The sequence below is a fragment of the Brienomyrus brachyistius genome, chromosome 2 (genome assembly GCF_023856365.1).
Source record: "Brienomyrus brachyistius isolate T26 chromosome 2, BBRACH_0.4, whole genome shotgun sequence".
NCBI lineage: Eukaryota > Metazoa > Chordata > Actinopteri > Osteoglossiformes > Mormyridae > Brienomyrus > Brienomyrus brachyistius.
Window position 1 is genome coordinate 44,827,214 of NC_064534.1, and position 72,089 is coordinate 44,899,302.

Below are 72,089 nucleotides of genomic sequence, written 5' to 3' on the forward strand. Positions count from 1 at the left end.
CAAGTAGTGAGTCAAGGTAACAGCTAAACACTGAAACCCAACAGAAGTACACCGCAGATGGCGGAGATGCCATGACATTGTCTACAAAATCAGTGCTTCATATGGCGTGCCAATAGACACACAGACGCCACAGTAAAATATTAATATGGAAATTCTGAAACAGAGTAAAAGACTTATATCTGTTTATCAAGGAAATCCAGGCATTTGCTGTGACACTCAACAAAAAAGAGCAAAGACTATTCATGAAATATAAAATAAATAAAATGAAATAATCTGGTGAAGAGAGGGGCGGAGCTGTCAACCGATCACTACCTGGTGGTGGGTTGGCTCCGCTGGTGGGGGAGGAAGCCGGCCAGGCCTGGCAGGCCCAAGTGTATAGTGAGGGTCTGCTGGGAACGTCTGGCGGAATCCCCTGTCAGGGAGAGTTTCAACTCCTACCTCCAGCAGAACTTCTCCCATATCCTGGGGGAGGCGGGGGACATTGAGTCCGAATGGGCCATGTTCTGTGCCTCCATTGTGGAGGCAGCTGAACGGAGCTGCGGCCGTAAGGTGGTCGGTGCCTGTCGCGGCGGCAATCCCTGAATCTGCTGGTAAGGGATGCCGTCAAGCTGAAGAAGGAGTCTTATCGGGCCTTTTTGGCCTGTGGGACTCCAGAAGCAGCTGACAGCTACCGGCAGGCTAAGCGGAATGCGGCTTTGGCGGTTGCTGAGGCAAAAACTCAGGAGTGGGAGGAGTTTGGCGAGGCCATGGAGAACGACTTCCGGATGGCTTCGAGGAGATTCTGGTCCACCATCCGGCGGCTCCGGGCGGGAAAGCGGTGCAGCATCAACACAATTTATGGTGGGGATGGTGCGCTGCTGACCTCAACTCGGGACGTTTTGGGTCGGTGGAAGGAATACTTCGAAGACCTCCTCAATCCCACCACCATGCCTTCCGATATGGAAGCAGAGTGTGGGGACCTGGGGGTGGACTCGCCTATTTCTGGGACAGAGGTCGCTGAGGTGGTTACAAAGGTCCTCGGTGGCCGGGCCCCGGGGGTGGATGAGATCCTGAGTTCCTCAGTTCCTGGATCTTGCAGGGCTGTCTTGTTTGACACGTATCTGCAGCATTGTGTGGACATCGGGGGCAGTGCCTCTGGTTTGGCAGACCGGGGTGGTGATCCCCCTCTTCAAGAACTATATGGGGATCACAGCTAAAGGGGCGATCAACTATAGGGGGATCAAACTCTTCAGCCTCCCTGGTAAGGTCTATTATGTGGTTCTGGAGAGGAGGGTCCATCAGATTGTTGAACCTCGGATTCAGGAGGAGCAGTGTGGTTTCCACCCTGGCCGTGAAACAGTGGACCAGCTCTATACTCTCAGCAGGGTCCTGGAGGGTGCATGGGAGTTTGCCCAACCAATCTACATGTTCTTTGTGGACTTGGAGAAGGCATTCGACCATGTCCCTTGGGGAGTCCTGTGGGGAGTGCTCCGGGAGTATGGGGTGCCAGGCTTCCTTATGAGGGCTGTTCGGTCCCTGTCTCGAGTTCTTGTCCATGAGTGAGGGAAGGATGGAGCGTGCAGATCGGTGCGGTGTCAGCAGTGATGCAGGTGCTGCATCGATCTGTCATGATGAAGAAGGAGTTGAGCCAAAAGGCAAAGTTCTCGATTTACCAGTCGATCTACGTTCCTACCCTCGCCTATGGTCATGAGCTGTGGGTAGTGACCGAAAGAACGAGGTCACGAGTACAAGTGGCCGAAATGGGTTTCCTCCACAGGGTGGCTGGTCTCTCCCTAAGAGATAGGATGAGGAGCTCAGTCATTCGGGAGAGACTCAGAGTAGAGCCGCTGCTCCTCCGCATTGAGAGGAGCCAGATGAGATGATCTGGTCAGGATGCCTCCTGGACGTCTCTCTGGTGAGGTGCTCCAGGCATGTCCCACTGAGTGGAGGCCCCAGGGAAGACCCAGGACACGCTGGAGAAACTATGTCTCTCGGTGACCTGGGAACACCTCGGGATTCCCCCAGAGGAGCTGGATGATGTGGTTGGGGAGAGGGAAGTCTCGGTTTCCCTGCTTAGACTGTTGCCCCCACGACCCGACCCAGGAAAGCGGTAGAGGATGGATGGATGGATAGATAGATAAAACATTAGGGACAGAGCACAAGGATAATTAAACTGAAATGGAAAGGAACAAAACAGAACACAAGCAGGGAAAAACCTAGGACAAGAAATCTCATCAATACAAGATCAGATGTGGTTGGATTTGAACTCACAACTCTAGAGTTTATAGGCATACAAGGGCGGTTCGGTCCCTGTATGACTGGTGCCAGAGCCTGGTCCGCATGGGCGGCAATAAGTCGGACTTGTTTCCGGTGAGGGTTGGACTCCGTCAGGGCTGCCCTTTGTCACCGATTCTGTTCATAGCTTTAATGGACAGAATTTCTAGGCGCAGCCAGGGCGTTGAGGGTGTCCGGTTCGGTGACCTCAGGATTAGGTCTCTGCTTTTTGCAGATGATGTGGTTCTGTTGGCCTCACCGGACCGTGACCTTCAGCTCTCACTGGATAAGTTTGCAGCCGAGTGTGAAGCGGCTGGGATGAGAATCAGCACCTCCAAATCCGAGACCATGGTTCTCAGCCGGAAAAGGGTAGAATGCTCTCTCTGGGTTGGGGATATGGTCCTCCCCCAAGTGGAGGAGTTTAAGTATCTCGGGATCTTGTTCACGAGTGGGGGAACGATGGAACGGGAGGTCGACAGGCGGATCGGTGCGGCGTCAGCAGTCATGCGGGCGCTGCATCGGTCTGTCATGGTGAAGAGGGAGCTGAGCCAAAAGGCAAAGCTCTCAATTTACCAGTCGATCTATGTTCCTACCCTCACCTATGGTCATGAGCTATGGGTAGTGACCGAAAGAACAAGATCGTGGGTGCAAGCGGCCGAAATGAGTTTCTTCCACAGGGTGGCTGGGCTCTCCCTTAGAGATAGGGTGAGGAGTTCAGTCATTCGGGAGGGACTCAGAGTAGAGCCGCTGCTCCTCCGCATCGATAGGAGCCAGATGAGGTGGCTCGGGCATCTGATTAGGATGCCTCCGGGACGCCTCCCTGGGGAGGTGTTCCGGGCATGTCCCACTGGGAGGAGACCCCGGGGAAGACCCAGGACACGCTGGAGAGACTATGTCTCCTCCTGTGGCCTGGGAACACTGAAATAAATCATAAATTAAAATTAAACATCACCCATATACACCGATGAGCTAAAATATCATCCTCATGCCTATGTGTATAATTTGACTATCTAGTAAAAATAGTGCATGTCAAGTTCCGGAATATATTGGATGGTAAACTTGAACTTTTTTTTTAGAATTTGTAGTTTACATACTGAATGCAAAAGGAATGGGCAGAGATTAAGATCTGAGTGACACTTTGATAAGGGCTAAATGATTGTGGTCAGATTGGGTCAGGACGTTTCCAAAATGGCTAGACTTGTGAGATGCTTATGGTTAGCCGTGCTGAATAGCTGCTGAGAGAGGGCTGAGGAGGGAAAAACCATGAACTGCAAATAGGGGATTCTATGCGGGATGTGTATGAAGGCTGTCCCCTGTGGTACCAACCAATGGAATGGCTGGTGTGATGATGGCTGTGGGGGAAATGTGTCACGACACAATTGTTTGAGTCCTGTTGGATATGGAGCTACATAGGTGTGGTTCAGATTTGTCAGCCCAGCACATGCTTAACATGAACCCAGCCGTCCCCATGATGTAACAGAACATGGGATTCATCACACCAGGAAACCTTCTTCTATTTCGCCAAGGTCCACTTCCAGTGCTATTTGTGTATTTTCTTAGTTCATACCACACAGAATAGCCTTCATACACATTCCACATTAACGCGTCTTGGCCGCCCAGTACCCTGTTGGAAGTTCAACGTCTTTCCTTTCTCAGACTTCTCTCAGCTGGAACTCACCACGGTTGTCCATGAGCACCACAGACCTCACCACACCTCATGTTCCCACACAGACATACAGTGCCCTCTGCCACACCACCTTCAGCTCTGCCCATTCCTCCCGCTAAATTTTCTCCCAGGTGTATACACTCACATTCCCACACAGACATACAGCGCCCTCTGCCACACCACCTTCAGCTCTGCCCTATTGTCCAGAGAACTGAGAATGCCCTGCATCAGCTTGGACATGAAGTCTTGCAAAGGTGAAATTGTCTTGCCTTTGACAAAGTGTACAATAAACCAAGAAAAAAAATTACCTGAATACACCTGCAAGTATAAAATCCTTCATATGGGAGAGATGTGTAACAGTACTGCAGCACCTGTGTGACCTGAAGCTGTGCTCAGTGTGAGGCTGCTACACGCAGATGCTGTACTGGGGTGGGACTGGGGGCCTGACTAGAGCCGGCAGGGACACCGTGTGAAATCACACTAACAAATTCCTGGCAGAGGCTCCAGCTTTTAATTTCCCTGGGCAAGAACGGCCATGTTTTCCTGCTGTCCTCCTTTTCAGACCGACAAAAACAGCATGGCAGTGTGTGTTATGGGTGGGAAGGGGGGAGATGGGGTGTATGTGTACACAGTTCTATTTTGGGAGGACCATTGTCTCCAGGCTTCAGTAAACAGACGTGTCTCCAGGTACCACAAGATGATATGCCACAACACCAGAAAGCAACCTCGGCAGTGCCAGGAGCAGAGGGGTCTGCCTGGCCCCCAAACAAAACGCTTCCTGAATGTTGAATGTTTACACCTCAACATCTGGGCAAAGCTGAGAGGCCATCACAAACACTTAAAGGGTGCGGCAGTTAGCATAGTCTAATCTGAAGGTTTTAGGTTCAAGCCCCAGGAGGATGCTGTATGCTTAAGCTAGAAGCATAACCTGAATCTACCCAGTAAAATATCTTAATTAATGGGTCTAATTACACACTATTCATCATTCTGGTTAAAAATTCCATGCTTAACTAAAATAACCACATAATAATGATTTGACAGGTCTATGATGGAAAAGGTGAAACTTCAGAGAAGTGAACAGTACAGAGGAAACAAGAAAGGTGAATGACACTTTGAAAAGGATACTTGTGAAAACAGGTTTGCCTTGCATAACTCAGCATGTCTTTCAAAATCCACAAATACACCATATGTATATTTTTAGATTGATACATTAAAGCAATCAAAAAATCCCACGCAATTCCTGTAAATTTAATAGAGAAAAAAAACAATAAAAACTAACTGATTTTTATTGCTACCTGAATAATACATACCTACAGAACGTTTTATTTATGAAGTATTACACTGAACAATGTTCAAAATGTCTTTTAATTGGCAGACAATTAAACCCCCAGTGCTCTGCTTTGTTTATCAACTAAACCTAATTAGAAGCTCATTGAATGAAGTGCTTCTCGTTAAACATGTTTTTCAGTTTACATTTTAGCGCCTTGGTTCCACAGTGGACAGGCAGGTGATGGCATTCAACTGAAACTTTGAATGCAAACTCTCTTAACTTGTGTTCAACAACTATCTAATGCCTTAACTTTGCAGTAATTACTCATCTAGGGAGTGTGCACACAACAATTTGCGTGGTAATTATGTCCTCCAATCTATTATATTAGACAAGCTACAAAGCTCAATCAACTCTTAGTGAAATTAATCAATCGACGATTTAAAGTGCAATTGACAAGCCCCCCGATCCTTACTGCGGCAACCAGATGCTGAGAGGTAGATTATCTTCTCCTGCACAGCCCAGAGGGTTAATACAGCTTTACCAGCATCTGTCATCTTGGTCATCATTATTCAGGTTTCAGAAATCAGTACAGGCACAGCTATGATTACACCCAAACAGAAAATTGCATTAAATTTTATTACTACACCTGTTTACTCATTTGCATTTCTTCCATGGAGGCACCAGGCTACTGGATTCTGTAGTATATATAAAAACCATGAAACTTATATGACCAATGTACTACACAAAGAATGTAAGGCCTATAATAAAAATCACAGTAAAATATTTTATAATGCATTCAATAGTCATTCAGATGTAATGCCATAGTTTAATTGGCCAGGTAACCAAGTGACATGTCATTATATGGAATGTGTGAGGAATCAGCCTCATCACTCTGCATCACTACATCCATGTACACATGAACAAACACAGAATTAAATGTAGAGGTACATGAAGTTAACTGTGGGTTTAACAACTTAAATGTATTTAAATTTATTCCTAAAAAGTACATCTAGTTTGTCAGCTAGATAAGAAGCAGAATGGCAAGTAGCATAGATATTTGTAACATACTGTATAGTTGAACATATTTAAGGTGACAGATTTTTTTCATTTTTGTCTGTCTTATTAGGACAAAACACACATTTCATGACAAAAACTAACTGGAATACTGGAATCTCTGGATATTCAGGAAGCCTGGGACTTAAACTACACTACTGGCCAAAATTGTGAAAACACTTCCAATTTTTACATATTTAATTATACAATGTATGATATTTGTAAACATTCTTTGATTGGTTATGTATACATTACCACCAATATTGATGTAGTGATTTTTAACCAAGAAAAAACCGTCTGTCCCAGCCTTTGGTGAATTTCCCCCAGGTATTGCTGGTCATCCCATTGTCCCTGTTGTCCAAGTGCTTAGTGTGTTTCCCTAAGTCCCCAGACTGCTGCATGGCTGTATGGGTTGAGTGTATGCCTATAAACTCTAGAGTTGTGAGTTCAAATCCAACCACATCTGATCTTGTATTGATGAGATTTCTTGTCCTAGGTTTTTCCCTGCTTGTGTTCTGTTTTATTCCTTTCCATTTCAGTTTAATTATCCTTGTGCTGAGTCCCTAATGTTTTATCTATCTATCCATCCATCCATCCTCTACCGCTTTCCTGGGTCGGGTCGTGGGGGCAACAGTCTAAGCAGGGAAACCGAGACTACCCTCTCCACAACCACATCGTCCAGCTCCTCTGGGGGAATCCCGAGGCGTTCCCAGGTCACCGAGAGACATAGTTTCTCCAGCGTGTCCTGGGTCTTCCCTGGGGCCTCCACTCAGTGGGACATGCCTGGAGCACCTCACCAGAGAGACGTCCAGGAGGCATCCTGACCAGATCATCTCATCTGGCTCCTCTCAATGCGGAGGAGCAGCGGCTCTACTCTGAGTCTCTCCCGAATGACTGAGCTCCTCATCATATCTCTTAGGGAGAGACCAGCCACCCTGTGGAGGAAACCCATTTCGGCCGCTTGTACTCGTGACCTCGTTCTTTCGGTCACTACCCACAGCTCATGACCATAGGCGAGAATAGGAACGTAGATCGACTGGTAAATCGAGAACTTTGCCTTTTGGCTCAACTCCTTCTTCATCATGACAGATCGATGCAACGCCTGCATCACTGCTGACACCGCACCGATCTGCACGCTCCATCCTTCCCTCACTCATGAACAATAACTCGAGACAGGGACCGAACAGCCCTCATAAGGAAGCCTGGCACCCCATACTCCCGGAGCACTCCCCACAGGACTCCCCAAGGGACATGGTCGAATGCCTTCTCCAAGTCCACAAAGAACATGTAGATTGGTTGGGCAAACTCCCACGCACCCTTCAGGACCCTGCTGAGAGTATAGAGCTGGTCCACTGTTTCACGGCCAGGGTGGAAACCACATTGCTCCTCCTGAATCCGAGGTTCAACAATCTGATGGACCCTCCTCTCCAGAACCACATAATAGACCTTACCAGGGAGGCTGAAGAGTTTGATCCCCCTATAGTTGATCGCCCCTTTAGCTGTGATCCCCATATAGTTCTTGAAGAGGGGGACCACCACCCCGGTCTGCCAAACCAGAGGCACTGCCCCCGATGTCCACACAATGCTGCAGATACGTGTCAAACAAGACAGCCCTGCAAGATCCAGAGCCTTGAGGAACTCAGGATATCATCCACCCCCGGGGCCCGGCCACCGAGGAGCTTTGTAACCACCTCAGCGACCTCTGTCCCAGAAATAGGCGAGTCCACCCCCAGGTCCCCACACTCTGCTTCCATATCGGAAGGCGTGGTGGTGGGATTGAGGAGGTCTTCGAAGTATTCCTCCCACTGACCCACAACGTCCCGAGCTGAGGTCAGCAGTGCACTATCCCCACCATTAACAGTGTTGATGCTGCACAGCTTTCCCGCCCTGAGCCTCCCGATGGTGGACCAGAATCTATTTGAAGCCGTCCGGAAGTCATTCTCCATGGCCTCACCAAACTCCCACACCCGAGTTGTTGCCTAAGTGACTGCCAGACCTAGCTCCAGGTGGGGGGGGGGGGGAGGGTCTAATGAGTCGCACTTTGTCTGGTTCCTCACCCAGGACCTGTTTACCTTGGGTGCCCCTACCAGAGGCATGAAGCCCCAGGCAACTTAGCTCCTAGGATCATTGGAACAAGCAGTGCCTTGTGGTGCCTCTGCTTGGTTTCCCTATTCCTGCTCCCAAGTTGTGTTTAATTATGGTTTCTTTAGTTAGTTAATCTGTGATTTTTTCTGAATTTTGTTTTGACTCTTTGTGGTCCTGTTTTTTGAGTTTTTCAACAACAACAACAACAAATTTATTTTTATATAGCGCATTATCACAACATTACATTGTCTCAAAGCGCTTTACAGCATCCTCACCCAAAGCCCCCAGTGAGTAAGCCATAGGCGACAGTGGCAAGGAAAAACTCCCTAGAAGGAAGAAACCTTGGGAGGGACCAGACTCAAAGGGGGAGCCCATCCTCCAGGGGCCGGCAGGGATAGTCAATAGAGAGATGGTTAAGTGCCAGAGATGGGGAAGCGCCAAGTCACATTGTCCCAATCATAAGATTTGGGAAATAACTGGAGAGCAAGGAAGATGACAACCCATGTTCTTTGCTAAATATAATAAACCCTTGTTTGTCTCTGAGTTGCTAGAGGATCGCCACCTTTTTCCCCGCCCGCACCATGTCTCGCTTCCGTGACAGAAACCCACAAGTTCCTGAAAACTAGTGTACTGTCCTGCGCTGGGTCGGGCATGGCGCGGGGAAGGAGCACAGGAATCAGGAAATTGGGCGAAAGAAGGATTTTATTATAAAACAAGGAACACGACACACCATGAAAATGACGGCCCATAATGACCAGACTGGGCAAAACATACCTAACACAGATTTAAATACATAGAACTAATGACAGCAACAAGAAACAGCTGCTAACAAAGACACATTTCTCCAAATGGTTGCAGATTTGTTGCACCATTTGAAGAAAAATCCTCTTCCTTAAGCATAGGTTGCACCATCTGCTCGTTTACAAAGCACGACCGCACAATATAGTTATGTCGACAGAACTTCAACTCAATCCATACACAAGTCTCCAGGTACAGACACTAAGAGAACATACAGTGCCGTGACCAAACCTGCACACAATATTCTAGGTGGTCTCTTACCAAGGAATTATATAATCGCAGCATCACTTACCTTGATTTAAACTCCATACACTTAGATATGTAACCCAACATCCTATTGACCTTTTTATTGCTTCCCGACACTGACGAGAGTGGGACATGGAAGCATCAACATACACACCGAGATCTTTCTCGTAATCAGCTACCTTTATTTTAGTGGAAACCATAAAATATCTGTATTTTATATTTCTGCTCCCTGCATGGATTACCTTACATTTATCTATGTTAAATTTCATCTGCCAGATATCAGCCCAGTCGCTAATTAAATCCAGATCCCATTAATAGCCTCTCTGTTGCTAGATCAGTATCTACTATACCACCCACCTTGGTGTTCTCTGCAAATTTAACCAGTTTACTGTACGTATCATTAATCTATATTAATATATTGTTTAGGAACAATAGTGGTCCTAAAATTGAACCCTGTGGTACCCCACTATGAATGCAGGCCCACTGTGACATTGTGCCTCTAATAACTACTCGCTGCTTCCTGTCAGTTAACTAGTTTTCAGTCCAAGCTGCTACAGTTCCTAAAATCCCTGCAGCCTTGAGCTTAAGCAAGAGCCGTTTGTGGGGGACAACATCAAAGGCCTTCTGGAAATCTAAGTAGATCACATCGTAGGCCTTTTTATGATCAATTTCTCTTATAGATTACTCAAAGAACTCAAGCAGATTAGTTAAACAGAACCTACCTCTCTTACATCCATGTTGGCTATCCCTCAGAATGTTATTTGAATCCAGGTAATCTACCATTTTCACTGGGATTATAGCTTCCATTATTTTTTCATTAATGTTAGTTAAACTGATTGGCCTATAGTTTGCTGGATTAATTCTATCCCTTTTTTTGAATATGGGTGTTATATTAGCATGCTTCCAATCAGAAGGTACCACACGAGCAGATATTGATTTCTGGAATAGTAAAGTTAAAGGTTGCTAATAATTTCCCTCATCTCTTTTAAAGCTATACATAAGATGCCGTTAGGCCCCTGTGATTTATTTATTTTGAGTTTAGCTAGGCTTAGTACCACATCAGGCTCAGTTATACATATATTGGTCATAGACGACTAAATGCTGGTAAATTACTTGTGTTCTCTACTGTGAACACCTGTGTAAAATAATCATTAAACTCATTTACTATATCAATTTCATTTTCAATTATAATTCTGCAAATTAGTGATTTCAGCTTTTAGAGCTTTTTTGGAGTTAAAACACTGGAGGAAAGTTTTATTGTCATCCTTAGCCTCCAATGCAATGTTTCTTTCTATATTCCTCTTGGATTATCTAATGTTATTTTTTAACGCAACCTGTAGATTTAGATACTCCTGCTTTATTCTGAAATCATTAGTTATTGTCATGACCTGCTCGTCTGATCCTCGTGTGTGCCACGCCCCCTCATTTACTGCGTGTGCTGCCCTGATTGTGATCACTTGTTTCCTGTTATTTTCAGCTTGTCTTGTGTATTTCAGTCCGCGTTCAAGTCAGTTTCCCCAGGTCTGTCATTAATGTTTGGTTGTCGCTGCCCTGTGCTTCCCTGTCTGCCCGGATTAAACCCTGTTTCATCTAACTCCACGGCTTCATTGCCTTCCTGCCCGCCGAGCGATCACTTCAAAATGACAGACTTACACGAAGACTCACCTCCGCAGGCTGAGAGACAACGCCTCAGTCTGCCCCAGGAGGTGGTATTCTGGCTAAACCAGCCCGAGGTCCGTGAGGACCCTGTGGCACTGGATTTAGCCCTCCTCAGCGAGATGCCTCCCACCGGGAATGCGCACCTCATGAAAGAAGTACACGAAAACTTCCGGCAGCTGGTGGAATGTGTGGCTAAAGTAAGGATCCAGCCAAAAAAAAGCACAACTGTAAACCTACCAAGACATGGCCGTCCGCCTAAACTGACAGGCCAGGCAAGGAGAGCACTAATCAGAAAATCAGATGGGTCAATCCCTTAACAATTCACTTGGCCACAAAATGACACTACACACTCAACTACATATTTTATCAGCTTTTAAAAGACTTCTGGCATTACTAAGACCAAATGAACAATGGGAAAGAAAAATCTATTTGCCTCAGCAGCACTTTTTCTAGATTGATCAAACTATGCACATACACACACACACACACACACACACCTGTCAGGCAGAATTGTTTCATACTGTATCACTTGCTGTTAACAGTGAATAGGTCTGCTCAGGGCCATGGTAGATTTGAGTAGCATCTGTAAACAGGATCTACAGCATGTGAAATAACTTTTTTGTACCTGAATAGTGTGGAGCTCAGAAAACGTTACTGAATACTGTATCACATTCCATTGGGACTTGTAGTCCTAGTTTGTAAAATGGGTGACTGTAACTACTTTGTTCTATTTCTACTGTTTTAGACCTGAGAGATAATACAACACAGGTAGACCATGGAAGAAGAGCAGGAATCTGCAATTTTGAATATGCCATTCAACTGAGTGAATTCCAAATTAGAATAATTGGAGATCATGGATGGATTTTTCCAAGGACTGACCAAATCACCATCACAACCATGGACTGCACCCTTTAACACAACAGGATGTGAATGAAACCAATCTATCATGTAACTTATGAAAGAAATGCTTAAAGAATAAAAGATCACTGCATGCACAATGCAATTTCAGTACTCATCCATGAATTGCTACCATACCCTGGTGGAGGGGTTTGTGTGTCCCAGTGATCATACTGTAGTAGATGCTTCCCCAGAACAGGGAAGTCAAGGCCCCGTCCTAGAGGTGGAGTTCATTGCAGGCTCAGCCTGAATGAACCCTGTGCGACCCAGAGGTGTTTATTTTATTGATTTTGTTCATAATATTTATGGACAGAAGTTTTAGGAGTCCAGGGGGATGTTCTACAAAGCAGGATTTCTTGCTTAGCCGGTTAACTTGCCAAATTTAAGGTAGTTTAGACTAAATTAACCTTATCTTTGTTCACTTATGTTTATCTCAGACTACCTTAAATTTGACAAGTTATCCAGCTAAGCAAGAAATCCTGCTTTATCGAAAAACCCCCCAGCTTGGTGACGTCAGGATGTGCTTTCTGCAGATGTGGTCGTTAGCTTCGTCAAGCAGTGACCTCCAGTAGTTGAATGTGAAGAGGCCAGTATGACGATCAGCATTTCCAAGTCTGAGGCCATGACTCACAACCAGAAAATGGTGGATTGCCCCTCCAGAATGGGGGTGAGTTGCCACCAAAAGAGGAGGGGTTAATCTATTTTGGGGTCTTGTTAATAAGTGAGGGGAAAATGGAGACAGGCTGATCAGTGCTGTATCAGCAGTTATATGAATACGGTATTGTTGTGTTGTGGTGAAGAGAGAGTTGAGGTGAAGCTATTCATTTACTGGTTGATCTAAGCTCTAATTCTCACCTATGGTCATGAACTTTGGCTACTAACCAAAGGAATAAGATCACAGATGTAGGCGAATTCACTCAGTTGAATGGCATGTTCAAAAGTGAATTTCCTTTGCAGAGAATCTGGGCTCAGTCTTAGAGATAAGGTGAGGAGTTCATTCAGGAAAGGCTCAAAGTAGAGCTACTGCTCTTCCACATCGAAAGGAACCAGCTGAGTTGGTTCAGGTGACTGTCAAGGATGCCTTCAGGATGCCTCCCTGGGGAGATGCTTCCTACATGTCCAACTGGGGGGAGATTCTGGGGCAGGACATGTTGGAGAGATAATATCTCTTTCAGCTGGACTTGGAATGCTTAGGTATACACCTTATACAAAAGAAATGAAGGAGGTGGCTGGGGAGACTGCTGCCCCTGCAATCCGGATGAATGGTAGAGAATGTATGGTTGGATAAGTAATTTTAGCAGTATATATATCATTATGTATGATACTACAGTTTCACAATACTGTATATTGTAGCCATCAGTATATGCAATATGTGTTTAGTATACATAGTAATGTATAATATGTAATTGCATGTTTTTTGTGGTTTATTCTTGAACTTGATGTCATAGACACTCTGCATGAATTTGTGTTTGTTGACCTGGCAGGATTCAGCCTCACTAAGAGAAGATGAGGGCAGACAATCATTGGCCGCCAGGCCATTGTGGAAAGAATATCACTTCCTGCTGCCAACTCTGGGCTCACTCAACACTACCCAACTACAGGATTTCCCCAATCACTTTTGGGCAGAAAGAGCATTCACACCTCACTGTCATATACATCAGTTCCCACTGTGTTGTCTTGTGTGTATGACTGGTTCACCAACCTCTATCGCTCTAGACCTCATTTTCTGTATTAGAGTGGAAGGTCTTTCACCCATGAGTGAAAGAGCCAAGTAATGGAGGGAGCTTGTGGAAACATCTGACTGGGGAATCATAGTGAAGTCCATCCAACAGTGGATTAAGTATTCCAGGGGGGACTCCCCCACTGCTTGGCCAGGGCTAACATAGCAGGTGACGTGGATGAAGTTTTATGGCTTGACCCAGCCCAGAGATACAGCAATGGAGACTAATGAGCTTATGTTTATTGCAATTATGTACCAACATTCATTGTGTAATGACTACTGAGTGGGGGAGATTATTGTACATATGCCTTGTTTCCTCATTTCACAGTGCTTTCATGCCTAACATTGCTTTTTTTCTGCTGTATGGAGTTGGGAAATAAGACGGTCCAAATGAGTTTTACTGTACTTGCACCGTTGTGAACTGCATGGTTTCACAATGCTCCAAGTACAGTAAACCCTGCAAAATAGAAACTTTGCACAAAGCAGAAGTTCTGATATATTCCAATAAGAACTTTTTATTGTGGTGTTCTCAACCAATCTTATCATTGTGCAAGAGGTACTATGTGATGCCCATAGATTCGTTGGATGGTATGTGCCATCTGAAGGCACACTGTGATATAGATGGAAGTTTGTAAGAAGTGTGTAAGGTATCTCATTTTGTTCTGAAGTATGGGGTTTGTGTGAACCATTATGTCATTTTGGGTTTGTGGGTTTGTGCGTAACATTGAGAAAATGTTTTAAGTGTTTGGGAAAAACAAACTTTTATTAAAATTGAAAAAGTTAAATCCTGCCAAACTTATTTGTAGAAATAGAACATTTTGACAATACATAATGGCCGTATCGTGTTGTTCTGTTGTTGAAGTACAGAGTTCCCATGCTATAGCATAAAAACAATGATGAACTAGTCTGTAGAGTATGAACAAGGGACTACAGAAATTTCCATTTGAATCTAGAGCACAATCTTACAGCGGACTTGTCACACTTTATTAATGTACACATGGAATAAGCAACTACTTATTCCAACACTTAATCATCTTAAATAAGATTAAATTTCCAAAACACATTTTTGTTTTGTTTGACCAAGCCTACTGCAACAGTGATTGATGACTGAGGCTTCATAGTTTTATGGTGCATGTTATATTGCAAAAAAGTTAAACAGTAAAGCAACAAAAAGTATCATGAGTGGAGGACAATTGTTACCCCAATGCCCTTTTAATTAGAGGACCATCTGTTTTCCTGAATACAGAGCATCACTCCAAAAATTAGGGAAAATATACTGAGAAACCGTTAAATTAAAAAAAAAAACTCTGAAGAAACAAATTCCTAGATGAGAAAGTGTGTGTGCATCTTCATCCCAATTGCATCAGATTTGTTTTTTAAATCAGGTTCAGATATAATAGTTTCAATGACAAACCACTTTGTCACTTAGCGGAGACCCTCCCCCCTCCATGCAGGCTCTCTGTAGACAAACATATACCAATCTGTGATCTTCAGTCACCAATCAGGGTGCAGAGTACCAGCCTTGCGTTGCTCGCAGAGTAGTCCGAGCCCCCAGCCACCCAGAGGTGTCAAATCTCCAGGACCCTCATTCACTGGCCTCCTCCTCTCCCTCTAAGCTTTCCAGCACCCCAGTCATCACCATAGACTTCTTCATCTTCTTTGGCACATCTAGAGAAAGCAGTGATGCAGGCAGAATTAAAATAATATAAATGAATAATTCATACAAATTTAAATTTAAAAGTACTTTATAGATGCTTTTCTCCAAAGAGACATACAAGTGAGGCAAATAGGACATCACAAACATATAGCTGTCAAGGAGTCACTAGGCAAGGCTGAGCTTCCAGTGAATGTCCAGGTAAAGTATAAGTGGTATTAGAGCGAGAGCTACACTACATTTTCCAAAAAAAGCAGGAACCTAAGAAGATAAATAAAAAGGGGGACTCTCTCGACAGCAATCTTGGGACAGCCCTGTCACTTTCTCCGTCCGTCTTATTACTCCTCCCACATTCACCAACCTGTACAAGTTCCATATGTACTGGATTGATCAACTGGAGATATGAAAAGCAATAAATGTGTTTACCTGAATGTTCTGAGTCTTGGTTGAGGAATGCAATTTTGAAACTACACCTATTTATTAATTGCACATTCCACTTACAAGCCAATGTGCAAAATATTTCCACACCAATTAGATGGTTACCTATATTTCTTTATTTTAAAATGCCATTTATTTTATTAATATGTGCCTATTTATATTTATTCCTCATTTGCACTATGACCAACATATTCCATGACATGACAGTAAGAACTATAGATAACATACTAATGGCATAGGTGGAGCCCTCACAGGCTCGATGTGCACAATTTAGGTTAATATTCACAAGGAAATACTAAAGTGAGCTCATGAAATTCCTGTTTGCTATTTCGAGCTCTCAAATGAATTTTAAATTGTTCTTGCATAAAGAAAACATGACAGCAAAGACAAAAGACTGGAGTGAAGTGAAGGAATACTATGAGTTTTACGGTAGTAAATTTATTTCCTGAAATGTTTGTAATTATGTTCCATCCACTTTCCAAACCGCTTATCCTTTTTGGTAGCGGGGAGTCCGGAGCAATGGGCACGAGGCAGGGAACAACCCAGGATGGGAGGCCAGCCCATCGCAAGGCACACTGACACACCAGTCACTCACATGCACTCCTACGGGCACTCCACCAGTTAGCCTCAGCATGTCTTTGGACTGTGGGGAACATGCAAACTCCACAAACATGTAACCCAGGCGGAGACTCGAATCCAGGTTCCAGAGGTGTGAGGCAACAGTGCTAACCACTGCACCACCATACCAGGCATTATGGCATCTAACTCAATAGCGTGCATGGTAAAAAGCAATATATCCGTACATCTCTGAGCCATACATCTTAATAATAATCCATAATATGCCTCTCATTGCAAATTTCTCCTAAACATTTTTAATGGGCAAAACCTACACTTTGTGGTCATTTAGTTACCATTACATATTTACATATAATGCAAAAGTGTCATACAATAGTTTTTTCTTTAATTAACTGGCTTTTCCTTTTAATAACACAACAAAAACATCATTGGAGTGCAAAAACATAGCTATAGTTTCCCCAAGAATTAAATCGCATTAAATCAGCCTTTTCAAAATCTCACCCTCAGTATGTCATTGTGTCTGGCTAACTGGAGACACACGCCTTTGTCTATCAAACTACTAATCCTCAGTATAGTTGCCACTTTTATTTTAAGGAACAAGTGAGGCTACCCGTCACCTCTCTGCGGGTCCATGAGAATAGCATTTGCTGCCCACAAATCAACAAGGAACACTGGTGAACAAGTAAGTGCATCTTGCCCGATGGCTGAACTCACGTTTCAAATGGTTAATCACTCTCATTTTCACACACACACACACACACACACCAATAAATACATATACACAAAGTACTGGAACACCTGGCCATTATACCTACAGGAACTTTTATTACATCCCATTCTAAATCCATAGGCATCAAAACAGAGTTGGCCTCCCCCTTTGTAGCTGTAATAACTGGCACTCTTCTAAGAAGGCTTTCCATAATATTTTGGAGTGTATCTCTGGGAATTTTTGCCTATTCATCCAGAAGAACATTTATGAGGTCAAGCACTGATGTTGGACATGAAGGCCTGGCTCAATCGCCGTTCTAGTTCATCGCAATGGTGTTTGATGGGGTTGAGGTCAGGGCTCTCTGTGGGCCAGACAAGTTCTTCCACACCAAACTCACACAATCATGTTTTTATGGACCTTGCATTGGGGTATAATCATGCTGAAACAGAAAAGGGCCTTCCCCAAACTATTCCCACAAAGTTGGAAGCATAGAATTGTCCAAAATGAGTTTCATTCACTGGAACTAAGGGGCCTAGCCCAACCCCTGATAAACAAGCCATACCATTACCCCTCCACTACCAAACTTTATAGTTGGCACAAAGCAGTCAGACAGGTAATGTTCTCCTGACATCTGTCAAACCCAGACTTACAAATCAAACTGCCAGACAGAAACGCATGATTCATCACTCCACAGAACACGTTTTCGCTGCTCCAGAGTCCAGTGCTGGAGTGCTTTACATTACTTCATTCAACACTTGGCATTATGCTTGGTGATGTGAGGACTGCATGCAGTTGTTTGGCTATGAAAACCCCGAAGCTCCCGGCACACAGTTTTTGTGCTGGGGTTTATGCCAGAGTTAAAAGTTTGGAATTCTACAGTTACTGAGTCAACTGAGCATTAGTGACTTTTATGTACCATGCGCCTCAGCACTCAGCGACCCCTCTCTGTTACTTTACGTAGACTTCATGGCCGAGTTTCTGTAGTTCGTAAATGCTTGCACTTTGCAAAAATACCACTTACAGTTGACCATGGAATGTATAGCAGGGAATACATTTCACAAACTGACTTTTTGCAAAGGTGGCATCCTATGATAGCACCACACTTGAATTCACCGAGCTCTTCAGAACGACCCATTCTTTCACAAAATTTGTAAACTTGACTAGGTGCTTGATTTTCCATACCTGTGGCAATGGGTCTGAAGAAAACACCAAAATTCAATGATGAAGATGTTTGTGTTAATACCTTTGTCTATATAATGTGTATATATACACACACACACACACACACACACACACACACACACACACACACACACACACACCTGCCATACCATATCATACCATACCATACCAACTTTATTTATAAAGCACTTTAAAACAACCACACAGGACCAAAATGCTGTACAGAGAATTTAAAATGGAACAGTTAAAATTATGTAAATAACAGTTCATAAAATAGGCACATACAAAATAAGATGATATATCATCAAATAAAATAAACTAAAATCAACATCTCACAAGGGGTCGAAAGCCAACAAAGAGATGGGTTTTCAGGCGGGATTTAAAGACAGACAGAGAAGGGGCCTGTCTAACATGCAAGGGCAGATCATTCCGCATTCTGGGAGCTACAGCAGTGAAAGTGCGATCTCCTCTATGCTTACACTTAGTTATAGGCACAATCAGGAGTAGCTGGCCAGTTAACCTGAGAGACCGGGAGAGTATGTAAGGGTGTAACAGCTCAAAGAGGTAGGAAGGGGCAAGACCATTAACAGCCTTAAAAGCAAATAAAAGAATTTTAAAATGAATTCTAAAATGTACAGGCAACCAGTGGAGCATGGATAAAACAGGCAAAATGTGCTCTTATTTCCATGTGCCAGTTAGAACAGCATTTTGCACCCTTTGAAGCGGAGTAATATAGGAGGCACCTCCTCCTACATAAAGCGCATTGCAGTAATTGAACCAAGTGGTAATAAAGGCACTCAAAATGCTGCTTAGAAAGAATTGGCCTAATTTTAGCCAACTTCATCAACTCTAAAAAGCTAGATTTGACCACAGCCCTGATTTGGCAATCAAACCTAAGGTCAACATCTGCCTTGACCTCCAGATTACTGACAATTGGCTTAATATATTGTGCCAAAGAGTCCAAGTCTTGGTTGGGGGTCTCAATGGAGCTACTAAAAACCATCACCTCTGTCTTATCATCATTACATTTTAAGAAATTATGAGACAGCCAGGACTTAATGTCTTCAAGATACTTTAGTAATGGCAATATAGAATGACAGTCTTTTTTATTTAAAGGGACATAGATCTGGCAGTCGTCTGCGTAGCAATGAAAAGCTATGTCATGCTTACTAAGTATGGATCCAAATGGGAGATGATATAAAAGAAAAAGCAAGGGACCTAAAACTGAGCCCTGTGGGACCCCAAAGAGGAGGGAAGCAGAGGAGGACACATGGTCACCCAAGCTGACACAGAAAGTTCGATCCACCAAATATGACTTGAACCACTCCAGACCTAAACTCCTGATGCCCACCCACTGCTCCAAACGGGAGAGTAAAATAGCATGATCCACTGTATCGAAAGTCACAGTCAAGTATAAAAGTATAAGAATAACACAGTCTGCGGAGTCTGTGGCTAAAAATATGTCATTAAAATCTTTTAGAAGGGCTGATTCGGTTTAAAACCAGACTGAAGAACATGTAAAATATTTAGCTCTTCCAGAAAGGCCATTAGTTGACTGTAAACTATCTTTTCAAGACTTTTTGCAAGAAAAGGCAGTTTAGAGATAGACCAGTAATGATTAAGAACTGCAGGGCCAAGAACGGGTTTGTTAATAAGAGCCTGGACAACTGTATGTTTAAAATCTTTAGGGACTACACCCAAAGATTGACTACTATTTACTAGTTTAAGAACCCAAGGCCCCACAGTGGGGAAAATCTCCTGATCTTTGTGGGGACCGTCCATTCATTTCTATGGGCAAAACCCTAATCCCAACAACAATGACAACAATTAATCCCTACCCAGCCCTAACGTTAACCTTAAGTAACCAAACAAAACACAAGACTTTTGGCATGTCTTAGTTTTTTGACTGTAGTCACAGATTGTTATTAAACTGAGCTTCCTTTATGTGGACCAAAAATGGTCTCCACAACATCAACACACACACACACATATACAAAGCTTGGGTTCACACTATTTATCTGGCACCCCTGGAGCAGATAGTGTGACTAGTCTTAATGTAATCAGATTCACCTGCTCTCTGCCTTCTTTTATGTGCCACCACTGACTTGAACTAGGCTTAAGTGATGTGATTAAATTTCACCACAATACATTTAGCTGGGGGGAGGAGGGCTCACCTGCAAATTTTGCATAAAATACTGAAAATACTATTATTAAAATCTTAGCTTACACACTCTCCACCTCTCTAAAAATGACCAAATGAAATTCCTCCATGACAAGCTTTGCTGAGTTCCATACAATGAATTTTGCTGACCAGCTGCCAGAGTGCTAAGGATAAAATTTGTCAAGTAGGGAGACTGGCAATGAAAAAAAATAATATAGACATTATTATATATTTTATATAACGTTCAGAAAACTCTGTGCCCCAGAGTTTGAAAATTTCTGTTCTGTACAATGCTTCTGGGAAGTTTGCACAAAGGTTCACAGAACACATTTAGATGGCAGTTATGTTCACCAGAATTCAGCGGCAGCCTTCGTTTTCACCCTCTGCTGCCCTCGCTTGTGTAGTTCCAGATTTGGGTTGGTTGAGGGTCCATCACAGGGAAGATTTTAAGGTGCAAATTTTTATTCACATAATGTTTTTGAGAAGTGCCAATAAGATCTAAGATCCAAAAGAGTAATAACAAAAGACAGAGTGATCCTCATGCTCTTGGCTGTCACTAAGCAATGTTTCAATGTCATTTGTCTCATAATTTGATCACTTACAGTTCATCACCCGATAATGTGACAAACAATTTGGTCTCCAGGGCCGCTTTTAGCTGTAGTTTTGTTCGGCTATAACGGACATGCAGGCTCCGCCTACAGGGCGTGTGATATCGTGTGCAGATGCGTGTGATATCGTGTGCAGATATGTGGTCGGGATTATTAATAGTCACGTTTTATAAATAGGCATTGCGTAACAGCAGGCAACACTGATTGGTCTGTGTGGCTGTCCATCATCAGGCACGCTGTGAGTCGGCAGACGACACTCACAGCTGGAGGGATGCAGTAAGCAATGAAGTCAAGGTTACTACTGTACCGTACATGTATAACCACATATATACTTCCAACAGTCAGGTAAAGTTGGATTACTACATATTCAATATAATAATCTTTACCTCAAGTGTGTCTGCTGGGGCGTGGCATGAGTAAATGGTGTCCTACATACAGCAACTCCGGATATAATGGACTTTGGATATAACGGACTGTTGTGCCAGAAAACTTAAAGTCCGTTATAACAGGATTGTACTGTACTGTGTTTACAAGACTTAGTGTCTTCTATAGCTGTTGTTACCTTCCTTTGTTACCACAAAGTGCTACTGCTTCATTTCTAGGGCAATTTGCTTGAAAATGAAACCAGGAGTAAATCATCATCCTTATATTTTTTATGCAAAACAGTAATATGATCAATCAAATACTTTTCGACTTATCACATTCACAAGGTCAAATGTCTGCTTTCATTCTTCCTTGTACAGCCACTTAGCAGTGTTGCTTCAATTTTGGTGAGAAAGATTAGTCCATACCTCTGAATGCCTCTGAAAAGTTAGAAAACGACCCAGAAAATAATTCATGAGTTATCATCTTAACAAGCAAAGCATCTGTGGTGGTGGCAGACTGGGTCCCAAAAACACATGTATTCCCCATCTAGGGAATATAATTTTTCAAATCAGCAGGAAGGGAAACGAAATATATAGCGTATATAAAAAGTATACACACTTCTGTTAAAATGCCAGTGATGCAAAATAATGAGACCACAATAAAACTTTTAAAAACCTCTACCAACATTAATGTATCAGGGTGGGGGCCATTCTGGAATGCAATTATCAGTTCCAATCCAAATTAAGAAATGGAATTGGGGCTGGAATTTAAATCTCCTCAAAAACATTTGATTGGGGAAAAAACTATGGGGAACAGAAGTGGAATTGAGTTTTAGGAAGATTTAAATTCCAACTCTAGTTCCATTTCCTGATTTGGACTGGAATTGATTAATGCATTCCAGAAAGGCCGCAACCCTCTCCTGTAAAATTCAAACGCAAAACAAACAAAACAGTTGGGGGGAAAATATAAAAAATTAATGTTACAATAAGCTGGTTGCATAAGTGTGCACACCCGTAAGCTAATACTTTGTTGACGCTCCTTTTGATTTAATTACAGCCTTCAATCTCTTTGGGTAGGAGTCCATCATAATGCCACATCTTAACGTGGAAATATTTGCCCACTCTTCTTTGGAAAAGTGCTCCAAATCTGACAGATTGTGAGGGCATCTCTTGTGCACAGCCCTCTTCAGGTCCCCCCACATATTTTCATTTGAATTTAGGTCTGGACTCTGCCTGGGCCATTACAAAACTTTAATTTTGTTCTGGGGAAGCCATTCTTCTGTTGATTTGGATGCATGATTGGGGACATTGTCATGGTCTTATCACAAAAAAACTGGCATTTTAATAGGGATGTGTACACTTTTTATATCCACTGTGTGTATGTGTATAAATATTGTATATATATATGTATGTATATATGTATATCTAAGCCCCTTTGTATATATTGCTAGGCAGGGGTGCCCAATACATTGATCACAATCTACTGGTCGATCGCAAAAGGTATAGTGGCTAGATCGCATGGCATAGAAAACAGAGGATGGATGAAGTGTTCAACCGCTCCTGCTGCCACAAAACTCCAGCAAGCGATCGAGTCGCTTTTCGGACTGTTCATAAAAAGTACGACATTAACTTCCCTCCGAAAAGCGAGCTAAGAAAGAGAAAGGTGAAGGAACTAAAATACCAGTTCAATTAAAAAATGCTTTATTTTAAAGGGAAAATAAATAATAATAATAACAATAATAATAACAATAATAATAATAATAATAATAATAAATAATAATTCTAGTTATATCTATAAATAAATATATGTTTTGCATTTCTATAGTAGGTAGATCATTCTGGTTTGGTCATTTATAAGTAGCTCGCAAACTGAAAAAGTGTGGGACCCCTGTTGTACGGTATATAAATGTGCTTACTCTTGAGTCTGATAAAACAGACTGCAGTCCTTCTAAAAACAGATTATGCAATTACTTGACAAAATGTAAAAAAACTTTGTAGCGCTAAGTAGTTTGTTACCTCATACTTAAGATCATTGATTGATGAGTGTTTCTCAAAACTAAAGTATCTTGTAACCTCATTCATGAATTAATTAGTGATCCACCCCACTTCTTTCTTTATTTGAACTTTTGCCTACTATTCTCTCACAGACACACAGATGTCACCCAAAAGGAATCATAAAAACAAACTGAAAAAAAGATGTGGCAATGATGATTATTACAATAAATTAAGTAGTACTAACCCTTTCAGGTAATGATGATTTATCATGTCTCTATTTTCTTAGCCTTACAAACTTCTTACCCTCAAAAATGAACAAGCCCTGAGCTGGAACCACTGATCAGAACATACTCATCAGTATACAAAAGCCTGAATAGGAAACTGGGTTGCAGCAGCAGTTAAAGTAAGATCTGGGGAAGCAAAATACTCACGTTCATCATTGGAGGTAAAGCGTCACTAAGTTAAACCATTTACTGTACATTTACTGATCAAGTAGTTAAAAATTCTGTACATGCAAACCCATCCTCTCATTAAATACAAATTTAAAGGGTTACTCAGGGATACTAAAGTCAAAGCCTGAACAAGTATTACCACGCATTTTTAAACCACAAGTTACAGCAATATTATACACTTATCTAGGGCATCTCAAACTACAAAAAGTGGCAGGCATGTTAAGGCCCATGAATGGATGCAAAACTGCATGGTTCTGGTAACAAAACTCCATGACAACCTCTCTCCCCCCTGACAATCTCCCTTTCCGAAAACGATGATCTCACCACCACAATCATGGTGAATTTAAGTAGTAAGACAAGCATGGCTCCACAAGCACAAAGAACCTGGCATACCTCATATACACAATGAATAAGAATTCCTCCAAAATTGAGTAAATACATACACAAAGCAGTCAAACAAAAATAAAGGGCTTTGCTGGAGGAGCAGACATATAGGAAGCGTTTTCCTCATTGCACTCCTGCTTGAGTTATACAGACTAGACCTACAGTACTGGGTCAGCAGGACAAACTGATGCCTTTTTTGTCTGTGAAATCAATAAGCAATAATTAGGTTTGATTTTCCCTTTCAGTGTTCGACCAGCTCCTCTGTGGCCTCATCCCATTCGTCAGCAGTAATGAGTAGTAGCACAATGACCACAATAGAGATGGGAAATTGAATTTGAAAAACAGTAATAGGCAGCGTCTTGAACCAGAGTGACAGGCAGAAGCGCGCAGCCAGTGAATCCCAGCCATCATTAACACCAACAATGGAGTTTGGAGGGGGTGGGGCTGATGTGCAGGGTGCCAATTTATCTTCAATCATTTATCCTTCCACATTGGCTCACATAGAACCACCAACGAAGAGCTGCAGTGATTTTGAGGCCAGGAATCATAACCAGTAAATGTCAGTCAGGACGAGTGTAACCAGAACTGGACAAGTGATATAAAGCAGATGAATCACAAATATACAGGTGATGTGGACAGTCTGTCACTACATACAGGACACCAAACTAATGGGTAAGACTGCAGGGGGGAATCTGGAAATACAAGATGAACGCATCATATCACACAACATAACTGGCTTTAGTGGAAATGGGACTCAGCCCGACCCGTCAAAACCCAGCCCCGCACGGAATGGCTGTCCCAGGCAGCCTTTTTGAGTCTTTCATCTTTCCATCACTCCCTCAGTTCATCCCTCTCAGTGACAAGTAGGGCCAGCTGTATCAGAGTGTGGAGATGGACTCAGAGGGCATCGATCGCCCAGCAGGAAACGCTGAAGAGGGAAAGCACAGCACCGGCAGATTGATTGAGGAGGGAGCCTCCGGACAGCTAAAGATCTCTCTAAACAAACATGTAGAGAGGCGATCAATTGGCAGTGCAAACCCGCACGTTCATGCAGCTCTGGAAGTGCCATTATGATGACAGAGCTCTACATACTCACTGTCACCAAAAAACGCACAGTACACAGCCAATAAGTGAGCACGTGTTATCACGCACAGAATGTCCAAGAGGGTACAGCTAATGCATGGGGATGGCATGGGTGACAACAGTGTATGACGTAACAATAGGGCTACATGATCAGGAAATAATCTCGTGCAGCATTGATATTGGTACACACTGCAGATGGAGTCAGTACTCACTAAAGATGGAGTCAGTACTCAAACTCCATATGCATGCAGAGCTGGAGGTGGGACCCAGGCTGACACCCCTGGAGGCTCCGTGAGCCACCATGCAAATTAATATTAGTCTGCATCACTTCCACCATTATTGTGTTGAACTATTTAACTGAATTGTTTATTCATTTTATTAAACAACTGGGGGGCGGCATGCTGGTGCAGTGGTTATCACTGTTGCCTCACCTCCTTCGAGTCTCCGCCTGGGTTACATGTGTGTGTGGAGTTTGCATGTTCTCCTCTTGTCGTCGTGGGGTTTCCTCCGGGTACTCCGGTTTCCCCCCACAGTCCAAAAACATGCTGAGGCTAATTGGAGTTGCTAAATTGCCCATAGGTGTGCATGTGTGAGTGACTGGTGTGTGAGTGTGCCCTGCGATGGGCTGGCCCCCCATCCTGGGTTGTTCCCTACCTCGTGCCCATTGTTTCCGGGATAGGCTCCAGACCCCCCGCGACCCAGTAGGATAAGCAGTTTGGAAAATGGATGGATGGATTAAACAACTGAATCACTCATTTTAATACAGGCATCATAGGAGTTCTCTCTACCACTGCAGATTAAATAAATTGGGGAAAAAGCAGTTTCTTTAAATCAAAGCATTAACAGCAAAAAAACAGCATACTGTATAGAGCAGGTACCAAGGAACATCTTTCACCATCTTCACTTTGGCTACGCGACTCTCAGACCCTGAGCAGTGTTATCTCCAGAAAAAACACAACATTCACAAGTACTGGATTTTAAGCTCAAAATCGCTACCAATTAAGTTGACAGCCTTATATAAAGGGCTGATACCCCGCCTGACCACGTCTGCAGTAACTGTGTAATTAATAATGGTCTGGGATCACATGTTTGGTAATGAAGGAAAAATATTCAGCGTTGAGTGCTGTGCCTCTCAAATGGCCTGTAGGTTGTGTTGTGCAGATGTTGACACCTTCTTCTGCAGTAAGGAAGGTGCTACATTCATAGCCATGCACTGGGAAATGTACCCAAACCTGACGAACATTTGGGATGGGAGTGGAATGTGTTTTTTAAAACCATGTACACGTTTTGTGGTGCTGTTTGAAATATGGGTTCAGAAGTGTGAAGCTGTACCCTACAACAGGCACAATGGCAGAGCACGTATCACAAAAGACATGCACCACCAACACGCCGCCCTTAAGATAGACCTACCAAAGAAAGTTCCCTTTCAAAACTTCCCTACTTTTCCTTACCTGTTCTTAGAGGAAACCCTTTGTTTATCAACAATGTAGTTCCTTCCTAAGCCAAAGCTGCCACCTTTGGTAAATACTGAGGAGTGGTTGGCATTTAAGCATTTGTGTAAGCGTGTGTGATCTAATGCTTGTAAGCGTGATGCACATGACACAATCTGCAACAATAAAATGTCTGTGATCATGCCATGTGTGTAGTAATCTGCTGTGATGAAATGCTTGTGAGTGTGACACAGGAAACATAGCACCCAGGGAAGGCCTCTCACCGTGGAAGTGCTGGGCAGTCTTCCTGCGCAGTGTCTCCAGTGTCTCTTCGGTGTCTGCCCACTCCAGCACCAGACGGCGGCCATACAAGTGTGTGCTGTGACAGAGCGTGGTGAAGGCTTTCTGTTGGGGGGGGGCACAGCAGGAGATTAGAACGTCACACACAGAGACACGCACGTGTTGCTTTAGTATTAGTTCTCAATTAAGCCTTTTCTTCAAAGCTAAAACCATTACAACTGATTTGAGAAGAATAAAAATAATTAGCAAAATGAAAGACTGACAGTCACACATGCAACCGCATACACACACATACACACAGGCACATGCATACACACACACGTAGGGTACGTATTCCTATCCTTATGGGGCCCGCTCATTCACTTGTATGGGAAAAATGCTAACGCTAACTATGACAACCTTAACCCCCACCCTGCCCTAACCATAACCATAAGTAACCAAGCAAAATACAAGAGTTGTTGCATTTTTAGTTTTCCCATAGCTGTCACCGATTTTTATAAAATGGAGTTTTCCCTTATGGGGACCAGGAAACCCCCATAAGGGAAAAAAATGGATATTTATCACGTTATGGGGACATTACGTGTGTCTTCCATAAGGATTGGTGTACCCGCTCTCACACTCTCTCACACACACACACACACACACACACACACACACACACACACACACACGTACACACGCGCGCACACAGGTAAGCAAGTACCTAGTTTACATCACATGCTTCCTTCCTGGAAACAAGTCATTAAACCCCCCACCCCAGTTCTCATTCCTCTGACCCTGCTGCCTGTGCCCAAAGCGGTGGGGGGGTGTATGGTTGCCAGGTGCAAATCCGACTGCATGACGCATGCAGACGAGCATCTATTTGGTGCCACTTTACTTAAAGAAAACAGCAATTAGCCACCTAAACTGCTGGCTGTTTATTTAACCTGACAGTGCCGCGCGCTAATGGGGGGGGGGGGTCCTTTGACAAGGTGCAAATGCAGCATGCCGAAACAGCTGTTTGCAGCTGCCACAAGATTCTGCTGATGTACAAACGGAGTAATAAATCACACCAGTGACTGCTGTTGGTCTTGTCAAAGAGTGTTTATTGACAGGCTTCGACCAGTCCGCAGATTGATAGGCCAAGGCGGATGCTGTCCTGTGACACTGCGCAAGGCAGGGAAAGTGCCCTCGGGTAAGTACACTGCCTGACTACGAGTGGACTCGCCCACCGCAGGTCTGCAGGACAAACAGCATGGCTGCATGAATGATTAGCTCCATGTTAGGAACATACAAACAAGCCGAGCCACTTTGCACCCTCCTCCCGTATTACTGCAGGCTAACAGTGCATCAATACCACAGTGCAGACTTTGTTTAGGGCTGGGCAATATCCAAAAAAATATGCAATATTGAAAAATACAGATACAAAATTGATTCATCCAACATCTCCTCCCCTACCACACATACACATGTACTTATCAAAATGGGGGCCTTCCATTCATTCCTATGGGCAAAACCCTAACCCAACAATGACACCCTTAACCCCTACCGAGCCCTAACCGTAACCCTAAGTAACCAAACAAAATACAAGACTTTTGGCATTTTTACTTTTTTGATTGCATTCACACGTTTTTATAAAACTGAGCTTATATGAGGTCAATGTCCCTAAAAGTAAGGAAGTTTCAGGTGATCTATGCAAACCAACACACACAAAGACCTGTACTCATATCCTTGTGGGGACCGTCCATTCATTTCTATGAGCAAAACCCTAATCCCAACTACAATGACAACCTTATCCCATACCCAACCCCTACCTAAAGTATTGTACTATATATCTGAAGGTAATGTATATCTGACTCGCACTCATGCACAGAGACAGACAGACAGACACACACACACGGGACCAAGTGGGGCACTTGAATTTTCTTATTTGAAAGAAAAATGCAAAACCATGACAAAACAAATTTCAGATAAATCGCTAAACAGTTGGCTTTAAAACTTGCCAAGCATGAGGGTTGCCGTTTAGCAATGCTGATCCTTATTTTTTAGCCTCTGTGGAAAACAATTGATCGGCAGGCAAAATTTACTTATGATTTAAAACATATCATGGACCATCTAAAACCATATAAATCAGTGGTTCACAAAATTACGGCAATTACGGCATCAGAAACATTTTTTAGAAGGCTGAACTGAAAGACAAATCATACATCTTTGTTATCTCTGTGTGGAGCTTAAAAGCCTTCTTTGCGGACAAAGGTGATAATTTCTGGTTATTCACTGTCAGATATCGACATCGGGAGACTTGTCTCAGTCAATTATCGATAATATCACCTAGCCCTAATACTGAGAGAAGCCTCAGTCCCTCTGTATTAATACCAAATCAATATTGTAAAACACTCCCATTTAAATATTATATTACTTTGAAATTAACAGGCCTCTTTATGCACTGAACTAACTGCAACAGCCTATAATACAATTCCAACATTAAACAAGTGGCAGGAAAAGATATGTGAGCCTTTAGGAGTTGCCTGGTGTTCTGCATTAATTGGTCATAAAAATGAATCTGATCTTTATCGTAGCAACTCACAGTATTGTTCTTTTACGTATTGAATACATCATTCAAACAATGAGTAGCTTGGAAGAAGCAGACTATGCGAACCTGTGGATTTCATTAAGAACTAGTTAACCCTCCTTTGGCACCAATAACCTCAAAAAAGTGCTTCTGTAGCTGCAGATCAGACCTGAAGGAATTTTTTTACCCTTCTTCCTTGCAGAACTGCGGTTCAGCTGAGCCACATCATCTTTTTGGGTTAAATTCTAAGCTCTAACAGAACCACTGCGAAAGGCAGGTTTTCTTTCTCAAGCCACTCTGCAGTAGATTTACTTCCATGTTCTACCAGTATCCAGGTTCTAAGTTCTACTGAGCTTTGGCTGGCAGACAGCCAACCTCGTATTATTCTGCAGGATTCTTCAATAATCTAGGGAATTAAAATTTTCCCCTTAACGATGACAGGCCCTGAGGCAGCAAAGCAGCCCAAAATCATGATGCTCCCCTCCATTGTACTTCACTGCTGGGGTATTTTGATGTTGATGCCCTTCTTACAGCACATATAGTGCGGCATGTTCTTGCCAAACAATTCAGTTTCATTTGCACTGACAGTAACATTTTCCCAGTAGTAGTGTGAAGGTGTTCTTTGAAAAACTTTGTAAAAACAGGCAAGCAGCACTAATTTTGGAGAGAGGTGACTTCCTCCACTGTGTCCTGCCACAAACATGGTGCCTGTTCAATGTTTTGCATATGGTAGACTCATGCACAGAGATGTTAACCAGTTCCAATGACTTATTCAAGTCTTTAGCGGTACGATTTTTTATTTTTTTTTGAGTATTCTACTGCATTGTATCTTTGGAGTCATCTTGGCTGGGTGCCCACTTCCAGGCAGAGTAGCAACAGTACTAAATTGCCTGCATTTACAGAAAATATGTCTATTTGGGGACATTGAGATGACTTTCTAATTCTTTCCAACTTTATGCAAATCAACGCTTCTTGATCGTAGGCTTTCTGAGGTCAGTTTTTTTGTGTGACGTTTCACATCATCAGATGCTTCTTATGAACGGCAAATTCAGAATGTTTGACTGCAAGTCAGAGTGGGTGACTCAAATCTCACACACACTTACACTCTGTTCTACACACCCAACCAGATTACAATACAGACAGACAGTCTTTGGACATTACACACATGCTCTACACAACTATAAGCTTTACTTTACAAAGATATGATTCTATACACCTGCCCCAACACACATACATACTGCAAGCCACATAACCTGTCCCCTTCACACCCCCCCCCACATACACACACACACACACACACACACACACACACACACACACACACACACACACACACACACACTCTCTCTTTACATACTCATTGACAGCTGAGATCTCACACTTCCCAATAAATTTGAGTCCCCCTCCCACAAGATGATGAAATTAACACTTCCTCAGACTGAGTGTGTGTATACATATGTATAACTGTACAAGTGTGAAGCTGGACGAGGAGGGAATTGTGTGTGTGTGAGCGTGTGTGAGTGTACAGGACCGGGTGTCTTTGTGAGTGTGCACGAGCACGTGCAGCAACTCAGGACGCTGCCAGTTGACAAAGCAGGACCCCAGGAGATGTGTGATCTTGTAATGGTTGGGGTACATTGCATGGCTGGGGGGAGGGGAGGGGCAGTCGTTACACTCTGTCATTAGGACCATGATCAGGCCGAAAGAGACCAGAGGGGGTATAGCAAGACAGCTGGGCCCTGAGAAAATTGGAAAAAAAGAGTGAGAATCATTGATAGGGAGCAACAGAGGCCAGCTTTAAAGAGGAGGTGGAAGACAAACAGGTCAGGAGTGAGGGGGGCAGACACACAGCAGAACAAAGATGAAAAACAGCAAATGAGTGTCTCTCATAGCTGCAGGAGGCAGGAGAGGCTGGAACGAGCAGAAACCCTCGTTGCCCTAGTGGTCCGATGGGCACGAGACCTGAGAGCAGAGACAGGTCACTGAAAGGGCCCCACACCCACCCAGAAAGCGTCACCCAACTATTACTGTGGCCTAAGGCACCCTGGGTGACAACAACTCAGGCCGGCAGAAGGGCCGTGTCAGGCTAGAGTTCCAGGCTGATGCACAGCCTTGCATCAGCGTGGGGACACTAAGAGGAGAGGAGCTTACCTTGGCGTCCTGCTTGGTGAGGAAGTCCACAAAGCCAAAGCCGCGGTGTGATCCCGTCCCACTCATTTTCTTGGGCAGCCTGACAGTCTTAAGCTCCCCAAACGTCCTGGGAAATAGATAAGACACAAGCTCACCTACATAATATATCAGCTTGGGGTAATGCATTTACCTGCTGGTCAGCATAACCTGATTACTCCGTAATCACACATGCCAGTTATTTCACATGGGCCCCCATTGAAGTTCCACAGAACATGTGATGTTTATGGCAAAATTACCTGCTTGTTTCACTGTCGCGGCTAATACGAGTGAGAACCACGACAATCAGCGAAGGACAGACAGAGACCGTTTATTGCATACTGAGGAGAGATCTGATTTAGCACATCGCTAGCCGGCACTAAGGCACTGACACCCCATAGCATATTCGATTAGCCAATCAGAAGGCTGTTTATTGGGCCATGCATAATAATAGCTGCTGCATTGGATTATTTGCGGACAGAATTTCCAAAATTACCAAAACATATAATTCTAAATTGTCGTCCTGGTTGGTCTGTCATCTCCAGTGAGGAACTGCTTTTCTGAGACATGGTTCTTTGTACAGAAAGAGGTGTTTAGAGAATTTCCATTCCTGGGTGGCTGGTACCCTCACAGGGCTCAGGTGTCCTGGCTGCATTTCAGTTGTTAATTTAGGCTGTGTGAAACTTCTGACTCTTATTATTTTCCAGAGTTCCAGAAGTAGAAATTTCACTCTTGCCAGCCGCATAGCATTTACAGAAGCATCTCTGGATTAATTTTTTTTTAAAGTTTAATTTTTATTTCCAAATCAGACCTTTATAGTTTCCTCAAACACTTGCAGGGGACAGACTTGTACTGTAGAAAGGTTAGTAAAGAGCAGAATCCCCCCACTCACCCTAGAGGCATCCCCCCCCCCCATCTCAGCAATCCTGTTAACAAGCTTCCACACTAGGCCACACTCCCTACAGGTCAGATCTTGGCAGGGAAGTGCAGAGTGAGACTGACAGGAAGCATAGAAGTACCAGAGGCAGCCCTCCACCAATGGATACGATGCATCTACTGACTTTAGGCTGTGACATCATCCCTGGGGTGGCTCACATTGCAGGAATATGTTCTGGTACTGGATAGTGCTTGCAGACCCACTTAACAAGAAGGCAGCGGGTGACTGGGGGGGGTCGGGGGGGGGGGGTTGTTTAGACACAGCTTTCAGGATTAACTTTTGTGGGGGACTTTTGTCTGGTTGTTAATCTCAGGAAATGTCATGCTACTACGAGTTGGTGAGGGGGTGTCTGGAATACATACAAGCCACAAGGACAGGATTACAATGGAACAGCACATTAAAAATGCTTCCAATTTAAATGCCTATTGTTAATCTGCACATTCAGACTTCATACAGGCTGTTAAAGAAAAAAAGTCTTTGCATTACAATACTTGAAACTCTCACCAGATAAAATATATTATAAAATAAAAATATAGTAACACAAAACAGAAGAAAACATATTGGAACAGAAAACCTATGAACCAGACACCCGAGACGTTATATCTAGTTATTAATTTAAAAATGACTGATATGTGGATGAGCACATGCCTGACCAGAATAGGCAGTTCGAAGATTGATGAAGGGATGGACAATTTAACATTTTTATTTAACATTTTTCATAAGCTGATAAATCTTTCTGAACTGCATTCATTACAGCTACAATATTTAAAACACACCTGATATAAAATGAATAGTTTTTAAATGACTCAATTCTAATGCATGTCACAAGGGAGGATGCGTTATTGAAATATCAGGCTGCTATAAGGCAACTTATAATTGCACCTACCAGTGTGCGCAAGTAAATCTTAAGAGAAATCTAAGAATCTATTCTTTTTTCATTAGTACGCTGATTATCCCTTGATATCTACTGCTCTCGATCTCTAACCAATTAAAATACTTCACACTTTACATATGTAATTTTACACATTTAACCCCAGATTTTCATTACGTTGTTCATGCCTATTCTGATACATTTTTATTTTTTTGTTTCCTGGGATTGCATATTAAATCTTAAATTCACCCTGTGGGTTAATACCACCCAAACTGTAATTTCTCTCTACTAAAATGCTTAAACTCCTTCAATAACTGAATTGTTACTAGGATCTGTGCTATTTAGAATTTTGTTTGAGAACACACACCTGTTTATATTGTGCCTGGTACTTTTTTAGCAATACATAAATACCATATTCTTTGAAGGAATTCATATAGATGAAAACACTTTAAAGGACATTCTGGTTTAAAGCCTGGAGACCATAGCGTTCCTCTCCAAGGCCTGCTGCACTTTAACCATTAGAATTGGTACACATACCGGAATATCTGTTAGGGATTAAGCCTGGTTGTGTGTAAGGACAGCTGTGTCTCACCCACCAGTACCTAATCCCCAAATTTGCATGCTTGCATTTACTAATTTACAGTTTAATCCTAACACATGCATGTATTTTGATCCGTTATCTATCAAACATACCACAGCATGTCCACTAAAACAACACATACTAGCAAACTCAAAACACTTTCAATTAGATTGAAGATCATATTCAGCCATCACAATCTTATGCACCTTTAAAAAAACGACATTGTTCCATAACTTTCATGCCTGAAATCCAGCAAGACAAACACATACCATCTCTTAAGGCTTTAGCAGGGAGAGCACCACCCCATGGAGGACCACAATGATCTTGCAGCTCTCCCTGCTTCTGCTGTAATTTGCATCCTGCTGCAGCCAATTAAAACCGGTGAGACCATGTTAATTGAATGTAATTGTTTGAAAATGATAGACACAGAATCATGCTTCATTCAAATGGATTTTTAACTGGATTCTCATTAGGACAAGATTGGATTCAGCTACCTTTGGTAGCCTCTTTCATTTACCCACACAAGCACTCTTTCCATGGTGCTGTCTATATAATAAGGGAGAATATTCCAGTTCATCAGATGACTATCTGCATTTTCGCTAATTTGGTGAGTAAAGTTCTGCGCTCTCTCTACCGCACATTCCATAACACGCTTCGATTAGACACTAAATTTCTTTCAGCCGTGTTAATTTTAATACCCTCCCAGGCATTTAAATGGTATGAATAAACTCTTAATACACAAAACTAATACAGTCATCAGGATAGTGAAGCTGAACACAAATAAAGCCCAAGTCAATGTGACAAAAGTCAGCTGCAGACCCTGCAGAATCCAACTGAGCCATTTGCGCTGCTCAGTCTAGCTCATAAAATGCTTTGCTTGATAGGATATTACTTTTAATAGTACACCATTCCAAAAGGGCGAAATGGCTGGGTGGAAAGAGGGAGAGCGAAGTGGGGAGTGGTACAGTCAATATGTGATTTGCGGACAATTGTGATTCCAACATGACATTTCTAAATCAAACAAAATTGTTCCTCAGAGAGAGCAAGGTGAGCAGACCACTACACACACATGCAAGCAGCTCCATCCATCTGTCCTTCAAAAGCAGGGCCAGTGAGATATGTTACAAGAGCGAGGGACATACCAGAATTAAGCTGTCAGGAGAGCAAAACTGAGGGACGGAGGAGGAATTGTGGTCAGGAAGCCTGTTCAGAGTCAATGACGAATGAATGAGTCCCAAAGACTTGGATCACACTCAGGCCAATTGTCAGCAACATGACCAGGCTCAGCCAGGGGGCGCTGGGCTTGGGAAGCATTTGAGGAGCTTGGGAAACAGGAGTGGAGGGTTGGCTGACGCTTTGGCGAGGGTCTAATAAGCTTGCAGGATGTGTGTACCTGGCAGTACAGGCAGGTATATGGGCCAATTCCCGCTTTGGGGGGGGAGGGGAGGGGAGGGGTTCAGGAACAACTGCACTGCCTGAGGCTTGTCAGCACTTCTGAGAACATCTAGCCAACAGCGGGACAGTCTGTGCAGAGAAGAGAGGGCGGGACCCGACCATGGCAGAAAATCCTAGGCAGATTAACTATCTATTTAATGTTTTAAGACTACTAATCAAATTAGGACTTTGAAGTTTCAAACAGCTGGCCAGGTACCTCAACTTTCAGGATGCCAGGGCTGTTCAAATCACGGTCCTCAAGGTCCAAGCCCTGCTGATTATCCAGCTTTCCTTTACCTGTGAGCTGGGTATGAAGTCTCTGTGGCCAGTCAGAATCAGTAATTATTAAACCAACTACCTGGGAGAATTGAAAGCAAAGTCTGGATTTGGATTTGAGGTCCAGATATGAAGATACCTGGACTAAGCTTTTCGGTATGAATAAGCTGTTGTACATAAACAAAATTAAGATAATCTATATACACACAGAGACACAGCTCATGCTGTTGGTCAATGGCTAAGAACGATTAAAAAAAAAAAAACAACACTTAGTGTGCAGTAACACTGCCAAATCACAATGCAGAGCACACAGACATTTTATAAACCCTTTACTGGACTCAGAAAGCACCACTGCCCCCTGCTGGTTCCAATTGGACACTGCAGGCTACCCCCATCCTCTGTAAATCAGTTTTCCTCTTGTTGTTGTCTAGGTGCACCAATTTCTCCATATTAGTGATGACTCACAATCTTTTGTGCAAATCTTTTGCAACTGTGGCTTACAGCTGCAAAGCCAGCATACAGGTTGCATGATCAGAACTAGCATTGAGGGAGACTGGTCCAGAGGTCCATTCAAGGTGTGGCTTACGTAAGCCATACTACTCAATAAATGAACAAACTTTATAACCAGGGATACAGATAACTGGTACGAAAGTATGAATTTGCTGTAAGAAGCGATACATGCACCGATTTCTTGTTATAACAGCGCAGACGCGTACTTATACGTACATTTACGCTGTTATGACAAGAAATGCATTTTAAACTTTATATGGTAAAATGCATGGCAATTTCTTGTCATAGCAAAGGAAACGTACATGATATAAGCAACTCTGCTGTTACAACAAAAAATTGCCTCCTATATTGTTTTACGCAGTACCAGTTAGCAGTGATCCTATTTATAACCAAAAAAAAACTGTTTGGATCAGAAAATCAGGGAAGAATTACCTTTCATATCAGTTTGTGTGTATAATTTAAAAAAAAAAAAAAAAAAACTATTATTAGCCATGAATAAATAAGTGACACCTAAAAATCTGGTGAAAGATGAAAATGAAGATGCAGGATGTAGCGGAGTCCGCCTGCATAAGCTACAGCAAAAACAGGAGCCGCTAGATGGAGGAAAGACCCGCCTCCCGGACCAAGGCCCATTAACCTGCCTCGACACTGCATTGGCTCCATCCATTACCCATCAGGCCCATCAGTGCCGTGTGCAGCCAGGCGTGCCACATAAAGATGACGAAGCATGGCCGCCTCTGCAGCAGGCACCTCCTTCACCAGTCACTCAGGAGGTAGGGAGCGTCATAAACACACCTCTTCAGCATAAATACACACACACACAAGGACGCACAGGAGCAAGGCTCGCCTCCACACAAACAGCTTTGTAATTATATCTTTGTGGGGGCTCTCCATTCATTTCTATGGGGAAAACTCGAATCGCGACAACCTAAACCCCTAACCAGCCGCATCCTTACCCATAAGCGAGCAAACAAAATACGAGACTTTTGGAATTTTTTGTTTTTTGAATGCATTCATAGATCTTTGTGGGCACCTGAAAAATGGTCCCCACAATGTCAAAATAACAGGTTTTTATCATACCGTGGGGGAAATTTGGTCCCCACAATGTAATATAATTATAATCCACACATACACACACACGTTTCTATTCACATTTTTGTGTGAATCGTCCATTCATTTCTATGAGAAGAACCATAATCCCAACAATGACAACCTTAATCCCTACCCAGCCCTAACCTTAACCATAATTAACCAAACAAAATACAAGATTAGTTTTTTGATTGCGGTTACAAATTTTTATAAGTAAAAATGTCTCCATATTGTCGTCCCCCCCCGCCCACACACACACACACACACACACACACACAAACTCCCGTCATGCACCAACCCCCATAGAGTCATTTAATCACTCAGCTGCTTCAAATACAGTTCAGTACAGCCCCACGGCACTATGGGAAATAAGCATAAACAGAATAGCAGCACAGATCTCAGCTGGGTGTGGCCCAAAGCACTATTAAGGTGCTCAGCCACATCATATGCACACCTAAGATCAGTCAATAGTTTGACTAAGCCTGCTTGAAACCATCATTATCTATGATTTAAATGGTAGACACTTTGATCTTACGGTTAATGAGTTGTTCATTGTCCATAGGCCCTTTGCAGGAACTTTTCAGGTACCAGCAACTTCCCTCCACAGGAACTAAGCCCAGTTGTCATTTCTGAACCGTTTTTAATCCCTACTCCAGGGTAGGTACTTTTCGTTTGACTAAGAACTGCTGGGGTGGTGTTTATAGTCATAAGGATTACAGCCATCAGAATCACTCATCAACAAGACAGCAACCCAAAACAAACCTGCAAAATAAGTTGTGTGATTCTCTGCTGAAATTTAACTAAATGCCTCCGGTTTGGAAGCTGTTTTGGAAGCACTATCGAGGAACCCAACGTTCAAAGACGAATTTTAGTTCTCAAACACTGATCTGGTACTCCTTTTGCTTTGTATATTGTAAATTATTTCAGGTATTTACAAAAATAAATGTTATTAATATTACTATAGTAATGTGCAAAACATTAAACCTAGATTCCTGGTAAAGGAATCTGCGGGGAATGTATGCCACACCTTATACATTTACGCTTTTACTCTGTGTCTTCATCACATTTCCCAGGGCAAGAGGTTCTTCCACAGTGCACACAAACAGTAACCCGAGTCCCCCTTGTGGGCTTATCATAGAATTGCAACATACATGGTCATATTCCAAAAACAGAAGCCACTTGCTGTGGCAGCCCAGGTGCATGCAGGGCACCAGAATGGAAAAAATGAAGTGCGGGGGGGCTTACCCAAAGAGCTCTCGCAGCTCCTTAGCTGTGGCCTGGAAGGGGATGTTCCGGACCAGGATCTTGGAGCTGGTCTGCTTTTTGGCCGTCTGTTTCTTTCGGGACCTTGGTGGGACAGACCTGGGGGGAGGGGGGGCAGGGCAAAGGCTCACAGCATGGACAGGCAGGTGGGAGGGGTGGAGTGCAGGAGGTGTGAGTCTGCCAGGCCTACGAGGGGCACCAGCAAGGGCAAGGAGCCCACTTACCTGTTGACCCTTTCGGAAAGCTTCAGCTCCAGCTGGTGCTCATCCACCATGCAGTGCTGGGGGGGGGGGGGGGGGAACTAGTTACAGGTCACACTGAACCAAGACACCTCACCATTACATCTGCAGGGAGCTTACTTGTATACAGGGCAAAACACAACCACTACTCTTAACATGACCATGGAAGACTGAGCAGGTAAAATGTACATAACACAATTTTACAGTACTCACAGCAGAGCACGTTTACAGTCTGTGTATACCTTCATACAAAATCATGCCAATACAAGACATGAATTATCCCATATTTCTTTAGATTGGAAGTGGAAACCCTCCCTGCTGAAGTCTGTCTGCAAATGTCTGCATTCTGCATATTATTTAAGTGGTGAAACTGGTTCGTAGCATTTCCAGTTTAAGCTTCCGGCAGTTTACTGCACACAGCACCAGTCTGTTGCAAGTCAGACTTTAAAGGGGCAAAACGTACCGCCACACCACTGATTTCTTTTATCTTGTTTACCACAATATTTGCTTTTTAAAATGATGTTATAACTGATGAGCTGTTGTTTTCTTCACCAACACTCAAAGATTTCTTTGAGGAAGCGCTAATCTGTTCATTGACCAGTGAATATTCTCGGGTGGAGATTGGCTTCTTGCCCATGCAGCAGCCCATTAAAGACTGAACCGCACTTCCCTGCCACAGTCCCACGGGCCACTAGAGGCCGCTCATGCTCAGTATTGGGCCATGGAACAGTGGTTGAAAAACACTGGCGGTTAAATTGAAAGGCATTAACAGTTTGAACATGCACTTTAAACATTTGTGTCAGCCAACATAAAGAACTAGGTGACACAGAAATGCACAAGAATGACTGATTTCTTCAGTTTATCTTAGGCAGAAGACCAATAAATCATAATGCAGTATTGTCTTTCCCTTGAAAATGTTAAAGACACAATAGTCTTTGATTACTAATATGTCACGTTGAAAATAAATTTACATTAAAAAATTCAACCCAGATGAAGTGGCATTCTGCATTAAACGCACAGCCAATAATGACCCTGGACCAAAGACAGCAGATAGAACTCCGGTACCTGAAGCTGTCTCAGGGCCTTCTGTGCTGCCTTGGGGGTCTTATATTCCACAAAGCCATAGCCCATGGACAGCAGAACACCTAGGAGGTTAACATGGGGGAGGACAGTTACAGCTGTGATTCAGGGCATAATAGCGACCTGTGATCTACAGCACAAAGAGGAACAGACCCGTTTTATCCTTCTTTTTGGAGATGGTACAGCTCCTCACAGGACCACACTTGGAGAAGACCTGTTTATGAACAGAGGAAGAACACAATGAAGGACAGCATGTTTACAGGTTCTGATTAATAAAATATTACATGCCATCCCCATTCTGGATCCACCTCCGCCAAGGTCTCCTCTTTAGTGTGGAAGTTCAGGTTCTTAATGAAGAGTGTGCAGCCTGGCAAACTCTCCTCCTCATCCTCACTACTCTCCTCTTGGGAAGGTCTTTGGTCCTGAGATGGAGGAGCTGAATAATGCAAAACAAATATAAATATGGATGGGAGAAAGATTTTTTTGCCTTTGACCTCATTCCCTTTAACAGTAAGCAAGAAAAGAGTTTTATGAAAATCTTATTATTGGCATTGCAAAACATATTGATTTGCTACATGGATGGTTTACATGCTGACAGGAAAAGAGTAAATCTAGAACAAGCATGAGGAGAGAAATAAAAGCTATGCTCCTTACTGGTGCTAAAACCAGATGACTCTCCCAGGTTAGCGGTAAGTAAAAGAGTTACCTGGGTCAGCTTCTGTGGAAGGCTTCTCAGCCCTGTCCGGTGGAGGTGCCGAAAAGACCCCCATGGGAGCCCATTCCAAATACAGTGGAACATGCTGAAACTGAAGAAAAGGAAGATCTGTGATGCGAGTCAAAGATGTGAAGCACATGACAGAGCCAAAGACTCTAAGAGAGAGAGAGAGCGAGCGAGTGAGTATGAAAGGGTCAAGAGCTGATGTGTAACCAGTGTTAGACCTGCACTGTGAATCTGCTCAGCCAATATGCACGAGCACCCCGATTAAGGGCATCAAATCCACCAAACAAGAGGGAACCATTTTTTAATACAGATTAGAATTAAATTAAAAAGCTCTTTGCTTAACAGCTCTTAAAGCACATTTTTAGCATTCATGATGTTCTATGACCTTGACCTTTCACCTAAAAAGTGCAGGCATATGATAACCATAGATTCCCCTCTCACACATAGCCTGCGGGACACACCTTGGTGTAGGCTAGCCTGGTAAAGGCCTTTTTCGCCTCTGTAGGCTCCAGGAACTCCACGATGGCAGTGAGTCCGGATGGGGGTAGGAGTACACGCCCAAGTGAGCCATGAGTGGAGAAGAGAGCTTCCAGCTCAGCAACCTGGACCCCTGCCGGAAGGTTCTTCACCAGCAGGACCATATTACTACGGGGGCCCGAGGCCTACAAAAGAGAAGCCCAACACAGACACAAGCACAGACACAACTGACGAGATGAGTCCTCAAATGTAGAAGACAGGCAATTCTGTTCAGTAGAATTAGTCTTCTACACAAAACCACTACACGTTAGGCTACTGAAAAGCAAAATCTAACGGAGAATATCAACACCATAATATCACCGCAACCACAATAGACCAAACAGAGAAAATTACATAAAAGAACAGGTGAAAAATCTAATACCAGAGATGTTATTACATATGACAAACCCCTACCTGACTGAAGGAGTCCAGACAGATTTGATTTTCCAGTAGAAACTGCCGTGTTTCCTGGACAATCTGCGTCTCACCCAGGGCCATCCTCACAGCCAGACTGCCCTGAGACTCCTGAAGAGCAGGATGACGTTTAAATTATAGAGGGCATGCTGATGGTTCACTCATGCACAGCCTGCGTAACATGCAACACTTCTGGACTTTAATGTGACTTAAAATGTTTTTCACTCACATGATTGAGAACTTGGCTTTTGGACGTGTTGTACTTCTCAGCAATGACATCTGCTACTGCACTAGTGCCCAGAAACAGCGTGTTCCAGTTGTGGGAGCTGAGAGCACCAGAAAAAAAGACTTTAAAACCAAGGACACCAACATTACTGTTTTCTTAGCGAAAAGTCAACATCAGCATCCCTTCAAAGGCGGCAATGCATTAGCTAGCACGTGCATTGCCATGGAGACAGTACCCACCTGCCACTGGCTGCCTTTTGCTTCGCATCCCTCTGATTTTTGTACGAGGAGTCAGGACCCAAAGGGCCAGAATTCGGGTTCTCCTTCTTCATAGTGGAAGGCATGATGTGTAGCATGCGGCCCTGAGATCACAAGCCACAAGATCACAGACCATGCAGCCTATAGAATTATCATTACTACCATGATCTCATCTACTATCTTGCCAGCAAATAGCTTCATACTACTTACTATCATGTCTATGAGCAATGTTCCATATAAACACTACTCTAATTTGCAAGCTGCCCTGTGAAAGAATACCACAACAGAAATTGGAAAGTATGACAATATTTTGAAGATAGGTCCACCTGGAAAACATGGCCATCCATTTGGGCGAGGGCACGGACGGCATCCTCCGGAATCATGTAGGTGATGAAGGCGAAGCCCTTGGGTTTCTTGGTCAAGCTGTCAATGGGGAAGTGGATCTCTGACAGGGAGCCTTAGAAATACAAGGTTACGGGGACGGACGGAAAACATTACGTCTTAAACACTGCAGGACAAAACATCTCACCATTACTACCACATCATGGCGACACATTGCATGATTAGGATGATTTTCTGTATAAAAGTTGTTAACTGAAGCAATTCACAAAGACAACAATTAACACAACACAATGGTTACCATGGCAACACACCATACTTAGTGAAGATGTCAGACAGCTCCTGCTCGGTGCAGGTGTACGGCAGGTTCCGGATGAAAAGCCTGCCTGACTCGGACACATCTTCCTCTTCCTCATCCTCCCTTAGCTCCCGCTGGAAGCTGCGCTGCTGGGCATGTGTAGTCCCTGGCCGAGCCGCTTTCTTGCTGGAGCTGGTGCAGAACACCTCGATGTAGCGCCCTCCTGGGGATGCAGGCAGTCATTCCACAGTTAGGGCACCAGAGAATTCTGCTACCAGCTACATTGCCCGTCATCACCATGTGTACAATCTGATATTATCTTTTGCTAATGAAACACAAAGTCTTGCGGAACCAAGGAACACAGGGAGCTGAGGACCAAGCTTCCGAAAAGCGTTTTCCTATTAATATTCATAATAGGCTGGAGTAAATTTTCAGCAGGCATCCTCTGACTTATGGTAGAAGAACCTCATTCTGAATACTGCAGTCATCCTACCTGGTAATGCATCAACATCCAGGAATAAAAGGTCCTCACTACCAGTGTTTCCCCTACCATTATATTAACGGGGTGCTGCACCCCCCCCCCCAACGGCACCTCCGACCCCCCCTTGTAGAACAGGTCAATACTAAACTAAATAGCCTTATTTACACAACAGCTTGTCATTTATATTTTATATATATATATATATATATATATATATATATATATATATATATATATATATATATATATATATATATATATATATATATATATATATATATATATATATATATATATAAAATAAAAGAAATGTTCTGATGCTTAGGTCAGTTATATTATAAATATATGATATATATTTATTATAAACACATGAACACCATGAATCCTGTCAGTGTGCGTCTGAAAAAGAATTTTTAAAAGCATGCTTTGCAGTAGGAAATGTTCACTTGAAACTACAGATTAAATTAATTCCAAACAAAGCCATTGTCATTAAATATTTAACAACTATACTACATGGAAACTGGCTAGACTTTACCAACAAGTGTTATTCCTAAACAATGACATTAACTCCTGGAAGAGAAGGGTTATTCTTGGGTCTTGCATACTAGCGATATTTACAATGCCAGATATTTAAATGACAGGACACAGCTATGCTTCCCTTATATGCCATCAGTCAAATATGTTCCCACCCTTTACACAATCTTCAGTTCACAATTTAATACTCTTACATCCAATTTTGTAGATATAAATAAAATGCTGTGTCCAGTTTTGAAGCTATACAAGACAGGATTTGTCACAGCGTATTTTCGGACCGCGCATTTGATCCTGCACAATAACTAATAAATAACTAGCAAAATTACTTGTTCATCCTCCATCATTTTTTTGGTGGTGGTGCTACTTTCTCACGTGTGAAGTTTAACCTATAAGCTTTTTGTATCTGCCATGCTTATTTAGCATGAAGGTCTAAGTTCCTGTTGCGCGGTGGAAAAGCAACACATGAAAGTGGCCAGAAGCTACAAAAGTTTCCAGTTGTGATGACCCAGGAGCTGGGAACCAGGAACTAAGTTCCTGAACTTCAGTAGGAAAGTGCCCATATTACATCCTTGCTAAAGTCACAAATCTGGGGTCACCCACCCATGTAGTCTTTGTTCTTGAGAAGGGCCTTTGTAACCTCCTCCTGAGAGCGTAGGTCTACATACACATAGCCTAACCACAAAAAGACAAGACAGACAAAATCAATGTTTAATGACAATGGATGCTTTTTAAAGATGATTATTATTAGAAACAATACTAATTATAGTTCTATTTATTTTTTTCCATGTCTGTTAAGGCTATAACACAAATGACAACTAACTAAAACACAAAAATTATTAATAATAAAACCAAAATAATAGATTTATAGGGGGCAAGATGGTGTTTTCTAATGTGAATAAGGATATTAGGATACATAAATACGTAACCTGTCATATCGCCTTTGCTGTTCCTCACAATACGGATGGCAACAGGTTTCAGCGGAGTCATGAACTCTCGTACTTGTTGCTTGAAAAAGCAAAGAGCCAATTAACCATCACCAAACCTCTTGTGACCAAGTGAGACATGATTGCGGACTAAACAACATTTTAAGTCAACCAGATATTCTATGCTAGCTATGTCATTAAGTTAGCATTTCTATAAAACTACCTGAAAAGGCACCTGATTAAATATGCAGAGAAGCCACTATACAGAGGTCAGACACTTAAAAGACAAATAAGCTCTTAGTCCCTTAGCAACCCCACTCGACCACTCACCTCCTTGACATTGAAAGGAGTACCACGAAGCTTAACTGTAAAATCCGTAGCGGGCTCCATCTAAAGGGAAAAGAATGGCGTAAGGAATGAAGGCATCACACTGACATCACACCAATCTACATGAGAAAAGTACATAGTGCCCTACTGAGTACTCAATTAACATTTTATGCTCAACGTCCACCAAAAGTGGTACTCTAAGATCAGCCCACAGATGAGGAGTACTTCCGTTCAACATTTGATCATGAAAAGTTTTCATTTCCCGAACATTTTACTAGAAGGTTCTACGTATGATCTCTCATGTCAGGCAGAGTCCATGTCTTTTCAGTTCCCTTGAAGTCCAATTATACCAGAGGTGCATTACACAGTGTTTTACCTTAATGGGTGTCATGCTAACAAAATGCTAAATAAGTTAAATATGTGAAATTATCAAGTTCAATGAAGCGTATGAATGTTAGTACAGGGAAGATCAACATTTATAACTGCAACCTAATATTTTACACATTTAAATACCTAACATCCTTTAGTTTTTTTTAACGAGACCATCGGCAGTCTTGTATATTTTGACTGGAACAGATACTCACTTGCTTTTTGTCCATCTTGCCATGCTTGCCCTTCTCTTTGTGGGCATGAACTGTATCTCTGTTGCCACGTTCATAAGCACTGTCAGTGCGTTGGCTGACAGCGGACCCCCCCATATCTCCATCATCACCCTCATGCTCATGCTCATTCACGATCGCCACCTTAGAGCGCAGATACTCCATGTCAGAGAGCCCAGTCTTCAGGGTATCTGTGGCAGAATCTGAGCAGGAATTACACAGGATCACTCAGAGTGGAGAACAAAAACACGACTTACAATGCACGAAAAAACTGTACCAAAACTGGCATAGTACATACAGAACTGTAATGCGTTTATGGACTATTCTTTGATGTAACACATACACCGTAGAGCCAAAACATTATGATCATCTGCCTAATGTACTGCTGCCACCAAAACAGCTTTGACCGACAAGGCATAGATTCAGCAAGACCTCTGAAGGTGTTATGTGGCATCTGCCATCAAGATATCAGAAGCAGATCCCTAAAGTCCCTTAAGTTGCGAGGTGGAGCCTCAGGACACCTCAGGTCAGACTTGCTTACTGCACATCCCAGGATTCAGGATTCAAAAGAATTCAGATCTGTGGAATCTGGTGGCCACGGAAACACCGTGAACTCTTCATCAGCTCCGACAACCATTCCTGAACCGCTTATGCAGTATGGCAGAGCACTTTATCCCACTGACAGATGCGTCTGCCATCTGCGAATACCATTGTCACGAACAGGTGCATGTGGTCTGCAACAATGTCATGATAGGTGTCATGTATCAAAGTACCCTTCACATGAATGGCTAGACCCAAAGTTTCCCAGCAGAACATTGCCCACAGCATCACATTTCCTCCACCAGCATGTCTTTCTAAAGTGCATCGTGGAGCTATCTGTTCCCCGGGGAAATGACACACACATACCCGCCTGTCCATATGATGTCAAAGAAAACAGGACACATCACACCAGACAACCTTCTTCCGCTGGTCCACGGTCCAGTCCTGATGATCACATTCCCATTGCACACAGTTCCGCTGGTGGAGAGCATGGACACTCTGACCAGTCTGCTGTCTGCAGCCCCATACGCAGCAGGGTGTGATGGACTGTGTGTTGTGATTCGGCTATTTCATGCGCAGCAATATTCCATCAGTTGCCCCACAGTTGCCCAACCCTTCTGCCACTCGGTACCAGGCAGGACAGCCTCCGCTGCCCCTGAGCATCAGTGAGCCTTGGGCACCCAACAGCCTGTCACTGGTTTGTGGATTTTCCCTTGTCCAACCACGGTTGATAGGTACTGACCACCAATGGCACCTCAGAAGCCTTGCTGTTATGGAGAAGCTCTGACCCAGTCGTCTGGCCGTGCCAATTTGTCCCTTGTAAATCATTTGTTCTTCACACTTACCCATTTCTCCAGCATTTAACTCATCTCCTATGAAAACTGGTTGTTCACTTGCCATTTAATATAATCCAGATGAATGCTTCTAAGTGTGTTTGATTGTATGTATGTTATTTATGTGATTATGGAGGCAGCATTTGTTGTGCTTGTGAAAACCACTTGCATAGTAACAAAAATCCTTGATCATTGACCTCCGCTCAGCTTGCTGAGGTTTCCTCTGGGGAATTTCCTCTCATAGCCCAAAGTCAAATGTAGGTAATTCAGGTCCAGAGAGTATAAGTCCAGACCAAGGTTTTGTTTCAATCAACAAGCTGAGTTTAAATAATCACAGAGTATTCAAGCGGTTGGTTGAAACAAAATTTTGGTCAAGCAACAACTATTCTCTGGACCAGAAATACTCACCTCTGCCCAAAGTTGGTTCTCAAACTCAGTCCTGGGGACCCTCTGCCCTGCTTGTTTTCCTGCTATCCCTGCCCCACACACAAGTCCCAGCTATCTTTCAGCTTCTGATTGACTGAACACACCTGATCCAGGTAATCATCAGTGTGTAGGGCAGGGATAGCTGGAAAATAAGCAGGGCAGCGGGGCCCAAGGACCGACTTTGAGATGCACTGGCCCAAAGGCACATAGATCTGCAGCTCAAAATTACTCATAGCAAGTGATTCAAATATGTAGTACCAGTCAATAAAGATCAAAAATTTTGTTGTGCAGTGCCTTGGAAAAAGTTTTTCTTCCCCTTGAATATGCCCTAGTTCCTCCTGACCCCATCAAAGTGTCCTTGAGCAAGACGCTGAACCCCAAATTGCTCCTGGTGAGCAGGTTGGCACCTTGCATGGCAGCCTCCGCTACCGGTGTATGAATGTGTGTATGAATGGGTGAATGTGAGGCATAAAATGTAAAGCGCTTTGAGTACTCGTAGGTGTAGAAAAGCGCTGTATAAAATGCAGTCCATTTACCTTGAAGTTTTCCACATTTTGTCAAATTACAACCACAAACTTTAAATGTATTTATTGGGCTTTTATGTGATAGACCAACACAAAGTAGCGCATGATTGTGAAGTGGAAAGAAAATGAGAAATGGTTTCCCAAATAAAAATCTTAAAAGTGTGGCTTTGTGTTCAGCCCCCTGAACTCTGATACCCTTAAATAAAATCCAGTGCAACCAATTGCCTTCAGAAGTCACCTAATTAGTAATTAGAGTCCACCTGTGTGTAATTTATTCTCAGTATAAATACGGCTGTTCAGTAAAGGCCTCAGAGGTTTGTTAGAGAACAATAGTGAACAAACAGCAACAGGAAGACCAAGGGGCGGGATCGGGCGACGTTTAAAGCAGGGTTAGGTTATAAAAAATATCCCAAGCTTTGAACATCACATGGAGCACTAGTCAATCCATCATCCAAAAATGGAAAGAGTATGGCACAACTGCCCATCATCATTCTGGAGAAGCTGCAGAGATCCACAGCTCAGGTGGGATTATCTGTCCACAGGACAACTATTAGTTGTCTACTCCACAAATCTGGCCTTTATAGAAAAGTGGCAAGAAGAAAGACATTTCTGAAAGAAAGCCATAAGAAGTCCCATTTGCAGTTCCCATCCACAAGCCATGTAGGGGACACAGCAAACATGTGGAAGAAGGTGCTCTGGCACTAAATGCAAAATGCTTGGCCTTAAATGCAAAACGTTATGTTTGGCGTAAAACTAACACTGTACATCACCCCTGATCACACCATCCCCACTGGGAAACATGGTGGTGGCAGCATCATGCTGTGGGGATGCTTTTCTTCAGTAGGGCCCGGGACACTAATCAGAGCTAATGGGAAGAAGGATGGAGCTAAACACAAGACAATCCTGGAAGAAAACATTTTAGAGGCTGCAAAAGACTTGAGACTGTCCAGCAGGACAATGACCTTAAACATACAGCAAGAGGTACAATGGAATGGTTTAGATCAAAGCATATTCATATATTAGAATGGCCCAGTCAAAGTCCACACCTAAATCTAATTGAGAATCTGTGGCAAGACTTGGAAATTGCTGTTCACAGATACTTTCCATCCAGACAAACTGAACTTGAGCTACTTTCCAAAGCACTTCACGATTATGCGCTACTTTGTGTTGGTCTATCATATAAAATCCCAGTAAAATACATTTAAGTTTGTGGTTGTAACGTGACAAGAATTCAGGGGTATGAATACTTTTTCAAGGCACTGTACATCAATCTGGTTAATAACACTTACTTTGAATCCCCTCATCCTCTTGGTCTTCATCTTGGCTAAGATCTTCAGACTCACTGGAGTCAAAGTTCAGGTAGTCATCTTTAGTAGCTTTTGGCTTTTTCTTCTCCTCGCTTGCAGTGCTGGTATCAGCCAGCTTTGGAAGGCTGTCATTGGCCCATGTGGGGCCTTGGGCTCGGTTCTGGTGTACAGCAAGGAACTCCTGAAAGCCCTGGTCCTGCTCTAGCTGCAGGGGTGTTGGGGAAAATTCACCAGAGTTACACCATTAGACAGGTGTAATACTGTAATGCTGTGTTGAAACTATCATTTACATCAGACAGCAAATAATGGCTGTTAGTATAAAGGGTGAAAAAAACTATTAAAATCCAGCTGCCTTCTTGAAAGATAAAAGCTTACTGTTAGAAAATATCATGCTTAAATTCATAATTTACCCAAATTAGAAATGACCTACCTCTCCAACAACAGTTACAATTTCTTGTTTTTTCTTTTTCTTCTTATTATTCTTCTGTTTCTCCTAAGAGGGCAAATGTGAGCAGTTTCTAAAGTTCAATAGCAAGGCCAAGTGGCAGAATGTACATTTAAGTTCACCATAGTCACTGATATGGTATTAAATCCTGCTCACACACAATAACAGCATACCTTTATGCATGTCCTGCTCACAAAGTTTTAACAATGTCAATGTCCAACTAACACCCAGTGTATGGTAGGCTATAGAGCTGCAAAATTATTCGCAAAAAAAAAACGCAATCATTTCTAAATTACAATCGTTCTTCTGCATTGTATTACATCAGCTGGATCAAAACAAATGCTCCTACTTTTCCCTAGAGTCTCAAGTGTTCCAGAATTCTGCATTCTCTTTAAAGGTCGCTTTCCAAGTATACACTTCAAGAAGGTACCAAAAATACAGTACTTCAAGGTGTTGGCTTTTCATTGCCGTAAAAACTGGTACTGGCACAGAATGACATCAGAGTGCAAGGTGGGGTACTTTGTACTGAATTTGAAAAATGGCTGTAGTATTTTATAGGGCTGGCCGATGTGCAATATTAATACTCACATGTTGTGCATGTGCAATTCTTATGTCAGTCAGCTAGATTAAGATCAGTTTTTTTCTAACTTTCACTTCTGTATACGGACATTATAACACAGGGAGGTTCAGTTTTACTAAAACATTTTTACTTTATATTAGGAAAAAAAAAAGTTTTATTTTAATTATTATTCCTTTTCAATATTATCTAGCATATGTTTAAAATCAGTTTAAAGTTTACCTACGCTGCTTATTATTAATAATAATAACTATGTTATCTCATTTATCATTGTTTTCTGAGTTTGCAACTGTTTTCAATACGCTGGGTGTATTGGGCTTCAGAGGCAGACTATTGCATAATCGTTAGACAAAGAAAGCGTTTCAAGTCCCACCCCAAAGTACCAAAAAAGTACCCCACTGGAACTTTTGGTACTAGAATGATTGGTATGGCTGTTTTGGTTACCCTAATTGAATGACCTATTGAGCATTTCATTTCTGTTGTCAGAAGTTGAAATGCTGGTCCTGGATCAATCATATGTTTGGCACAGTCATGTTTCGTTGTTTTTCATTTTGAGGTTTAATGAGTGTAATTAATGTTTCAATAAAAAAAATATATTACAGAGTATCATGGTCTCAATTTTAAGCAAAAGAATCCCTATTCACATTTTGTTTTCAGAATCGTGCAGCCCTAGTATGACATGCGTACATCCTTCTAATATACACCACACTACTTGTCAATTGCAAGATAAGGGGCCCAGTCTTGAGCTCCTTCACCTCATGCTCCTTGTTGTTGGTTGGGGGTGGGTGGGTGTGTTTGCTCCAAGCCCTAGCCTTGGTAGGATCCCCAAAAGACTTGCACCATTCCACCTGAAAAAATAAAGCAACCTCCAACTTAGTAGGGTAGCTAATGAAAAGAGAATTATGATATTTTCATCTTGTGGATAGAATCATGATGTAATAGTGTATGAGTGCAAATGTAATGCTCCTACCGTCACCCTGGAGGTGTCCACAAAGCTCTTGTTAAAGTGTTTAAGCGCCCTATCTGCCTCCTCTTCTGATTTGAAGCCCACAAATCCAAACTTGCGGAACTTTCCCTCTTTCGTAAACTTCAGAGAGCAATCGGTCAGGCTGCCAAAGGCATCGAACATACCACGAAACCGCTCCTCCTTCATCTGCCAATATAATCACAATTAATTGGCTTCGGTCAGTCGTCAACCATCCTCTTATTATCGAACACAAAATATATATGACCGACACATTACACATTACGATACACATTAAGTAGCGCGACACAAATAGTTTAACAGACCAAGGGTTCCCTAGTGGTATTAACACGCGTTATTTAGTTATAACTATTTATACTGCACTGTTAAAACATCGATGTGGGCATAAAAATATTATAAAATTATTTCTATCTTTGGCACACGATATTTTTCTGTTCTGATATGAGCTCCAAACACTTATTTATAAAAGTAACAAACATACTAACCCCGTTCGGGAGATTCTTCACTATTAATCTAGACATTGCCTATTATTATAAAGCGTGTCGGTAAAGTAAAACAAAAATGAAAACACTTTAAAATAAAAGCATGAGGATTTCAGCAAGCCGCCATCTTGTCATGTCGATACGTGATGACGTACAATGATTATGCACACATCATTACGCCGAAAAGCGTCGCGTTTGTAGTTTTTCTCCGTTGTGTGGCGCATATCAATACTGTCTGATTTACAGGCTTTGCTACAATGTCCTTTATCTATATCGGCTTTCATGCATTATAATTAAGTGTCGATTGTTCTGTAGTGTAGTGAGAACAGGTGAAAGTCGCACAAAACATACTGAGGCAACTGTATAGGAGAGTTTTACTGGCATGTAGTCACAGCTGCACTTTTTATCCACGAGAAGGCGCAAAAGGCCACAAAATATATGCGCACATCAAAGAGAAATTTTCCTGAGATTGATATAGATCCTCGGTCAGACAATGAACAAGCTTGTTACTGATGGATTTCAGCGTTGTTAGCAATGTTTTCTCTACCACAAACTACAATTAGTCCAGTTCGAATATAATCGTAGATCGATTTGGCTTTCTTTATTAATGCTGCCTGAGCTGTGTTGTTCTCCCAGCAGACCATAGCGTAGAACAACATGACGGCCACAATGGACTGATAGAAATTTTCTAGCAGCCTACTGATCAAATTGAGATATCTGAACCTCCAGTTCCTGTCTCTGGATGATGACCAGTATTAAATGTAAAGTGCATTGTGACAATGACTGTTGTTAAAAGCGCTATATAAATAAAGTTTAATTGAATTGAATCAAAAAATGCACAAGATTTAGAAATCACACTCTATAGGCACCACCAGTATCATCCAGCACTAATGCTGAATTCCTTTCCTCCTCTATAGCATAGTCTGAAAACTGTATTCCCAGTTTACTTCCACTGACGTGCTACTTCCTACTCTTCAGTGACAGGCCAAGTAAGATACCACCACACACACACACACAAACAAACACATATCAATGTATATTCAGAGATTAATAAATGTACTTTTCTTTTTATTTATGTTCACAGACCTGTACCTGGTTCCACAGGCTCCAACTTTTGCTGATCACCTGTTTTCCTTTAGCATCCAAATTGTCATGTAAGTTGTTATTTTCAATGTCTTGCATTTGACACTTGGTCTCCGTGCACACGTAAATTCGTTAATGTTTTTTTTTGTAATTATTGCATGATGCATTATTATTTAAAAAAAATACAAATGATATTGAATTAAACTATTTATTCCACGCAAGCTTGTCACAATGTTTTTGAATATTTTTACATTTTTTATATGACTGGAGTTTTTGTAATAAATAAAAAATGTTATGTGTTCTCTGGATGAGATTGAAATGCAGAAATGTAAAAAAATAAATAGACTGTTTTGAAGACGAGAAATGTGTGGGGATTTATTTGGGCCATGTTTGGCCCAGGTATAGCTGAAAAAAATTATTCACCAATCACAGACCAGGGCCAGATGAGCCCCAGATGTAATGAGTTACGGATCTGGGCCAGAGCCACACCACATATCGTAGCATTAATAACTGTATTGGGCCAGTACTGGCCAAGGTCTGTTCCTGATCCCCAATCTAAATCTGTTCCGGTATTGGACCGTTGGAAAGTCCTGGGTGCAGACCTGTTTTGCAGATCTGCACCAAATTCTATCCAATATCTGGCCCAGATCTGGCACAGACACCTTTTGCTGTCTGGGAAGGTCTTCAATGGCAGGTTTTGAGGCCCCTAAAAGTTCTGGACCCCCTGAATCTGTCATCCATGACCCTTCTATGCCCCTGACCCCTAATATGATTGACCTGGACTACAACAATACCGTTTCATGTCACCTGTAAAAAGACCATCACCATCCAGTATACCAGGGAGTCCTTAACTGGCCAGAACCCCACCAAGCAAGCCTGAGGCGACAGTGGCAAGGAAAAACTCCCTCTAGCAGGAAGACACCTTGAGAGGAACCTAAACTCGGAAGGGGACCCTATCCTCCTCTGGGCGACCGGGGAGCATGAAACTGCATTCATACTGAGATGCATTAGAGTTCACATAGTTATGAAGTCCGACAGGGCATCAGATGGAAATAAAGGTCAAGCAGCAAGTTTCAAGACCAGGGTACAGGTGCATTCTGTGTCTCAAAATGGGATTGTATGCATGTGATACAACTTGTTACCTGCAGGAGATGATGGGGGCTTGACTTCAACTTGACTAGAATCAGCGGAGGGAATGGAACAAAATCTATGGGACACAGTTCAAAGAAATAGGAGACATTTAGCTACTCAAAAAAACTCAGTAACACTGCTGCAAAAATGAGAATCTGAATTTGAAATGAACGAAAAGTAAGAAACTGAAAAAAGGGGGAAAATACACTTATTGTTTCACTTCATAGATAAAATACACTTCAAATCTAAATAAACATATTTATTCAAATACTATCAAAGTTAAATCTGAAAAAGATTTTATACTAACACTAGCAATAAATGTTATGCTAACATTTAACTAAACGAAGTTTCCTGATTTTTCCAAAAAACGTGTAAACAGGGTCTCATCAACTGGGCCTGCTAAGTTTAAGTAACTTTATGTTTGCATGCTAACCAGATGAATGAACTGGAAGACACAAACAGGCTTGTAATGACCTTAGATAATATTTACTGCGAAGTTGTTGACACTGTACCTAAAATTAGAATTTTACACAGACGTACAAAAATACTGCCGGCATCTCATTCCACCTAACATCCACGTGAACGGAGATATTCACCAATTCTGAAAACAAGCTTTCACCACAATCGCCAATTCTTACTTTAAGCCTACTTTCGCGTTAGTTATGTTTTTTAATCACATGGATAGGACTATCAGCTATATAGCTGTTAGCTCACCTGTTAGCCAGTCTGACTAAAACGTCTAAGGTTGTCATAATGTCAGTCAGTGTAAACTAAGTTAGAAAACTTAATGTTTGATAGAAATATTTAACAGACTAACATGATGTTAATCTTAATATAGTTTTATCATGCACTTACCAAGAACCACAAGCAGATCTTCACTGGTTGTTGTGTGACTCTTCAGTTAACTCTTACTGAGATTTAAAAAAGCACGGGTCCAGTCTGTGCTGCTGCCCCGGATCAGATGCGGACCTTTCTGACAGACTGTCAGTCAGTCAGTATATAGTCAAATATGCTGCAAAGCTGGCGCAGAGGTGCATAGTGAGTGTGACTGCTACACGAATCTGGTGATTCGAAGACGGATCAAGCACAGAGGGAATTGCTGTCTTGGTTCTGTCTAACAAAATCTACCAGGAGGCACCAACCGCCCCTGTCAGATTTGTTTTTCTGTGCTGTGAATGTTCAGAGACTTCCCTCCAGCAGTGCAATACAGAGATTTTTCTAAATAGTGTAGGGCCAGGTCAAAACCTAATACAACGAAGGGAATCTCTTCTGCAGGCCTTTTACAGATAATCCGATTGCAAAGTCTTTTTTTAACTGCCTCACCACTCTTTAACTTCAAACTGGTTCCTTGCCAAAAAAAGGAAATGTAATACATGCCTAATTAAAATAAAGCTGAGTCATCCGTACAACATGCTAGTCTAGCCATGTCCGTCCAAGGTGACTGCCACTGCTGCTCTCTTGCAGTTTCCTGAGGACTGGCAGAATTAAATGTGAGAGCCGACGGATGACAAGTCTATGCACCCTCACCCTGAATGTATAGACTTTGGTTTTGCTGCAAGGCAGAGCTGAGGTAGCTTGGTGATAGCTATCTTATCGGTTTACACCAGGGTTCCCCAATTCCAGTGCTGGAGGTCCAGTCTACAACACAGTTTGTTGATTTCCCTGCTCAGACGTACCTAGTAAACCTAGTAATTGGCTGTTTAAGATGTATTTAAACTGGGAAATGCAAGCTGTGTTGGATTCTGGCCCTCAATGACAAGAATTGGGGAACCCTGCTTTACACCATATGTCTGTACACCTAAGGCAACAATGGAGCCTTACAACAAGGTAGCTTTCTCAGAGAGAAACCCACAGTGTTCACTCAGCACCTGTGCACATTTCAGATTTTCCTAACTTTGCGAATCTTATGCTCAAAAGCCTTCTCTGATGATGTTATTCTCCTTATAAATTTGAAAGTAGATCAACCAGCACCCAGTCAGTTGCATCAAGTACCAAGGAGTCAACACCTGTCATGCCCGGCTCGTCCACTCCTCGTGTGTGCCACGCCCCCCTGCTTACCCACGTGTGCTTCCCTGATCGTACCCAGCTGTGTCTTGTTATTTTGGCTTCGTCTTGTGTATTTAAGTCCAAGTCGTGTCTGTATCCCTTGTCTGCCATTGATGTTTCCCGTCCTGAGTTTTCCCATTAAATCCCCGTTTACCCTGTATCCTGCCTGTTTGCCTGCTTTTCGCTCGCTCTCCGACCCGTGTGGCCACCTGATCGCCCAGCGACCCATTCCGTTCGTGACAACACCCAGCTGTGACAATCAGAGATTGAGAGAAATATGCTTTGATTCTGTAACCAACTGGCTAATATATCATCAGTTTGTACTGAAATCCTGGTGTGAATTAATGCCTACTGTGTTTGGACATCCTCTTTTATCTATGTATGCAACAGCTTCATTACAGCCCATAACTCAAAGACAAGGACAGACAGCAGATTGTCTTCCTCAAATGTCTAGTATGTTCACCAAACCATTTATGAATTTTCATCTAATTAAATGTTTGTTTCCCAACCTGTTAAAACAGTATGTTTAAAATATTAGCATTTACAATAAATAATAAATTCCTGTCCTTCTGCAGTTACTGTAAGGAAAAACTGCGTAGTGCAAATGGGATTATTAGATACTAGATCACTTACAATTAGAAGATGCGGTTTGTGAATAAATTACCGATCATGAACTTGATATATTGGAACTTATTGCAAAGTAATTATGCAGTTTTTGCATTTCCCAAAACTCAACCCTCATTCGGAACACTGTGTCTCAAAACCATACATTAATGCAACCAGCCATGCCAGTGTTTATTTTTTCATTGATTTCACACAAAATTAAAGACTGGAGCTCACTTTTGCAAAGCACTAACAAGTGTCATCAGAAATTATCATTAGCACAGCAGCTGTCTATGTGGACTAAACAATGGATAACGCTTTACTTGAGGGGGTACATGTAACTTACTCAGTTTCTATACATTATACTACAGAGTACTACTACATTATTTGTGCCCCCTGAAGTAAAGTGTTAGCAAACCATTGATCAGTTTTCATTATTTTGCCACAAAAAGCACGTCTTGAATGTGACAGACATGAATTCTTTCTTCACCCAAACACAACCACCAACAAAACTATATTTGCCTATAGGCCATTTTTCTCATTTTGCACGTTGTGTTACGTCCAACAGTAACAATTGTTAGAATTTACTAGTAAACCAGCAGGTAAGATGTGCAATCTGACCAAACTGCTTATTACAAAAGGTGTCAGAGTAAAGCCTCCAGAAGTACCTGTGTGTGACTGTTCTTGGATTTCTGTTTTAGCACTCGGCAGTTACGTACCTCTAACAGGTGGATTTGTAGGACATTCAGTGCTGAGCAGAGAAGTGTAGGAAAGACAACCATTGAGTCCTGAAAAAACATCAAGTCAAGAAGAAGCAGTTGCATACTGACCCCTTAGAGAGAAATTTTGACCTGTGTCAAGAAAGTCAGGTATCAGTATGCTGAGGTATATAAGACATCTATACAATAATGTTTTTGATTAAAACCAGACATGTTTTAGAAGATGTAGCCATTTATTTACAGATTCTTTTCCCAAAGCATTACATATTTGAGAAAACAGGATCAGCCATTCACTGGAGCATTTGACTGCAATGGAAACTACTGAGGGGCGGCATGGTGGTGCAGTGGTTAGCACTGTTGCTTCACACCTCTGGGTCCCAGGTTTGAGTTTCTGCACATGTGTGCGGAGTTTGTTGCATGTTTTCCCCATGTTGCTGTGGGGTTTCCTCCAGGTACTCCGGTTTCCCCCCACAGTCCAAAGATATGCTGAGGCTAATTGGAGTTACTGAATTGTGTGTGTGAGTGTGCCCTGCGATGGGCTAGCTCCCCATCCTGGGTTGTTCCTTGTCTCGTGTCCATAGCTTCCGGGATAGGCTCCGGAACCCCCGCGTCCCAGTACCATAATCGGTTTGGAAAATGAATGGAAGAACATGGTTTCAACTTGCCAAGGAAGGAATGTGATTGAGAAACAAACAACAGTGGATGTTCCAGACCACAGGGGTGCCAACATCACAATCACATCACAATCCAACCTAGAATATTGTCACTGTGCACCCACCCCATTCTTCTATCCCGATAATGAGGTCATTTCCTCATGGAGATTGAAAATTTATGATGTAGAGAATGCTGGGCATATTTGCAGAAGATTTCTAGGAATTCAGCAAACCAAGTAATTTTTTCGTAGGTATTATTGTGAGAGATGTAGTGAATGCAGGGTTGACTGGCATTACTGTGTTTACTGATCATTCCCTTGTATGTGTATGGGTATATTTAGATATATATGCACATTTCTCTGTTACAGTTCTTGAATTACAGCAAATTATCATGTTCTTTCTACCTTTCCCTTACAAAAAGTAAAAAAACAAAGCATACTGAAGCATATTGCAGCTTTTTCTGCATTTATTCCTGTAACTGTATATTCTATACATTATATTCAATATATATTGTGTCAGGTTTCCATTTCTGTTTATGTAAACAAAAAAAGACTCAGCTTGCTTCTAAAAACTACTTCTAAAAATACTTCAAAGATAAAATGGAACATCTTGTAATTCTATCTAATGTTTCTTTTATCTAGGTCATTGTGTGGTGAGTGACGTAGTGTTCTTGTTGGGAAGGATCTTTTGCTAATGGAATGCTACGGTGGAATGATTTGATTTTCAGATTGATATATGAAGTGTTTTATTAGTTTTAGTGTATTTTGGATGTAAAATGAATTGCTGTGCTAAATTATGTGTTGATAAAGAGAAGAGTGTGAAAAGTTTTAAATTTGTGATTGGGAAATGTAACCATCTGCAAAAGCCTGTAATGGAAACTATTGTAATAGCATAATTTTGACATTACTTTGTGCATTTACTGAATGTCACAGAAGCTAGACAAACAGCCTACATATTCATCTTTGTGGGTGTGGCCAAAAAGTACCCCTGATGGATGCTCTGGGAGAGGAGTGCCCGCATCACAATGGTTAGGGAAGTTCACGCGTAATTGAACTATTGCAGGTTTGAATCCCCAACCATCAAGGCACCACCAAGGTACCTTGAGCAAGGTACTGCCCCAAGCACTGCTCCCCGGGTGCTGAATATGCTGCCCCCTGCTATATTACATATGGGTTAAATGCAGAGAACACATTTCATTGTTGTGTGGCAACAATGACAATTAATCATTAAATTCTAATTCTCTGACAGATTATTATTACATATACCCAAAACTGGGCCATACAACACAGAGCACTTCACTGCATGACATCTATGGAAGGCTTGTGCCCGGTAAGGAGGTAGGGCAAGTGAGGTGAAATATGCAAATGTTTGTAATTGTATGGGACTGCGTAGCATTTGTGTAACTCTGTGACATTCGGAGAGTGTATCCTAGTGTGGTGTCACTTTTCCTCTCAGCCTGATCTCCATTCCTCAATCCCTTGGAGGAATCTTCCTTGGGGAGGAGGAAAGGTTATGCTCACCGTCTAAATGATCAGATGTCACGCTTAGATGCAATGAACACTTGGTACCTGGACAGATCTCCAGAAGATTGCTACAGATGGATCAGCCATGCCAAGAGACCCTTCTCAAGTGCATTGTGAGATAGGACATAAGTGAGATGTGAATGGGAATTTCTGGCCAAACGCTGGATTGATTAGCATTATATCTTTATTGACTGGTAGATATTCTATATATAGTGTATTTATATGTGTAGCTTATATATTGCAGTACTACAGTATAATTACTGTAAATTCAATTTGTTTACTTTGAAATTATTGTATGGGAAACTATGCCAAAAATAAGCATATTGGAGTATGTTGTAGCATTTTTGGTTCAAACTTTGACTTTGACTTCATTCCCATAGTATATGCCATAGAACATTCTACACAATAATGAGATGCCATTCTTGTGAAAAATCAGCAAAGGTACTTTAGAAACAAATTTATATGTCTTAAAGTGGTACCTACTGTTACTGTTTTTAAGTTATTGCATTTAGAGTGGCAATGCACTTTCAGTGGGAGAGAACTTACACCAGTGTCTTAGTATAAAACAGGTACATGTTTATGTAGTTTTAGTGTACTTTGGATGAGAGATTAACTGTTGTGCAAGCTACTCATTAATAAAGAGAACTGTGTGAAAAATTGTATAAACCTGTGAAAGAAAAGGGTTCCAGTGTGGTTGAGAATGGAGCAAGCAGCAAGTAGGTAGACAGAGGTAAAAAGAGGAGGAGATGCTGGTGCAGCATGTGGGAGGCAAGGAGAGGAGGAGACACCTGGATGCATGCTGGTACAGCATGTGGGAGGCAAGGAGAGGAAGAGACACCTGGATGCATGCTGGTACAGCATGTGGGAGGCAAGGAGAGGAAGAGACACCTGGATGCATGCTGGTGTGGCATGTGGGAGGCAAGGAGAGGAGGAGACACCTGGATGCATGCTGGTGTGGCATGTGGGAGGCAAGGAGAGGAGGAGACACCTGGATGCATGCTGGTGTGGCATGTGGGAGGCAAGGAGAAGAGGAGACACCTGGATGCATGCTGGGGTGTCATGTGGGAGGCAAGGAGAGGAAGAGACACCTGGATGCATGCTGCTGTGGCATGTGGGAGGCAAGGAGAGGAGGAGACACCTGGATGCATGCTGGTGTGGCATGTGGGAGGCAAGGAGAAGAGGAGACACCTGGATGCATGCTGGGGTGGCATGTGGGAGGCAAGGAGAGGAGGAGACACCTGGATGCATGCTGGTGTGGCATGTGGGAGGCAAGGAGAGGAGGAGACACTTGGATGCATGCTGGTGTGGCATGTGGGAGGCAAGGAGAGGAGGAGACACCTGGATGCATGCTGGTACGGCATGTGGGAGGCAAGGAGAGGAGGAGATGTCTGGATGCATGCTGGTGTGGCATGTGGGAGGCAAGGAGGGGAGGAGACACCTGGATGCATGCTGGTGTGGCATGTGGGAGGCAAGGAGAGGAAGAGACACCTGGATGCATGCTGGTGTGGCATGTGGGAGGCAAGGAGAGGAGGAGACACCTGGATGCATGCTGGTGTGGCATGTGGGAGGCAAGGAGAAGAGGAGACACCTGGATGCATGCTGGGGTGGCATGTGGGAGGCAAGGAGAGGAGGAGACACCTGGATGCATGCTGGTGTGGCATGTGGGAGGCAAGGAGGGGAGGAGACACCTGGATGCATGCTGGTGTGGCATGTGGGAGGCAAGGAGAGGAGGAGACACCTGGATGCATGCTGGTGTGGCATGTGGGAGGCAAGGAGAGGAGGAGACACCTGGATGCATGCTGGTGTGGCATGTGGGAGGCAAGGAAAGGAGGAGACACCTGGATGCATGCTGGTGTGGCATGTGGGAGGCAAGGAGGGGAGGAGACACCTGGATGCATGCTGGTGTGGCATGTGGGAGGCAAGGAGAGGAGGAGACACTTGGATGCATGCTGGTGTGGCATGTGGGAGGCAAGGAGAGGAGGAGACACCTGGATGCATGCTGGTACGGCATGTGGGAGGCAAGGAGAGGAGGAGATGTCTGGATGAATGGTGGTGTGGCGTGTGGGAGAAAAGGAGTGGAAAACATGTCCAGATGCATGCTTGTGTGATGGGGAAGAGAAGGAGATGTCCGGATGTATGCTGGTGTGATGGGGAAGAGGAGGAGATGTCCGGATGTATGCTGGTGTGATGGGGGAGAGGAGGAGATGCCCAAATGCATGCTGGTGTGACAGGGAAAAGGAGGAGATATCAGGATGTATGCTAGTGTGGCAGGGAAAAGGAGGAAATGTCAGGATGCATGCTGGTGTTGCAGCAGAGAGGAGGGCGAAGAGGATATGGAAGTAGCAGGGGAGCACAACAGTATTTGGGAGAGACCTCCAGCATGGGGCTCTATAAATTGCTTTCTGCTAATACTCCTTGTTAAAAACCCATTTAAACAAACTGAACTTAACTTAGTTAAAACTGCCAAATAACGTGGTAAATTCAGGCAATGTCAGGAACACATTGCTGGCTATCAGTGACTGCCACCATATTCACCGTGGAAGCTATACCACATCAAGCCCCATGACCTTTATTGGAGGTGACAGGTGCTGGTTGTGAGGACATCACCATGGGCTGAGGATTCCTGAGACAAGGTGCCACATGCAAAAACTTTTTTCCCTCTGTGCTATGGAAGGCATGACACCAGGAGTGAGGCTGATTTAGTGTTTGTGCTCTCTGGTGTACCTGCCACCTCAGGGATTGAAGCAGACTTTAATGGCAATCCATTAAATTATACTACTTATCGATTTAAAAAACAACCAAACAGACAGGCTGTCACGACATGAATGGCAAAGGACTCCAGGGCAGGCATTGTGGTGAAACAAAAGGGGGTTTATTGAGATCAACAGACATAAACTGGAAATAAACAAGATTGTGAGGGATCAAAATAGGAGGACTGCAGCAAGGAAGGGCACAAGCATCTCAAGGGAACAAGTCAATTACTGGACTGGGGAACACAGGACTGGGAAGCACTTATATACTAGACTAACAGGGGAGTTATAGCGAGAGACAGCTGGGAGTGACACAAGGGTTAGGAACGAGGGCTAAGAAAAATGAGTAACAGGGAGAAGGCTCAAGTGGACATAGCAGGCAGTGACACAGGTCATTGGCTAGGCCATTATACAAAATGACTGGGAATATCTCCCTAAATAATAAATGTCGAGATCTGCGCCGAACAGGCGAAGGACGAGGCAGGTAGGCGGAAGACGGGAAAACGAGAGTTTATTAGGGATGACGGGGGGTACAGCGATGCACATTACAACAATGACTGACATCAGACAGGGCAAGACTGATATAAAACTGATATACAAGAGACAAGTTGATATAACAGGGAACAGGTGGGCACAATCAGGGAAGAACACGTGGATGATGAGGGGGCGTGGCACACACAAGGATCGGACGAGGTGGGCGTGACAATAAATATGCAGATTTACTTTTTTAACTTTTGAATTTATGTGAACGTGAAATTCTTGACTGATTAACAATAAGAAGGAAGCTATATTGACAGGTTCTCATGTCAACTAGAGCAATAATCTCTAGCATTCAAACACAGTACATCCAGCAAGGTTAGTTTCTTCCATAGCTGAAGGTGGTAAGAAGAAAGTTCAAACCACAAAGCCAATTGTGAGTGAACAAAGCATACATTTATGTCATCCTACAATTGTATGTAACTACCCCTATCAGCAGCACCGCCCCTCTCTACATTCAGAACACGCGCTGTGTGTAGGGCTCCACAATCCATGGAGGGCCCCATTTTCCGCAAGGGGATGCATTCTCTGCAAATGCACAAAGGATGCGCATCGCTGGCGTGAGGCACTTGTAGAGAACCAAGTCACGAGTAATCTGACACTGCAAGCGTCGCCACAATGATTGACAGCACGAAGCATCTGACCAATCACTGGTCAAATGCGCCGACAGGCAGTTAGATCCATGCAGGTGGGGAGATGACCTCCAAACAGCAAAAGAAAGAAAAAGGCAAAACAAGAGGCCACTGCTTCACGTGAAGGTGGGTCTGTTGTTGAAATAAAAAAGAAAAACTTTGTGGTATAAACACCCCAGCTGCTACCCTGCTAATCATGAGACAGAAGAGAGGATAATTCTGTCTAGATGTGGACTGGAGATCAAATTTTTCAACGGCCCTGATTATCAGTTATTGAATGTTTTGTTAACTGCATTTTGTAATGGGGGGGGGGGGGGGGCTCAAAATAAAATTCTGCTTAGGGCCCCAATTTGGCCAGGAGCGGCCTTGCCTATCAGCTTCATAATTGCATATCAGTAGGGTTGGTCAGAGGCGCATTAGCATGCTCAGGCATGTATTAATATGGGCAGAGGCTCCCAGGATGTTTGAGTTGTCAGAGCTACCCCCCCCCAACTAATTTTCCACAGTGGTGTTGATGTCAGCTGGTTGTGATTATGTAAAATACAGGATGGGTGGCAACTCTAGGATTAACATGTTATTAAACAAGGCTAGTTGTGATTTTAGGTCAACCCATGCATTAAAACTCCCCTATCATACTTCAGCTTCTTAATAAATCACCATTGTAAGTTCAAAAGAGTTACTGTGTATTTCAACACTTCTTCTGTATGCCTTACAGTTATAAATTCTTCTTAAGATCATTTGGACCCAGACATTTTGCCTACAACAGTGTCTAGAGAAAGAGTACATATGCTGGCATGAAACAGTGCACTTGATAAACAGGAAAACTTGCTACGACTGGTATTAGACAATGTAACTGAACAAATGCAGCCTGCTATGTTAAATGTCCCCTTTGGGGTTATGTGGTTTACATGTCTTAATCAAATGTAACATTTTGGCACCTCCTGAATGCTGGAAAAGTAATTTGTCATAATTGTAGTGGTTGGGTGCAGGCCACAGCTGAACTGAATGTAGGTCTGCAGTACCCGACCACACTGAATCTGCAGCCATAGCACTTTTACAAGCACACTCAATTTCAACACGCACAAATGAGCTTGTGGGGAAAATACATCATTAATATAGTTATTTTTGAGTATAATCTCACCGCTATAGTTTCCTGGAACAGAAGCTCTCGCATTTTTAGAAGGACAGAGCAACACAGAGGTGTAGTGGTGATTATACGCAGGCATATGCCGTATACCCACCTCTGAAAAAATGGATATACCGCATACCCAGCTAAATATAGTAAAAAATGCATATCAGTCAGAGGAGAAGTGTGTATACGCAATTAAATGGTATATGGCATTTAATTTGTTGCCTGGCTACATTAGTAGTTTAACAAATTACTTCTTCCCAAGCAGAAAGACTGCACCAATAAACTGCATCATTTTATAAGGAACAGTACACCCAGCTACCAGGACACCACTGATGAAACTGCAGCTAAGGGGTTATCATCCACAACACAGAACCTTTCAACCAGTGTAGAGCCCTTTAACCACAACGCAGAACTGCTCAGCTGCATCACAGAATTCTGCAACCACAGCAGAGATTTCTTCAGCTACAGCAAAGAGCCCATCAACCATAACAATGAACATCTCAAATGTACGCGTAGCACAGAGGCCTTCAACCATGACATGAAGCCAACATAGACTGCATGAGCTTTCAATGACTTTATATTTTTATTAATGCTGATATATAAATAAATGTTCACTGGTCATATCATTTACAATACATAATAGATTTTGAAACCAAATATAGCAAATCAAAGCAATTAAAATCAGCTCTTTTTGGCTGTGTCAGGTCCCTCAAACAAGGATCAAAAGGACTATGGAAACCAAAAAGAGTGTTTAATTTATCTGACTGAAATCAGTTGCAGGTTTCTCCCTACAGTGTGCATAATCAAGCCAGTCTCACTTCAGGCAGATTCCTGTACATGAATTAGGTTTCATATTGACAGACTCTTGTCCCTGGTGTCACACCCTGCATCTGTTCCATCGTTCTCTCCGTTGTGTGGCCCTAATGAGTCACACCTGTTACTTGTTTAATCTTGGCTCTCATTACAGTCCTTGTGTCGATCACCCCAGGTGCATCTTGTCTGCTCCCTCATTAGTGATGTATATATAGTGCCTCCCTGTTTTGAGCATCCCAGTCCAGTCATTGATGTTGCTGCCCTGTGCCACGTTTTGTCCCCTTGTAGTCTGGTTTCGACCTGACCTGACCTGACCTGACCTGACCTGACCTGTAATATCAGTTAATAAAGCCCCCTTCGGTTTTCCTCATGCCTGCTTTCGCCTCCGTCTTTGCCCGTGATGTGACACCTGGTCCTGAACAAGCTAATGACAGGATTCCCATCAGGTTTCAGGCAGGCTGCAGGCCTTGACTTCCTGCGGGTCACTTATTGAAGTTAACCGTCCTCCTGAATGCCCTTCGCTACCTTTTCCCCTAGCTCTGCATGGTGATGGAAGAACATTGAAGGCAGATTATACACTGCTCAAAAAAATTAAAGGAACACTTTGAAAACAATGGGGGGAAAATCATGCTGGATATCTATACTGATGTAGACTGGGTAATGTGTTAGGAACGAAAGGATGTCACATCATTTGATGGAAATGAAATTATCAACTTAAAGAGGGCTGAATTCATAGACACCCCAAAAATCAAAGTGAAAAATGATGCGGCAGGCTAGTCCATTTTGCCGAAATTTCATTGCAGCAACTCAAAATCGTACTCGGTAGTTTGTATGGCCCCCATGTGCTTGTATGCATGCCTGACAATGTTGGACCATGCTCCTAATGAGACCACGGATGGTGTCCTGGGGGATCTCCTCCCAGATCATTGAGCTCTTGGACAGTCTGAGGTGCAACCTGGTGGCGTCGAATGGACAAAACAATGTCCCAGAGGTGTTCTATTGGATTTAGTTCAGGTGAGCATGGGGGGCAGTCAATGGCATCAATTCCTTCATCCTCCAGGAACTGCCTACATGCTCTTGCCACATGAGGCCGGACATTGTCGTGCACCAGGAGGAACCCAGGACCCACTGCACCAGTGTAGGGTCTGTCAATGGGTTCAAGGATTTCATCCTGATACCTAATGGCAGTCAAGGTGCCGTTGTCTACCCAGTAGAAGTCTGTGTGTCCCTCCATGGATATGCCTCCCCAGACCATCACTGACCCACCATCAAACCGGTCATGCTGAACAATGCTGCAAGCAGCATAACATTCTCCATGGCTTCTCCAGACCCTTTCATGTCTGTCACATGTGCTCAGGGTGAACCTGCTCTCATCTGTGAAAAACACAGGGTGCCAGTGGCAGACCTGCAAATTCTGGTATTCTATGGCAAATGCCAATTGAGCTCCATGGTGCTGGGCAGTGAGCACAGGGCCCACTAGAGGACGTTGGGCCCTCAAGCCACCTTCATGAAATCTGTCTCTGACCAAACAATCAGAAATATTCACACCAGTGGCCTGCTGGAGGTCATTTTGTAGGGCTCCAGCAGTGTTCATCCTGTTCCTCCTTACACAAAGGAACAGATACCGGTCCTGCTGGTTAAGCACCTTCTACGGCCCTGTCCAGCTCTCCTTGAATATCTGCCTGTCTCCTGGAATCTCTTCCATGCCCTTGAGACTGTGCTGGGAGACACAGCAAACCTTCTGGCAATGGCATGCATTGATGCGCCATCCTGGAGGACTTCGACTACATGTGCAACCTCTGTAGGGTCCAGGTATCGCCTCATGCTACCAGTAGTGACACTGACCGTCACCAAATGCAAAATTAGTGAAAAAACCATCAGAACAGATGAGGAGGGGGAAAATGCCAGGGGCCTCCACCTGTTAAACCATTCCTGTTTTGGGGGTCATCTCATTGTTGCCCCTCTAGATCACCTGTTGTTAATTTCATTTAATAGACTTGATGCTATACTCTGATTAAAAAGTGTTCCTTTAATTTTTTTGAGCAGTGTATTCAATTCCTAAGGAAAAAATAAATATGAAAGTCATTTATGCAATGAAAACCAGACAATGCCAGTTATAACAGTAGCATTGGCATTTTGTACCCATGGTTGGAAGCATTAATCTGCAGCCCTCAATTAAGCAATTTAGAGGTAATTGAAACTGAAAATCTGTGCATCCTGTAGCTGTTAAATAACTGTTTGCTTACCCTTCACAATGACATAATAAACATGTAATTTACATGAGAAATTTAAGAACAGGTTAAAATGCAGGTTTAAATGTTCCAAAAACACAACTAATCCATGTATTAATGTTAAACTGAATTAATTATTGTATACAAGATGACAATAATTCTATACAATCTGGTACATGCTACATGAAATAATTTATATTAAATAATTTTTTAAGAAACCGTGTTCATGTTCATGTTCATGTTCTGAGGTCAATGCCCCGCACCCTGGGGTACAGAGGACTCCCTCGCCCAATCTTTTTCCTGTATGCCCCATTTCAGTTACAGCCCCAATGCCCTGTCCCTCCTTTCCCTCTCCCTGGTTTATGGCTCCCTCCTGGCTCTTTGTTCCTAACCATAGTGACCCTTCACTTGTCCTCCCTGGTCAGGTCTGTGTTATGCTCCATTGTGTCCATGCTGTCCTTGATCCCGTGTCTCATCTTGTGTCTTCCATGTTAGTCCCAGCTTGGTCCGGTTCTGTTGGTGTCCATCCTGTCTGTGTCCGGTCTGTCTTGTCTACCCTTTCACTACTTCCTGTCTCTTCTGTTCCCTGGTCTTTGCTGCTTGGTGTTCATTCCTAGTACTTAGCTTGGTCGAGTGTCTGTTCTGTCCGGTCCCCACTTGTCTTGTGCTCCGTCTACCAGCAACCCTGCCTGTTCGTTCTTTAGACTGCTGTCCCTGCAGTCCCTGGCCCTGTTTGTGTCCGTTTTCCCGACCCTGGTGATGTCTTCTCAGTTCTGGGTCCTGTTTAGTCACTCTTTCTGTGTGGGTCTCTTTGTGGTGTTTGGCACTGTGTTGATTCTCTTTGTCATTTGCCCTGCTGTTTGGTCCTCCTCTGTGTGCATCTTGGGCCTGGAGTGCACACCTTGGGGGGGGGGGGGGGTACTATCACACCCTGCTTCCCTGCCCCTCTCATTATGTCACTAATTTGTCCTACCCCTTGTTTCAGCCCTTCAGCTGACTCTCATCTGTTCCCCCATTAGTCGTGATTAAGAGTGTCCGCAGTCTGGTCATTGACTATGCCTCAGTGTGTGCTCCTGAGGTTTCTGATGTTGTTAGCCCAGTTTAGTTCTTAATGAACCCCTTATTGTTTGCCCTTACGCCTGCTCCTGCCTACTTCGTCGTATCTGGCATGTGACACAAAGACCTGGACTGGATGTCAAGGGATTAAAACAGGAGGAATGGAGGAAGGCAGGGCATATGCACCACAAGGGTACAACGTCAATAACTGGACTGGGGAACCCATGACTGGGAAGTATTTATATACCACACTGACAAAGGAGCAAACGAGTGGCAATTGGAGTGATTAATATGACAACAGGAATGAGAGGTAAGACAAATGAAGACAGGAGAGTCAGATGGATGCAGTAGTTAGGATCTGATAGTCCCCCCTGAAGTGTGGCCTCTGGGCACAAAGGACAAACATAAGAAATTTACAAACGAGAGGCCATTCGGCCCAACAAGCTCATTCGGGGAGAACTTAACTAATAGCTCAGAGTTGTTAAAATCTTATCTAGCTCTGTAGCTTGCACTACACTAGTAGGAAGACTATTCCATACTCTAACTACACACTGCATAAAGAAGTGCTTCCTCAAATTCACTTTACCATAAAATGTTCTCCCACTAATTTACACTTGGCCACAAGTTCTAGTATTTAAACTAATTGAAATAGCTATTTGGCTGAACAACGTCCCGACCTGTTCTTATACATGTTATAACATATACTTATATATGTTCTTCTTATACACCTGGATCATGTTCCCCGTTAGTCTCCTTTGCTCAAGGCTAAATAGATTCAGCTCAGCTGACCTCTCCTCATAAGACATTCTTCTAAGACCAGGAATCATTCTCGTCGCCCTATGCTGCACCTTTTCCAAGGCAGCAATATCCATCTTAAGGTATGGTGACCAAACCTGCACACAGTATTCTAGGTGGGCTCTTACCAAGGAATTATATAATCTCAGCATCACTTCCTTTGACTTGAATTCCACACATCTAGAGATGCAACCTAACATTCTATTGGCCTTTTTATTGATTCCCCACACTGGCGAGAGTGGGACGTGGAGTCATCAACATACACACCGAGATATTTCTCGTAATCAGCTACCTTTATTTTAGTGGATCCCATAAAATATCTGTATTTTATATTTCTGCTCCCTGCATGGATTACCTTATATTTTTATGTATGTTAAATTTCATCTGCCAGGTATCAGCCCAGTCGCCAATTAAATCCAGATCCCGTTGTAGCCTCTGTGCTGGTAGATCAGTATCTGCTACACCACCCACCTTGGTGTCGTCTGTAAATTTAACCAGTTTACTGTATGTATTGGTGTCAATATCCATCCATCCATCCATCCATCCATCCATCATCTCCCGCTTAATCCGGAGTCGGGTCGCGGGGGCAGCAGCCTCAGCAGGGAGACCCAGACTTCCCTCTCCCCGGCCACTTCGTCCAGCTCCTCTGGGGGGATCCCGAGGCGTTCCCAGGCCAGCCGAGAGACATAGTCTCTCCAGCGTGTCCTGGGTCTTCCCCGGGGTCTCCTCCCAGTGGGACATGCCCGGAATACCTCCCCAGGGAGGCGTCCCGGAGGCATCCTGATCAGATGCCCGAGCCACCTCATCTGGCTCCTCTCGATGCGGAGGAGCAGCGGCTCTACTCTGAGTCCCTCCCGAATGACTGAGCTCCTCACCCTATCTCTAAGGGAGAGCCCAGCCACCCTGCGGAGGAAACTCATTTCGGCCGCTTGTACCCGCGATCTCGTTCTTTCGGTCACTACCCAAAGCTCATGACCATAGGTGTCAATATCCATCCATCCATCCATTTTCCAAACCGCTTATCCTATTGGGTCGCGGGGGGTCCGGAGCCTATCCCGGAATCAATGGGCACGAGGCAGGGAACAACCCAGGATGGGGGGCCAGCCCATCGCAGGGCACACTCACACACCATTCACTCACACATGCACACCTACGGGCAATTCAGCAACTCCAATTAGCCTCAGCATGTTTTTGGACTGTGGGGGGAAACCGGAGTACCCGGAGGAAACCCCCCGACGACACGGGGAGAACATGCAAACTCCGCACACATGTGACCCAGGCGGAGACTCGAACCCGGGTCCCAGAGGTGTGAGGCGACAGTGCTAACCACTGCACCACCATGCCGCCCCGGTGTCAATATCATTAATGTAAATTAAGAACAATACTGGTCCTAAAATTGAACCCTGTGGTACCCCACTATGACATTGTGCTTCTAATAACTACTCGCTGCTTCCTGTCTGTTAACCAGTTTTCGATCCAAGCTACTACAGTTCCCAAAATCCCTGCAGATTTGAACTTACGCAAGAGCCATTTGTGGGGGACAACATCAAAGGCCTTCATTGTGAGAGTGGATCACATCGTAGGCCTTTTTGTGATCAATTTCTCTTGTAGCTTCCTCAAAGAACTCAAGTAAATTCGTTAAACAGGATCTACCTCTCCGAAATCCATGTTGGCTATCCCTCAGAATGTTATTTGCATCCAGGTAATCTACCATTTTCACTTGGATTATAGATTCCATTATTTTTCCAGTAATGCTAGTTAAACTGATTGGTCTATAGTTTACTAGGTTACTTCTGGAAGAAACTTTTATTGTCATCCTTAGCCTCCAATGCTATTTTTCTTTCAACATTCCTCTTAGTGAGTCTAATGTTGTGTTTTAACCTATAGGCATAGATACTCCTGCTTCATTTTGAAATCATTAGTTAATTTCCATTTTGTGGTATGGAGCCCTTTTCCTCCTGACTTTATTCTTAATTTCCTTAGTAAACCACCTTGGTTGTAGTTTCCTAGATTTAGTTTAGCTGGAAACAGGTATGAAGTCCTCTTGCACTTGCAACAATGTGCTACTGAAAAATTCCCATGCCTGTTCAACCGTTTTGCTATTTAACTCCATCAAGTTTACAGTATCCAGTTTCAGTCTCATACCATTAAAGTCTTCCTAACACTATACTTTTGTTTTGGACTTTGCTCTTCAGACACTAAAATTAACCTAAAATCTAACCATATTATGATCACTACCGTTCAATGGCTTTAAAACCTCTAATTTTCCAATCCTATCCTGGTTATTAGAGAAAACAAGACCAAGAAGGGCTTCTCCCCTGGTAGGGGTATTAACAAACTGAGTAAAAAAACAATCCTGTGCTAATTCCACCATCTCAAGTTCATTTACAGAAGAGCCCGTGTAAACTAAAATCACACATAACCACCACATCATTTTTATTACTCATAATCCTGATATCGTCATACATACAACATACTGCTTTCCTCCGCAGCTACATTAGGTGGTCTAACAAACTCCAACAATTAGGCCATTTGAGTTTTTAGCATCTATAGTTTTATCCCTACAGCTTCTGTACTTTTATTTTTATCAGTGAGCTCACTTGCCTGCAAGTTTTCTTTTATGTATACTGCAACACCACCTCCTATCCGGT

General features: G+C 43.1%; 1 protein-coding gene across 2 annotated transcripts; it reads right to left on the reverse strand.

Annotated features, from left to right (window-relative positions):
* Positions 1–14,391: 14,391 nt before the first annotated feature.
* Positions 14,392–55,244, reverse strand: rbm19 (RNA binding motif protein 19). Of its 2 annotated transcripts, XM_048995595.1 has the most exons (25): positions 54,804–55,244; positions 53,960–54,024; positions 51,238–51,420; positions 51,023–51,115; positions 49,676–49,738; positions 49,228–49,450; positions 45,601–45,818; positions 45,020–45,079; positions 44,693–44,771; positions 44,367–44,438; positions 42,768–42,974; positions 42,441–42,571; positions 42,097–42,218; positions 41,861–41,957; positions 41,632–41,742; positions 41,163–41,363; positions 40,687–40,786; positions 40,289–40,416; positions 40,134–40,194; positions 39,966–40,045; positions 38,886–38,941; positions 38,644–38,760; positions 31,687–31,792; positions 26,969–27,089; positions 14,392–15,315 (listed from the first exon to the last, which is right to left on the reverse strand). In XM_048995595.1, exons 3-25 carry the CDS (start codon positions 51,418–51,420, stop codon positions 15,233–15,235), a joined length of 2,712 nt encoding a protein of 903 aa, XP_048851552.1. In that variant the 5' UTR covers positions 53,960–54,024; positions 54,804–55,244; the 3' UTR covers positions 14,392–15,232. The 2 variants fall into 2 exon arrangements, with proteins under 2 accessions (XP_048851552.1, XP_048851543.1); XM_048995586.1 differs by lacking the exons at positions 53,960–54,024; positions 54,804–55,244 and adding an exon at positions 51,738–51,890.
* Positions 55,245–72,089: the final 16,845 nt, after the last annotated feature.

What these genes read in the sequence shown, in the direction of transcription:
- rbm19 (XM_048995586.1), bottom strand. Translation starts at nt 51,773, where the DNA reads ATGTCTAGATTAATAGTGAAGAATCTCCCGAACGGG. An exon ending in TTGTAACTGTTGTTGGAGAG is followed by an intron (nt 49,451 to 49,675) that starts GTAGGTCATTTC and finishes ACACCCCTGCAG; the next exon opens with CTAGAGCAGGACCAGGGCTT. An exon ending in TTCCACAGAAGCTGACCCAG is followed by an intron (nt 40,417 to 40,686) that starts GTAACTCTTTTA and finishes TGCATTATTCAG; the next exon opens with CTCCTCCATCTCAGGACCAA.